Genomic DNA, 72,089 nt, shown 5'->3' with positions numbered 1-72,089 from the left:
TTTTATTGCAGAGTTTATGTAGGGATTTTAAGCTAACCGACTGTTTTAAAAACGTGCATCCAAGAGAGGAGGGCTTCACCTGGTTCAGTGGTGACGGCACCAAAGCCTCTCGCATCGACTACGTTTTTACCCGGGACTGCCCGCCAACCGATGCCACATTAGCCCCTGTTTTCTTTTCCGACCACGCTATGCTTACATGCACCCTGCCACTATCTTCGGGTGTGACTGTAGGAAGAGGTCTGTGGAAACTGAACCGGACTAGGAACTTTTTCAGGAAGTTAGGTAAGCATAAAAAAGATAGGGAAAACAGACGCATGTTGGGACCGCAAAAAAGACTGCAAAGGTATTTTAATTTGACGATGAAATAAAGGAAGTGAAAAAAGAAATGTCAGTTTTAGCAGAAATAAAGAGCAAAAGGTGTCATTTTAAGAAGTAAGGAACGGGATATTGAAGAAGGGGAGAAGTGTACTAGATACTTTGAGAAAATAGTTAGTAGAGGGGGGGCAATAGTAGGGTTGAAGAAAGTAGATGGGAATATGGTTGAGGAAACAGAAGAAATGAAGGAAGTAGTGGAGGAATTTTAATGGAGATTTATAGGAAGAAAAGAAAATTTGCAAGGACACCTTAAGGGAAGTTTTAGAGCGCGCACACAGCACAGTAGAGCAGTGTTTCTCAACCTTTTTTCAGTCGGCAACCTTTGCATGAATAAAAAATCTCAAGGCACCCCAATATATATATAATTTTTTTAAATGTTGATTATCATTAGAATACACACACTGTCTCTGACGAACAACAAATGCATGACGCATGTAGCCTACTACTCTTACACGCACGCATACACACACACACACACACACACAGGGGGGCGTAAATGTGACTTACTCTCAGTGAGAGATTTGGGCCTGGGAGGATGCACACAACTGCTCTATTCTCGCAGGAATGGATGACAGACACACACGTAGCTCCTGGTCCACAGCTCTCAGGCACTCTCTGTACTTATTCTTGATGCAGGTTAAGCTCGAAAAGCTCAGTTCACACAAATATGTCGTGGAAAAGGGTAACAGTATGTCAACGGCACTACTTGACACTATCGGGTATTCCTTTTCCAATGATATCCAAAATGTATCCAATGTCATATCTTGAAATTTCATCCTTAATGTACGATCTTCTTTCATCTCTGCCAGTTGCTCCTGTGCCTGCATTGGCAGGTCGGCTGCGCTCTCCAAAGCGCACGAATTCCAAGGGTCACGAACCCAGTCAAAACCAGCAAAGGTCTCAGCTGGAAAATACTTATTAAATCTCTCGTCAAGGGTTTGCAGATGCTGAGAGATAAGGCCAGAAAGTTTTTTGCTGTTTGGATGTGCACTGTACAGGGGAAACATCTCAACTCTCCCCTGTTTCACACGAGCGCCAGAGAGTGAGTTTAGACTTGAAGACACGCAATTTGTCTGATGAGCTTAGTAGATTTTCCTCTTTACCTTGCATTTTAGAATTAAGTTCATTGAGGTGCTTAAATATATCGGCCAGGTATGTGAGTTTCGCGCACCATTGCGCATCTGCAATGAACTCTTTATATGCAGAATTCTCTCCCGCTAGAAACACTCTGACTTCCTCTCTTAACTCGTACAGTCGGTCCAAGCACTTTCCGCGTGAGAGCCAGCGGACATCCGTGTGCAGCAACAAGCTCTGATGCTCGGCTCCCATTTCCTCGCATAGAATGGAAAAAAGACGGGACTTTAACGGTCGCGCCTTTATGAAATTAACTATGTCCACTGCCCTGTCCAGTACATCTGAAAGATATTATTTCGGTAAAGTCTTGGCAACCAGTGCCTCCCTGTGAAGGAAACAATGCGTTGTGCGAACATTTTGGTTTTGCGCTCTGATCCTGCTGATGAAACCTTTGACATTGCCGGTCATCGCAGAAGCGCCATCGGTGCAGACACTGATACAATTTTTCCAACTTAGACCTCCCTGTTCAAGGTACTCTGTTGTGACACGGTATATTTCCTCTCCCGTTGTTTTGTGCGGCAAACACTTGCAAAATAAAAAATTCTCACGAATTTCTCCTCCATCAATAAATCTCACAAATCCCAAAAGTTGTGCGTGGCCACTCACATCTGTTGATTCATCAACTTGCAGAGAGAATTTCCCACACAGCCTTATTTTCTCTAAGACCATGTCTTCTATGTCTGCCGACATGTCATTTATATACGCCTTCCAATGGTAGAGTTCTAAAGTGGTACCTTTGCGATCTCTTTAGCTGCTTGTGGGCCTATCATTTTGTTTACAATAGCCGTGCAGGCTGGCATTATTACTGATTCGGCAATGGTGTGAGGCTTTTTAGCCTTAGCTATTATTTCGGCTACCAGGTAGCTAGCCTCCAGTGCATTGTTTGAGACTTTCGCACACTTGAACATCACCTGCTCCTGTCGGCTGTGTTCACTTTTCAAACGAAAAAAGTATTCAGACTGTGGAGCTTTTCTTTTCAAAAACTTGTCCATGCTGCTGGCTAATTAACCGCTGCACAACGCTATGACAACTCATCCGATATCGCGCGCTGTAAATAAAAGTATTTGCGCCTACGTCATGCAGCCTACTTTCCAAACACTGATTGCAGCGTCGGTAGGCTACTAGAAAATTAATCCGAACTATTTTCTCTGATGTGTGCCTCGATTTACTTAACTGTATGATACAGCTAAAAGAAAGATTCCAAAATGATGCATTCATTTATTTCAATTTCACTATATTAGCCTAGTATCAGCCACGTTTCTGCGGCACCCCTAAGGATGCCAGACGGCACCCAAGGGTGCCGCGGCACCCCTGTTGAGAAACACTGCAGTAGAGGACAGTGTGTTTTTAGCCCAGGATTTTACCATCTTAGAATTAGATAAATGTATTAAGAATGTTAAGAAGGGGAAGTCCCCTGGCCAAGACGGACTTCCCCTGGAGTTTTATCTGACTTTCTGGGACATTTTAGCACAACCTACTGACTGTTTTTACGGACTTTGAACGACTCGACAGACTACCCGAGAGTTTTAGAATAGGGATAGTTTCGCTTTTACACAAAAAGAACGGCAAGACTGACTTGAAGAATTACAGACCTATCACCCTTTTAAATTTCGACTGTAAACGTTTTAGCAAACTTTTAACAACTTGCATGTCTTTGGTTTTAGGTGAGGTGATTCCCCCGGATCAAGCCGGCGCCATTCCGGGGAAGATCACAGACAGCCTCGTACTGATCCGAGACACCATCTGTTATGCGAGAGAGAGAAACATTCGGCTGGTAGTCCTAAATTTAGACTTTGAAAAAGCATTCGATCGAGTCTTGCACCAGTACCTCTTCCAGGTACTGCGAAAAAAGGGATTTCCAGGGAGGTTTCTAGCCTGGGTGGAACTGCTGTATGCAGACATCAACAGCAGAATCCTTGTTAACGGGCAACTCACAAAAGCGGTGGCAATACACTGCGGTGTCCGTCAGGGGTGTCCGTTATCCCCTCTCCCTTATGCAGCATGCATCGAGCCCTTGGCGCAGATCTTGAAAAAGGACCAACGAATCTGTGGACATCCCAGAGAGTGGGGGACTGACCGCCAAGTGCGTTTTATACATGGACGACATTAACCTTTTATGCAATGACCTTTTATCCGTGAACAAAGCACTGGACTAGACTGACTGGTACGGACGGGCCTCTGGGGCAAGACTAAACAGAGACAAGACCCAAGCCAAATTTTATGGACCGTGGACAGTGACTGACACGACCAGACTCCCCCTGACAGTAATGCAGACCGACATTCAAATACTCAGGGTTAAGTTTGACAGGGAGGGAAAGGGAACTGGCAGGACGTACTAGGGAAAGTTAGACAGCAACTGAGTTACTGGGGACTGAGACGACTGACCCATGAAGACAAGGTTTTAAATCATCAAATCTGTGATTTTACCTGTGCTTTTACTAATCACTTCTGTTTTTATCCCACCTCGAACCACTCTTTTAGCCCTTGATCGAGCCATCTTTTATTTCCTGTGGGGGTCCAAGTGGGAGAGATTGAGGAGAGACATTGTGAAAAGAGCCCCAGAGAATGGAGGAAAAGGACTCCCGGACCGCCACCTGTTTTTAGGCAGCCGTTACACGACACTGCACATAAAACACGCCTTGGCCCCAACCAGAGAACATAAAACAACAGCTATGGCACGCTTCTTGATGGGGTCCTACCTGAGACGGCTGAAGATTTTACCTACCGACCTAAGAGCACCTGTGTCTTTTAATCTTCTCCCCCCCCCCCATGTATAATTTTATCAGAGAATTTTTAAGAAAACATAACATGGAGAAGGAGGAAGCTAAGATTTTAACTAACCACCGCTCTCTCCTCTCTTGTGCAGGAACGAGAATCAGTGAGCGTGCTGGCATTCGGCAAACACTCTACTGTTTGGCGCAATGTGGCCCAACCTGCTCTCCTGAACAGACATCGGGACTTGTCGTGGATGGAAGCCCACGAGATCCTCCCGGTCAGGGCCGTGATGCACTCCCGAGGCATGTCCCAGACCGGGGGTGTGGCGCCCCTGAGTCGGTGCGGCACCTGCTCTGGGAGTGCAGAGCCGCTGAAGACCTGTAGGCACTTGCCGACCCTCTACTATGCCCGTGCCTGCCAGCAGGAGAGGTCCTGAACGCCCAACTGGTGCTCTACGGGGTGAGCCGGAGGAGCATCGCATCGGCCGATCCTAGGGGGCTACATCACACGTCGCGCATTCGGAGGAGGGGGCGGCGGACCATGCTAGAGGTCTGGCCCTGACTGCGCAAGTGCCACTGCTGCCAAGGTCGAGGTTCTCCTCTGGGAGCTTGACACAGCAGGCTCGATGAGCTGTTCAGGAGACCGGGTGAGACAGTCTAGACAAGGACTCACACCATTTCTGTACAATAGCAAAGTTTTTTTTTTTAAAGACACCCCCTAAAGACTCTCTTTTTACAAGCCACACAACACACTTTTAATACTCAAAAAAATGTTTTATACATTTTACTGAACCCATCGATTTTATCACTGTAACCATTTCACCTGAACCCTTTTAAAACTTTCGGTTTAAATGCACATATACCGGGTTTATAGACAACTTTTAAGTATGGTTTTATGATGGAAAATGTGTATAAAAATATAACTGTGTTTCTTTATGTGAATGATGGCTTGTGGAACGGTATTTGTAACAATAAAACTTTTACAAAACAAAAATCTGTTCTATTCAGTTTAATATCTGTCCCCTACCCGGAGGCTATATATTAAATTGATTTTTGCAACATGGAGATGGAATAGGGGCTTGCTCCATCCACTCCACGCATCGGCCTGGTATCCCAGTACGTCCAGGGAACAGTGCACTCCTCTCATGTGCTAAAACCAGTACTTTTCCTGCCGCTGCGTCCACAATTCGGTCCAAAAAAGAGAGCGAGGTGCGAGGCCCTTTTTAAGGCCAGTTTAAATTTTCCCTCATGTTTCGCGCACGTTTCAGCCTGTCTTATGGTGGATATGCCTGTTCTGGTTCCTGGCAACCCGCGGGCCGCCGGCCTGGCGTGGCAGACGGTGCCGTGGCACGCCGACGGCTGAGGACTCAATATACTCTTCATCACGCAAAAGCCTTTCGCCTTTTACTAAAGACTTTACTAAAGTTTTTGGTAAAAGTGGCTTAGCTGGGTGAAGGGAAGTGGAGTCTTTTTCTTTTCTCTCTCTTCTGTCCCTCCTTCTTTGGATGGGCTGGAGATTGGGCGAAAGTAACGTGGCCTGACCGCGGCTTGACCCCTTTCTCTAGCCTGGCGGAAAAGGCCGGTTACTCCTCTTGAAGGACCGAGGGGGACGTGATAGTACGTGGCTTGACTGCGGCTAGATCGGACCCCTCGTTCCAGCGGAAAAGGCCGGACCTGAGGACAAGCAAAAGACCCCAATCCTGCCATCTTGTGGCCTGCCCGCAGTTGGTGCACAGATTGGGCCCCTGGGCTTGTTCCTCAAGCTCCCAGGCAAGACCAGCAGAAAAGGACGGACCCCATAGGACAGGACAAAGAACACCATACAACAACCAGAGCGAGCGGAGCACAGGGGAGTTCCATGCAGGCCTTTGGTCTCTGGTAACCTGGTGTGCCCGCTCGCTCTCAGGTTCTCCCCTTCCTTTCCCAAGCAGAACCAGACCACTCCCAGTGTCCAGATCCAACACAAGGACCCAGCTGACCAGAGAGACTTATCGTCTGAGGACAACCGGAGTCCTGAGAGGCCTGCGTAACTACTATTTAAGGAAAGTACCACATAGTGGGCCCCCCCCTCTTGAACCCATCCAACTTACCTGTCCTTTCCACCCTCCTGAAAGCCCCCTCCCTGTCTACCCCCACACCCTCTTCTGCCCCACAGCCCCATCCTCTACCACAACCCAAATATGGCTGCAAGAAACAACATCAGAAGGCACAACGTTGTTAGAATGACATACAATAGGAGAGAAGAAGACACACCAATGCAGAGACTGGATTTCAGTAGAGCAGTACTACAGAGAGGCTTGGGATATGTACCAAACGACCTTAATTGTCTGTTTAAGTTACCTGGAACAAGAGACATTTTTGAAATCAGCTTCAAGAACCCAAAACTGTTGGCAGAATTTTGGCAAAAATATAGAGAAGAAAAATACAAATGACATTTTTAGGAAATTCCATACAGAACCAATAACCGATGCAGACAAAAAAATCAGTAACCATCATTTTTTACAATGAGACCGTTTCAGACCAAGACATCATCACCTGGCTCGGGAGGCAAGCCGACGTGGAATCCGGCGCACAGTGGCAATGTGATGCCGATGGGGTATGGACAGGTGCAAGGAAGTGGAACATCAGGCTACGCCGAGACTGGAACGGAACGCTCCAACACCTGCCAAACTCCATCCTGCTGGGAAACAACAGAGGTCAGGTGTTCTATTATGGCATGCCGAAGGTATGTAGGAATTGTGGGGGAGGGGGACACCTGGCAGCAAACTGCACGGTCACCAAATGCAGAAACTGTGGGGGGCAACACGAAACACGATAATGTGTGAAAGAACGGAAATGCAATCTCCGTTCTTTCAAAAAAAAAAACAAGAGGGACATGTGTTCAAAAACTGCCCAAAATCCTACGCTAACAGAGCAAAATATCCAGGAAACCAAACAAATCAACAACAACCTCCTACCACAGAGAGAACTCAAACACCCACTGACCCACATCAACCTGACCCAAATACAACAATAACGCCAAACCTAGAAATCCAAAATATAGAACATTCAACAAAAAATGCACAGGGGACACATCAAGAAAACAACACAGAAATTGGGAAAAAAATTACTCAAGAGTTAGCATTTAGCCTGGGGTCACCAGTATCCCCACTGAAAACCACAATTACGCCCAGAAGACGCCTTATCCCAATCACTGTACTCTGAAATAGAAGAAACACAGGATGAGCAAAAAAACATGCAAACCACAGAAGCAAGAACAACTATCAAAAGCGAAACAGACGAGGTACCAATCACACCAAAAACTACGACAGAAGATAAACAAAACAAGGAACAGAATAATGAAGAGGAAGAGTCAGAAGAAAACTCAGAAGAACCTGAACAGGAGCGAGAACACACAGAAAGACAGCAAGACAACAGCAACCTGGATAAACGCTTCAAAAGGAAACTACCAACGGAAACACAGAGAAGCAAAAACCAAACTACAACCCATCCCCAGAACCCAAACAAACTCATATGGTTAACTCCCCACCCAACAAGTCACCTCCCACCCTACCATCCTGGCCCCCACTCCCAAAACAACAACCACATATCTTAGTAGCACAACAACCCATCTACCCCCGCCACAAACAAGCTAAGGTACTCAAACAACCAAAACCTGGAACAACAGAAGAGAAAGCATCTGGAAGAGGATACCAACCCACGAAAAGCAAGTAGAACTGCTCATCCCCCCCCCCACCCCACCGTCCAAAGCACACACACATGGACAGTAAGATGTTAATACTTACACTCACCATCATAATGACAATACGGATCACCACCATTAACGTCAGGAGCATCCTATGGGAACAGAAAAGAAGAACTGTATTTACGCACCTGTCATCACTCAATACGGATATAATATGCCTCCAAGAATGTACCATCCCATACAAAACCATATATGAAGACCTGCAGAAGGAGTGGTGCATCGGAGACTCTGTATGATCTGGCTCAAACACAGCTAGGGCAGATGGAGTTGGCATCCTCAGCAAAAACCCACAAATCCATTTGGTACAGACAAAAATAATCCTAGCAGGCAGGCTCATATCAACAATTGCAAAATATGGAAACAGCACAACAAAAATCATCAACGTCTATGCTCCAACGAACCAGAACGAAAGAACACAATTTTTCGGAAAATTATATCCTGCAATTCTAGGAACTACTCCCACTGTCATAACAGGAGACTTCAACTGCGCAATAAGAAACATGGACAGAAGCCGCCCAAGAAATGATGCCTCAAGTCGCAAGTTAAACAAAATCATTACAGACCTCTCCTTCCAAGATGTAGCGAAGGACCTTACACCACACCACACGTGGGTAAGTGCGGATGGAAGGTCTTTTTCCCGAATAGACATGGTGTTCCTAGACCCAAACCTAACGTCGACAAACACGCACTCCGCACCTGTTTTTTACTCAGACCATAGGCAAATAACAACAACAGTAACACAACCAGTGCAAAATCAAGAAAAAACAGGCCCAGGGATGTGGAAACTAAACACCACACTCCTCAAAAACCCCAAAACCAGACAAGCCCTGACCAACAGGCTAGCAGAGTGGGCCACCCTCATGGACCTCTACCCATCACCAATGGAATGGTGGGAGAACATCAAAAGGAGATCCAAAAACTACTTAGTAACTGCAAGTAAAACACAGGCCAGAAACACAAGGGAGAAAAACAAAAGACTAGACCAAACATTACAAAGACTATCAAACCTACAACTGGAAGGCTTTGACCTCACTCAAGAGATAAAAGAAACAAAACTGAAACTAGAAAATCTCTACCAAGAACAACGAAAAATACAGCATAAAAGCAGAATCAAACATTTAGAACAGAATGAGAAATGTACACCGTATTTCTTTCAGAAGATAAAAAAGAAAAAACACACGATAAACTCCATAAAAGACAAAAACGGAACAAACCACAAAGGCCCACAAAAAAAAATCGGAGAAACAATACAGGAATTCTACACAGAACTGTACACGGAAAAAAACACAAATAAAGAACTAATGGAAATAATGCTACGAGACACAGAATGGCCGACAGGCCAAGAGGCAGAAGGAGAAGACATGCCCATATCAGTGGAGGAAGTGAAAAAAGCAATGGAAAGTTTAGCTGAAGGCAAAACTCCAGGACATGATGGGCTACCTATAGAATTTTATAAAGACCTTCTGGGACCAAATAAAAGTATGCATTACAAAAGTTTTTAATTGTATGTACAATAAAATGGAAATGTGTCCAACCATGACAAAAGGGCTAATAACACTGTTATACAAAAAAAGGAGAACCAGAAGACATCAAAAACTGGTGCCCAATAACTCTACTTTGCACAGACTACAAGATACTCACAAAATTACTCATGCGCAGACTGCAGAAAAAAATACCGGAAACCATCAACCAAGACCAGACATGTGGAACACCAGGACGCTCAAGCACCGACAATCTCACCATCTTTAGAGACATCTTCTTCGATGCAGAAGAAAGATCAATCCCCTTCTGTATTTTCAACCTGGACCAAGAAAAAGCATTTGACAGAGTTAACCATACATACCTGCTGGAAGTATTGAAAAAAGCAAACATCAGCAAAACAATACAGAACTGGGTCAAAGTCATCTACAATAACATCACAAGCACTGTATTGGTGAACGGCACACAAACAAAAAAAAATAAGAGTCAATTCAGGGGTCAGACAGGGGTGCCCTCTGTCAGCCATCCTCTACACTCTTGCAATAGAACCACTACTTAATACAATCCGCGAAAATATGAACATAGAAGGATACATATTACCAGGCTCAAACAGTAAACAAATAAAAACACATGCATACATGGATGATGTCACACTCATTTGCACAAACCCCAAATCCGTTAAACACATTGAAAAGGTACTAGACACATACTGTAAAGCAACAGGAGCAATAATCAACAACAATAAAAGTGAGGTATACATATCTAGAAACTGGCCAAATAACCCTGACAGAGTGTATTCCCTATCAAACCACAAATAAAAATCTTAGGAACCATCTTTGACAGAAGAAATGAAGGGACACAAAGCTGGGACGACGCAATCAAAAAAATGAAGAAAAAGATAGGATGGCAGCAAAGGGCACTGTCAACCAAAGGAAAAATACTTCTGATAAACGCAATACTATACCCGATCATAGCATACATAGTCAAAATATACCCACCAAACAGACAACAAGAAAAGACAATAAATAAAGATATTTGGATTTATATGGGGAGGAAAACAGGAACTGGTGAAGAGACAAATAATGTTTAAAGAGACTATGAAAGGAGGGAGAGGAGTACCAAACATACCACTGCTCATAAAAACCCAAAACTGCAATAAAATGGAAAAAACGGCAAGCTCTCTCAACAACTTCTACTTTAAGACCAGCCTAAGAAGCAGCGGCATTAGAACACTTACCCACACAATACCATACTCATGGGACCCACCAATACACTACAGAATCCTTAAAAAAACACTAATGGAAACCTTCGGAGGACACACAGATAAGGACTGGACTTTTAAGGCTATGAAGGCAACAATCAACCAGAATGTAACACCACAAAAATCGGAACATGCCAACACAACCACCAAACAACTATGGAAAAATATCAACAATAAATGCCTCACGAACAAACAGATCGACACAGCCTAGGCGGTAGCAACCAACAGTCTCCCCACCCGAGTCAAGATGTTCAAGCGATCAGTAGCCAGAACAGAGCTCTGTCCCTACGGCTGCAAAACAAAAGAAACAGAAAAACTGCATCTGGGACTGCAGGACAGCAACAAGAACTTGGCAAACCTTCCAACCCCTCATTAACAGACTTAACGGCACAACAATAACCTTCCAAGAGATTGCCTGTGGCCCTCCAGGAGGAATGAGAACAGAACAGGAAGAAAACGCCTAGAGGGTCATCAATACAATAAAAGAGGTACTGTGGGCTACACGAAACATCTGCATCTATCAAAAACAAGAAACACACCCACTCATCAGTACAAGAATGATAAACAAAACAATCAGGGACTACTATCTACTAGCCACACACCAACTAGGAAAGAACAAAACACACAGCAACTGGAACATTCAAGACATACAACAATTAAACATACAGATGGCCCAAACACCCCAAACACCACAAACCCCGGCACCCCCCCCCCCCGACAAGACAGACAACGGCACCCCCAAGTGGTAGCACGCTCATCACCAGCAGACACCTGACAAACATCGCAACATCTACTACAGCACAGGCAAGAAACAGACAGTATTTCTGGACTTTCAACACACCAACATTACTCACAGTACCACAACTGAACCACGGACCAAGTATTGGTCAGGAGCTAGGGAGGTGGCCTTCTGTCATCTTTTTTTTCCCCAAACAGGTCCAAGCCAACCCAGACCCGGTCGGCCCAGATCCTGCACAGGGTGCCAAGGTCACCAGCCCAGGACCACCATACTGGGAGATCAGCCGACGCAAACCGGAACCAGACCCGAGGTGGGACCACCAGACCGGGAGAGCTGCCCCCGGAACAGACCAGTTCCAGTCTAGGCCCTGTCATCCCAGAGGAAAGGAACCCAGGCAAAGAGAGGAGAGTGCGAGACACAGGGGAGTACCTGGTAGAACGAAAGTTTCCAGCTACTCGGTGAACCCGCACTCTCAGGTTTTCCTTTTCTCCCAACTTGGGTCTGGAGTTCGACAAAAGCAACCAGAAGCCCAGAACGCAGGACCATGAGAGTGAAGAGTACGAGTGTCCAGGCAGAGGTCAAGGGATGGGAAGCAGCAGACCAAACACACAAAAAGACAAGACAACTTCTGCCAACATCCACCCCCCCCCCCCCCCCCAGAGTCACTTGGGTAAGGCCTCTCCAAAACCTGCAAAAGGACTTCCCCTTGAACCACCCTGCCCAACACCCACCCTGTAACATGGACACTGAAAAACCCCGCCCCCCATACATAACTAGAAGATGCCCTTTCCGAAAGTACTTCTATCCAACAACCACCCTTGCCACACCTCGTCAGAAACTAACCAAAAAAAAAATGTATTCACACAAACACAATGGAAATGTAATCAATATTGAACCACATGATGTAATGTAATGTCTATCTATTGAAATGCATTTCTTGTAACGAAAATGTGAAATCTCAATAAAAGAGCATTTTACTAAAGACTTCCTATTTTTGCTATTTTTTGGGGGGTCTGCGTCCAGCCGAGCCCATATCCGTGTTTCAAAGCAAGAGAAGGGGACGGGGAGAGAAGGGATTCGCGGGGTTGTGGTCACGGGTCAACCCAGGGGTCAGACTTTTACCTGTCTGAGAGCGGAGGTGGTCAGGGTTCAATTCATGGGTTATCGCTTCTCGGCCTTTTGGCTAAGACAGTGATAGACTCTTTTTGTAGGAGAAATTCTGCCTTACCGTGGCGTTATTTCCACCTACTGTTTGGAGTATATTTCCCTATTTCCCCAGCTTTTGGAGTTTACAACTCTTCCATAGTTGCTGAATCCACAACAAAAGGAATCCATTGGCCAGCAGGCGGCTTCTGCAAGGCAAGTAATTCCTTTTGCTTTTACTCATGTGCTGTTTTATCTGTTTTTATCTATTTTAGGTCTTGTTTTTACTTATTTTTTTGCATTTCACTGCTTTTATCTGCGGTGCCTCCAAAATGTCGGCTGCTCGTGCCGGCACTAGGAGGCACCACAGCGTATGCTTCCTCCTAAAAGAAAATGGAAGGAAACCCCTGGAGATTTCCAGATTAGATTTCTCCCGGAAATTAATACAGAAAACTCTTGGGTTTACCCCGGCAGAATTGAATTGTATTTTGGCTCTCCCTTTTAACAAAGGGTTCGATGTTAGTTTTGGAAATGCTTCCCTACTAAGAAAGTTTTGGCAAACATTTGAACAGTATAGAACCCAGTTCTCTATGTTCACTGTTGAGAAAGTGACTGACAATGCCACAAAAATGGTAATTGTCAGAATGTTCAATGAAATGGTGAATGTAGATTACATTTATGTCTGGCTGGGAAGATATTGCACTGTAAAGGGCCAGGCTATTAAGGTGACAGACGAGGACGGTATCTGGAATTGCTCCTGGCGGGTCCCCATCCAGCAAGTGGAGGATCCCCAGGGCTTCCAGGGCCTGAGACAACTGCCATCCATGATAGTTCTTGGTGAAAACAGGGGCTACATCCACTACCAGGGTCAGCCCAAGCTGTGCCGCAAGTGTGGTAAGCATGGGCACCTGGCAGAGGCCTGCCAAGAAACAGTATGTGGGAAGTGTAGAGAAATTGGGCATGCTTTTGCAGAATGCACCAATGGCAGAAAGTGCAATCTCTGTGGAGGCTCAGACCACCTCTTCAGAGATAGCCCGCAATCATTTGCCAACAAACTGAAAAACAAAAGAAAGAAATGGCCGAAAAGCAAAAGAAGGAACAGGAGGCAGTGGTTGGAGAGTTAATTGAAGAGAGGGCGGAGCAGAACAATTTGAATCACCAACCAAAAGAGGCCATTGGGGGAGAGGCGGGAGGCGTGATGGGAGGGGAGGAGCCAGTTCAGGTAGAGGGTGGAGTCGGGGGAGAGAGTGAAAAGGAGCAGAGTGGCTTTTTAATATAACAAATTAAATAAAGTTTACGTTTTAAAACGTGGGGTTCAGAAGAAAGATTAAGCCCATGGTAACAACCCAATTACCAGTGCGCGACAGCCGCCGGCGACGTCTCTATGGGAGCACTCATTTGGATTTTACAACAACTTGAAAGGACTAAACTTTTCTGTTCGGGACTCTTACACCTACTTGGAGCTCAAAAACCTACAAGGATTTACATGGATTGTTCACCAAACTTGTCTTGAGTTACAGAGAAAAATGACAACTAAAGAGCCTTCCAACCCCTGAGAGACGAAAAGACCAACCAACGGGCCGGGCAGTAAGAACCCAAATTGGACAGCAAACAGGGCCTACACACACCCAAGGTCCCTTTGCTGCCCAATTACCATGAAAAACAACTTCACTTGGTTTCCATATTAAATTGAATGCACTGTTTGTGACACCAGTGGGAGAGAACATGCAAACTAGGGACACAACTACACTGCCACTTTTACCTACACCCATTATTGAGACTGATCTCAATATGCAACACACTAGATGGCAGACACACTACACCAGTAGACCCCCTCAATTTTTAATAGGCTTACTTATAGTAGAGGAAGAGGACAGATAGCACAGGGTCTCACATGGGACAGACAGACATTTAGGACACAAGGACCAAAACAGATTAGGAATACACAGACATACAGACAAGCTAACTCTAGACAAGAACGGAGTAGACTACCAACACAGCAGACCTACACCTATGCTACAAACACATATGAATCACTCCTTCGTGAGACAACTAGACAGGATGCCAAATGGTGTTTCAAACTGATTCAAGTAATGCACCATAAAGAAATAATGTATAGAGCAATACAAACACACATACATCCACCTGGCATGGCCAGACAAGTGAAAAAGTTGACTGAACTCATTGGACCTGCAGCACCTACACATGCACAATGGATGAGCAACATTGACAACTCTCCAGACACATTATCAGAACTCACTAGACTCCTTTACACAGCCCCCCAGAGCAGTAAATGGCTTAGCACTCCAAGTAGCCATGGGTTGGGCAGAGAAACGCTATGGGGATAGACTCACTCCCATAACCAAAGCTAGAATACACACTAATGAACACCCCTTCATCCATTGAGCAGAAACCACACATACAGACAACCACCCCTACCCCCCCTCTAACTGAGGGAACACAAGAGACAGGACTAGAACCCCTCCAAAGCCCCACAACAACAGACCCCCACCCAACAAACAGAGGTAGCCACTCTAGGGACCAACACCCAACACATTAGCCTACCACCTACATCCATCTTCACTACTGAAGATTTCCCAGCACTACCTCCACCCAAAAGAGAAACTCCCCCCCCCAAGTTAAGTAAGGAGGGAGACTCTGCTCAGGGCGTCTCAGAAAGACAAACACACACACAGAAGTAGGGACACTTCAGTCTACGTCCAGACACACACAAACACGACCCATTCATACACAGACACAAACAACCCCAGTAGACACACATGCACGGATAATTAACACACACAGCAACTTCACCCGTATCTGGGCTTCTACCCCGACTTCGCCCAACACTCTAGAATATCACCTGGCCCCGGTAGGCTTCCCCCACCCGCATGTAACTCGACACCAACCTCTTCTCCCTCCCCAGAAAGAGACCGGGCAGTGAGATTGGAAACAGCCGAACACTCCCGCTCAATTTCCTCTCCCTCCCCTGAATTTCCTGTCATTAGTTTTGCTCTTCAGTTCCCCTCTCCCTCCCTCCCAAACCCTCCTAAGCTAGATATCCCCCAACAGGAACCCACGTCCAACCACAAGAGGTCACTAGCAGCACAGTTCCATCACAAACATAGTAGCCAACAGGAGCCTCCCCTAGTAAAGAAGGCCGATCCCACACATACAACCCCCACCACATTACAACAGACAAACAATGCAGTAAAGACAAATGGTATAATCTCACCTTGTCCCCTTACATTTACACGTGGCGCCAGAGAAAGAGAAAGGTCTGATAATGGGCAGTACCTAACAGGGGCAGAACCCAGGATGATACGGCCAACTGAAGGGAATCATACTATAAAAGGCCAATCTGAACCCCCAACATCTAAGGATACGGCCAGTAAAAACCCGCCTCTGACTGGCGCCACGGCACACAAACACACATCCCCCTCGTTTAAATCACCTCCCACAGAGAAGGAATTCGGCCCCATATACCATCAAGCTAGAACAGGCAAAAAGATCCAAGACTGGCAGGTGGATGGGAGAAAACCAATCTATATTTTTGGAGATTCTAATTTTAACCGAATCCCCCCCATTCACCAATCCGAATGTTCAGATAGATAGCTTTCCGGGAGCAACCTTCTACCACATCTTGAAGAAGGCTCCCACACAACCACACGAAGAAAAGGTGGTCCTCTCGGTGGGCATCAATAACAAGGAGCATGACCCAAGAGCCAGATCCAAGAAACAAGCAACCAGCATGTACAGACAGGCCAAGAGAGTTTTCCCCAACGCACTCATCCACATCCCCATCATCTAATCTTCCCCCAATCTCACCACAGAACACAAGAATAATCTCACACAGGTTAACAAATCACATCGCTACACAATTTAACACCTTGCTAGAGATCCCCAATGACATTACAGCAGACAACATACATTGGACATCAACAACAGCCAAACATATTTACAACCACTGGTGTGCACAGTTAAATTTACAATAGACAATCATAGCTTGGATTCACTCACCAGCACTCACCTCTCAGCTCCAATACCCCCCTCCCCACCCTTTAGGTATAGCTAGCCAAGCATGGGAACCCAGTTCTATACCCCCCCCCCCCCGTCTCTCTTTTCTTCTTCAAACTTCCTTAATCTCTCCTAGTCTTTTAAGCCGACTAAGGGACTCATCTTTATCCCTCGACCTACTAGGCAGGACCAGGAGGAGCTTCGAAGGGACATCCATTTATTCCACAGACGACTCAAACTGATAGATTACTTTGACTACAAGACTGAACACGACTACAGACCTTTTACACTTCCTTCCACCTGGGAGGCAAAACCCTCTCAGGTGGACAGATTAACAAACTGATTAATACAAAACACCACACACTACACAACTATGACCCCATTCCAGATCTACCCGATAATATTACAACTATAGAAAGGAAAGGCATTCACAAACTAAAGAATAACACATCATTATTAAGCCCGTGGACAAAGGTTCCAAAATAGTCATTTTAGATAAACATCAATACATTTTAGAAGCAAATGGACAGTTATCAAACACAAAATATTACACACACGGAGAACAGTATACAGAAACAGACTAAACTGAGACAACTGATATGCACCATATGACAAAAATTACATCACTAGAAAACAACTAGACTACCTCTTCGGACCAGATGATCCCAGATCCAGACATTTTTACTTATTACCCAAAATTCACAAAGACCCGGATGCTTGGACTGTTCCCTTTAAGGTTCCTCCAGGTAGACCCATCGTGTCAGACTGTGGTAGCGAGTCCTATAATATCGCAGAATATATTGATTACTATTTAAACCCCATCTCCACCCAACAGCCTAGCTATCTTAAAGATACATATGACTTTCTGGACAAGATTAGACCCATGGTTGTTCCCTCCCAAGCCTACATATTCACAATAAACAGACAGCTTGTATACAAACATAAATACTCAAGCAGGGATAGCAGCAATCAGAAACATTTTTAATAGATACTCATCACCCTAGGGGCACGTTCAGTGGCGTAGCACACTAAGGCGCATACAATATCATCGCAAGGTCCCTGGTTCGATTCCAGCCATTGACACAACCTGCATGTCATCCCTCCTCTCTCACCCATCCTTCCTGTCAATCTCTACTATCTCTATCCCAATAAAGCAGAAATGCTCTAAAAACATATTTAAAAAAAAAAAAACACTCATCACCCATCAATAAAAATCAAACATATCATACACAAAGTTAACTTTTTAGACACCACGGTTTACTTTAGTCCACACATAAGATTCTACTAACCAGGTATATTTTAAACCAACAGACACACATGCACTCTTACACAAACATAGCTATCACTCTAAGCATATATTCAAAGGCATTATCAAATCATAAATCATATGCCATCACAGAATATCCTCCACACATTTTCATCTACAACAGGCAATTCACATTTTATTTACAGCACTCAAACAGAGAGGTTACTCCAAATGGTTCTTACGTACAATTAAAAATACTACTTTGGCAGCTCTCTCCCCCATTCGGACCAACCACCACAGACACACGCACATACCAATTGGACTTGAGCTTAGACACTAACCCCACCCCCACTGATACCACAACCTTACTAGCCCTACATTCTCACACACACCTAACTGAACCTAAAAGCAGACACATACAATCCACACAAAAGGCTCTGCATATAAACAAACATCACTAGTAAACATAGACACATCTCCTATAGAGGCACATACAGTCAATCTACACATATGCACATACATACCCACACCTAGACCTTATTACAACAGCACACAAACCCTAACCATTCCCCTAACACAGACTCTAACTGGACTACGCAGTCTGACACCCAACCCTAACTCTAATCCTAACCCAAGCCCTTACCCTAACCTTAACCATACCCCTCTATTAGGCCCTAACCATAACTCTAACCCTGAACCATCCCGGGACACTAACTTGACTCGGACTCTCTATGCTACACCTAACCCTAACCACACCCCTCTTTCAATACCTAACCCTAACAGTGACCTGAACCTTGACACAAACTTGACTCCGACTTTCTATGCCACACCTAACTCTAACCACAACCCTCCTCAAAGCTCTAACCGACACTCTAACCCCGACCGACCCCTGACCCAGGACTCACACTCTAACACCAACCTCCTCCTAGATCTTACCCTACACGGCAGCTCTTCAACACATTCAGCCACAGAATACCCCAGTCGAACCAACCATGATCATTCCTTCAGTTACCACATTTTCACACACAAAGAAACCCCTTTGTCAAACACTCAAACAGAAGTTTGTCACCACTCAGTCATTCTCACCTTTACAGCCATATAGGATAATATCAGCCAATTGCAAAAAGACATTTTAATAAAGACATTTTAGTTAAATCACGGTTCAGTAGAGAAACCACACATTCCATCATATCACACATTAATTATTTTAAGCCAAGGACATTCATATCCAACCCACATAGCGGAACATCAGCTCCCATCAAGAACCCCTTTAACCCTAAACCATAACACTCACCCTTATCCTCACCTTAACCCCAACCCCTTTCAGCTGAACCTTACCTTGCAGATGGAGCCACAGAAAATGATCAAAGAACTTGTCTGAATTGTGCCAGTCTGATATTGTAACACCTAGACAAATTACTTACCTGTTGGGACCTGATGTCCTGAGACCTAGACAATTCTATTTGCTCCCAAAGATACACAAAGCCAAGGAGAAGTGGACGGTCCCCGGGGAGGTCCCTTGTGGTCGCCCTATTGTCAGCGATTGTAACTCGGAGTCCTCCCGTATTGCAGAATACCTGGATGCCTACATTAGCCTGTTGTCTCAGAAACACAAATCCTATGTGAAGGACACCTATGATTGTGTGCATAAATTAAAGGGAATAAGTACATCCAGTGATACATTTTTGTTCTCTATAGACATTCATTCTCTATATATGAACATCGGTACGACCCTGGGATTCGAATCCATCAGAGCTGCTTTCAATAGGTTCGCAGATCCACAAAGGCCGGACGCTATTATTTTGAAATTACTGGATTCTGGAGTCTTACACGTAATGATTTCAAGTACCCTATAAAACCATTTGTATCATATTTGCTACGCGAGTTTCCGAGACCTCTATCTATATCAACATGATCCATACTTTCCTTAAAAACGTGTTGTATATGATCTGATACATGTATGCTGCCCTCTAGTGGATTATCATTCCACTGCAGGCAGTGGAAGGTTTTCTTTTGGCCGTTTCAAAATGGCAGCTGTGATTAAATCATCCACAAACTTTTGCCAGGAAAATCTTTGCTAATTTTCAAGAAGTTACGATAAGAATAACATTTATATTGTTACTCGTTTTTTAACATAAGTATTGTCTGTATTGAAACAATGCATAATTACTTAATAATTCATTCTTTATATTACAGTTAAATCGTGTTTAAAATGTGTGTATCAAATTTGATACTGCAGGTATATAAGGTGCTTTATCCCTGAACGGTCATGTCACATTTTTGTAATGTAATCTACATCATGCCTACCTCAATACAAACACACACTATTTTGATGATTTAATTAGTCTAATTAATGACTTAAAATACATTTTGGGTATTTTCAGAATAACAATTCCTCTGAAATCATAATCGCTATGCTATATTGACCATTTTTTGTTTGATATGATATGTGTGTATTTTCAGATGTCAAAAAGAATAGAGGAAGAGAGAAAAAAAAAGTACACTGAAAAAGTCAACAACATGATAACTGATGGCAATTCAAGTGACATGGAGGAGTTAGGGGAAGATGAGGAATGGACTCCTGGACTCGTATTGGGAGATGGAGACAAAGTTCCCTGCAGTTTGTGATGTCTCGAGGTCGATTTCTGAAATTTCTGACACTGATTCACTTTCAGGACAACCTCAGAGTGTCTGATGATGCAAAGCAAGATAAACTGTGGAAGCTCAGGCCATGGTTACAAAAACTGTGAGAACAGTTTCTCTGCATACCTCCTGAAGAATGCCATGCAGTTGATGAAATTATGGTGCCATTCAAGGGAAATCTCATCTACGTGTGTACATGCCTGCAAAACCTCACAAATGGGGTTTTAAGATGTGGGGACGTGCTGGACAAAGTGGCTTTCTTTATGACTTTGATGTTTGTCAAGGTGCAGAAAATCCAGACAGAGAAAAGTCTGAAGTTGGTGTTACAGGAGAAGTTGTGCTGAAAATGACACTTCCATCAATCAACACTTCCAGCAGGAAAAAATCACAAGGTCTTTGCGGACAACTACTTTACATCAGTTTCCCTGGTACAACACCTAAAAGAGAGAGGAATCCACTACCTTGGCATGGTCCGGATGAACAGGGTGAAAGACTGCACCATGATGGATGAAAAAGAATTGAAGAAAAATGGAAGAGGATCAATGGACTTCAGAGTGAACCAGGACAACGTCATTGTAAGATGGTACGACAACAAAGCAGTTAACCTGATGTCCTCTTTTGTTGGCATTGAACCTGTGGGAAATGTGAAATGCTGGGATCGCAAATCCAAAACTCACATAATGGTTCCCAGACCAGCCATTTTTGAAACATATAACAAGTTCATGGTAGGTGTTGATCTCCTTGATATGCTGTCTGCACATTACAAGTTCAGCTTCAGATCCCGAAGATGGTACATGTACATCTGGTGGCACACTGTTACAGTGGCAGTCGTCAATGCGTGGAACCTCTACAGAAGAGACCAGAAGAAGCTAGAGCCCCAGATGAAACCCATGGCTCTGCAAAGATTTCAGGCTTTGGTTGGCACTTCTCTCATAAGTGCAGGAAAGGCCAAAATCAAGTGTGGCAGACCAGTATCCTCTCCAGAAGCGACTTCAACACCACCCCGTAAAAGGCCAAGCTGCAGTGTGCCTCTTGATATGAGAAGGGATGACATTGATCATTTTCCAACATGGGAAACCCGACAGAGATGCAAGCACTGCACCGGCAATCACATGTCTACTGAGAGAAGTGCAAGGTGCATCTTTGCCTGAACAAGGACAGAAACTGTTTTTGTGCCTACCACAAAGTGAAATAAAAAGGCTGTAAAAAGTTGTATGTTTTAAAAAAATTTTTTTTAAAAAAATGCCTGAAATGTTCGATATTTTCATATAGGGCCAAATTTGTTTTTGTATCTAACATTAACGTGAGCAAAAAGTTGCCAAAAATGCCAATGTATCAAATGTGATACAAAAAATATATCATAAACAAAATGATATGGCAAAAAAAATTGGGGAATTTTGTTAAAAGGTTTAATAAACATCTCAGTTCCAAGAAATTAGAATTTCCTTGGCTATTTTTTGATTGGTCGGGTAATAAATACTACCTTCGGATTCATGGAACAGCCATGGGAAAAATATTTGCCCCGTCCTATGCCAATCTTTATGTGTGTTCATGGGAAGAAACGGCCTTTCTAAAATGTAGTACATTACCATCTCTTTATTATCATTATTTGGACGCCATATTTGGCATTTGGGAGGGCACCATGGAAGCTTTTGAAGAGTTCCTGTCAATTTTAAACTCCCACCATCCAGCAATCACCATTACAACATTCTATTGAATTCCTGGATACACGTTTTCTTCATCCCAGATGTTGGAGGGGAAAAAACAACTGGCAACCCGAGTCTTCTTTAAGGAAACGGACAGGCACGCCCTCCTCCACAAAAGCAGCTATCATCCTAAACATACCTACGAGGGTTTAATTAAATCACAATTAATTAGATTCCACAAACTTTGTACTCACCTGGAAGATGTTGAGCAGGCTACACAAACACTGTTCACAGCCCTGAGGCCCTGTGGCTATTCGGGGAGATTCGTAAGGAAATTAAGAACAGAGGTTAAACACATCTTTAGGAATAATGGTAAATATGTGAGGAAGAGGGATGAAAGAAAGATCATACCTGTAGTAACTACTTATTCACAGTCTCTGGCAAGACTCAACTCCAATTTGAAATTTAACTTCCAGCAGGCCCAAGAAGTAAAAGGGGAATGTTGAATTGAAGGAATTTAAAATAATTTCAGCCCATAAGAGAAACAAAAACTTCAAGGACTGGCTAGTACACTCAAGCCTAAATAAAAAAAACTAAAAAGGATGATCCTGGAAACAAATCATTTCAACCAGAGGGATCAGACCTTAAAGCACAACTGTGTCACCAGTCAACAGACCTTTGCACCCCTACAACCATACAATATTATTTCATCATACCGTAAAAATAAAAACCTACAGGACATCTTGGTTGACTCAAAGTTCAGTAGGGCATCGACAAAACCCATTCCTTTCTATACTACTCACTTTAGACAGAGGAAATACATCAGTAACCCCCACAGTCACACTTCTGCCCCTATTCCAGACTCTTTCATGTTGACATCCACCAATGTAGTCTACGTTATCACATGTACACTCTGCCACAAACATTATGTAGGGGAAACAGCCGGGAGCATAGAAACAAGACTCAAACAGCACCTATACAACATTAAAAAAGGTCAATTACAAACACGCAGTCACACATTTTCAAGAACATTCCATCACTCACCTTGGGATATCTGGACTGCAGTCGAATCCTACATGGACGGTAGAGCAGCGGAGAGGAATTGAATGTAGATGGATACACCAATTACAAACAATTGCACCTGCAGGGATGAACCAAAGGTTTTAACAGCTGCAAGCACCCTATGTGGGCATTGGAATCAATAAAGTAAATACAAATCGGAACAATCTAGCCTGTTGACTTTTATGACAGTATGTTGCACATTTATTGCACATAGATTATTTCCATTATTTTATATGTGGGTGGATGTGGCTGTGTGCGTGCAAGTGTGCACGTATGTGGGGGTGTGTGTGTGTAAATATGAGTATATATTTATGTATATATGTATGTGTGTGAGAGAGTATGAGTGTGCGTATATGGGTGTGTATATATGTATATAAGTTTATCCCTCTATTTATTCCAACACATTGTCTTTTACCAACTACTATTATTAATAATATTTATACCATTCTAGTTTATAACTTTTTGAAATGATGGCACCTTTTAGAGAGAGAATATCCTTTGTTCTTTTATAATCACTGTGTGTAATCAGCATGGGTATGTGTGTGCACAAAGACCTCATATTGGTTACACTAATACACGCTTCTAATTTCTTTCGAAAAGGGAGGATTTACTATAGGCCAGTGCAACAGAGACTAAGTAGTCATTTTAAATCTATTTGGAAATATGTCCAACAGTAGTTTACCTAAAATGGAGTGTGCACACCAATAGTAGAAACCGTTACTTCACAAAACACTGCGCGAGTGCCATTTAACATGTCTTCAATCTAATCTCTGTCATTAACGTTACAGCATCGAAGCCCAACGCTAAAATAGCAAACACAACGCGTAAACACAATAAAGCGTTCAAATGCTGTAATATCACAGCCATAAAACTAAATCTGAAGTTACCTCCGAAGCTGCACGACCTCACACACCTGAAAGACGTACGGGCACCTGCGAGGAGAAAAAATACGTCAAGATTGTGTCACAAAAAATGAGGATCTACTGTTATTTCCCTTTTCCTTGTATATCATTTACATTCTATATGTAAACAATAGAATGGTGATCAAGAGAAACTAATAGACATAGAGAAGTGCGGTAATTAATATATGTAATTCAGCAATCAAACACAACAGAGTCCATATACAATCACAAAGCCGATCTCACCCGATCTCTGCCGTTGGTAACTCCAATATCTCCGCTCCTATATTCCTAGCCGATGTTTGTGTATAGAAGGACAACGTTTCACCGCGGAGCTCTATCCACCGGCTCTCCGCAACACGTTATATTTAATTTCTCGGCTTTTAGACGAAATTGTCCTCGCAGATCCAGGTCACTCAAACGTTTGACTCCCCAGGGGCGGAAATCCTATTGTCTCTTCTCCTTTAGGCAATCCCTCTTTTTATGACTTTCCGTTTACCCATCAGTCCGACATTTAAAGTCACATACAATTGATCACCATATATTATATCAAATACAAAAACATGAATGAAAACATCATACATACAACAGACCAGACATACCTTTCATGTTAATTGGGAAACTTACTTACTAAATCTGCGGAGTTAGGACATCTCTGAAGGGGCTAATAACAATAATAATAATAATGTATTACCTGTACAGGCTATATACTACGTTTGACTGATACATGTCACATCTATAAACATGAATATCTATAAACATATAGCTGCAAGTATGCAGTGATATAACCCTAGTTATTCTAGAGCACAGGTGTCAAACTCATTCCATGGAGGGCCGAGTGTCAGCAGGTTTTTGGTTTTTCCTTTCAATTAAGACCTTGTCAACCAGGTGAGGGGAGTTCCATACTAATTAGTGACCTTAATTCATCAATCAAGTAGATCGGAAGAGCAAAAACCTGTAGACACTCGGCCCTCCATGGAATGAGTTTGACACCTGTGTTCTAGAGTGTAGTTTTTGTTTTTTCAACCTGTGCTCCTATGATTTAGTTTTTCCCTGCTCTCTCCACAGGAAGACGTGGGCGGTCCCCTGGTGTGTCAGTCTGGGTCCTCCAGGCCGGGATCATCATTCTAAATGATGCCGGGACCAGAACATGGCGCGTTACAGGCGACATACAGACCTTCACCAGGACCTCCAGGTTTGGGAGCTTCCTGAGGAAGGTAGTGGGCGACTTCCCTGCCCCTGCTGCCTCCACCGCCCCCATCGCAGGAAAAGCTGCCCAAAGCTCCTTCTCTCTCTCTCTCTCCTCCTCTCCCTCTCTCTATTCTCTCAATCTCCCTGCTGTCGGGCTGATGGAGGATCTGTTTGTCAGGAAGGGTTCAGGCACTACAGTGAACGTTTCTGTAACTTACAGCACTACAACCAGGGAAATTATACGTTTTTTGTTTACATTTGTGATGCCAAAGAAAAACAGTGAACATCACTTCAACACTTGAATGTCATGAATTTATTGTATTGTATAGTACAATGCATAATTCCATGTTTAGGCAACAACTGTAATATACTCAAGAAAAGGAAACACAGTTGCAGATTCATATTATTGATTCACATATGAATTGCTTCAGATAACTGTATGCTTCAGTTTAGCTTTGTTACAACTCTACCAAGCTGTCGTACTGTACTTATCAGGAGCAGACTATATTCACACATTGTGTAAAAATCAAGAGTACAGTGTATTTAAAAAAAATAAAAATAGACATTCAGTTTGAGTCTGTTTCTGTACATTCACTTCAAATGAACACATTTTCATATAAAAGCTAGTTTGTATTTTCACATTGGAAATTCATCCCCTATCCGTATTTAATTTCAATATAGCATGCAACCCAGCTATCTTGCAAGCTACAAAATCTATTCATTGAAAAGCACAATAAATACATTAACAGTAAATAATAGCATTACAACTTTTGAATATGTTTTGTAGCACAAATGTACTACACAACTACCAGAATGGTTTAAAAATACATTTATGAAATATAAGGCCTATTAATCCCTGATTTAAAAGCAATCTACTTTTCAGAATGTGCAGAATAAATTCAGCCGAGCAAAATAAGTTGTTGTTCATAACTGTCATTAAATGCAGAATATGTTCCACTTCCTAGTGCAAATTCAGGATCAGTCATGTGATGTCATGTGATCAGTTTATTACATATGCCCTCCTAACAAGAACAGCGACAGGGAGATGGAGATGGATGGGTCCACTGAGCAGATAAGGACCTCCTGCACTCTCTGGAAAACCATGGGGACGAAAAGTTAAACTATCCACCACGCCGTTTGCGCCTCCCATCAGGTAGTATACAAAAAGCTGTTGTAAATTAGCTGGAAATAGTTTAATGTAGCCTACTATTAACTTCAAACGGGTATAATATAATGGTGATAGAGAATGAGTATCAACCTCGGGGGGGGGGGGGGGGGGGGTTAAGTAATCGTTATACTAAACTAAAACTCTCCCACCCTCTACTTAAATAACATGAATTATTATAAGTTAACTCCCTTGGCGGAGCCGCTAACAGGTCTTACACAGGGTCGTTACAATATGTTTATTTTATATTACGGACAGAACTAAATATAAATTAAAATTGAATGGTCTCAAAGATGGTTATAATTTGTCACTCACTTTCAGTCCCCGCTTTTAAGTTATGAATGAGGGAATAAAATGTGAACAATGAAATTGTTAGCTGTACTAAAACTGGTTATTAGAAAGAAGACATTTATTTCTTTTATTTAGTTATTTAGGACTTGCACACACACAATAACAAACTTGTGAAAAAAATTAAGTTCCAGAAGTAACTTCTTCGGCTTGCAAAGTCTTATTTTAGAGAAAAAAAGTGTAAAGATGGTTTGGACGAGAGACAGATTTGCTGGGTAGTTGAAAGAAAGTGAGTTTTATTTTAGTAGAGGATACAGTTAAAGATGATTTGATTGGTTGGTTGGATGGATAGATTAATTGATAGATACTGTAGATCGATAGACAGATGAAGTTAGATAGATGAGGGAAAGATAGATAGATAGATGAGAGAAGGATAGACAGATAGAAGCTGGCTTGGTTGGATGGAGGAATGGATAGATGAAAGAGAGGATGGATAGATTAGAGAGGGGAGGTATAGATAGAATGCATCATAGAAACCCATGTTTGTTCATGCAACTTAAAGTTTAAAAAGTCTAAGGTTCAAGGCTCAAGGCTTAAAGTATCAAAACTCTGAATGGAATTTATGTAAGAGGAGTCAGTATACACATTTTAAAGTTTAATTGAGGTGTCAAGCTTAAAATATGAAAAGGTGGATGCATTTTGAAATGTCCCCATTCAAAGCAAATGCCATAGGAATTAATAGGATTTCAGGTGAAATGGGGTACAGCTCAAAAAGTTTAAATGGTATGAAAGAAAATGTATGTAATGAATAGCAGACATTATTATTGAAGGACACATCATTTGTGGTCTGAAGATGTCTGAGTATGTTTTCCACTACAGTTTCTGAAAAACACTTTTTTTGTGTGAATAAAACACTTGAAGTGTATTTTACCCCCTCTTACTCGCAAGCTATTCTGTTACTAGCAGAGAAATGCCTAAGAAGTTCATGTTAGCATAATTGCTAGTTGTTGCAGGTGTGAATAGCTTAAAAGCTGTAGGAGTAGCATACCGAAAAATCTGATGAATTTGAATAATAAGAACAGAGTCAGGACACAAATGTAAAATAATAAGGTATTTAATGAGGGACAAGCAGGGAACAGGACCAGCAGGGGGGGAATGGCAAATGGGGTAGGGCAGGCAGGCAGGTAGGGCAGGCAGATTTGCAGACACACAGGGCTGGTGGGCACGTAGGGCAGGTTGGGCAGACAGGGCAGGTAGATGAGGCAGGCAGGGCAAGCAGACAGGTGAATAACCAGGTATATAGAGTTTCTGGAGCATAAATAAATGATCATCAAAGCAGAGTACAAACACGAAGACTAAGTATCTATGAAACTAAGAGGCAGAGAACGAGGCTAACATGTAAGAACATTAAACAACAATCTGGCAATGAGTGAATGAGAAGCCAGGGTTTAAATACAGCCAGGCGATGAGTTGATGAACAGCAGGTACGTAGATCAGGCAGGTAGAGATGATGATGTGAACAGAGAACCGAAGCCTGGCCATGCCCACACACAACACAAACAGACAGACCCAGACAGACAGGAGAGGGGGAGGCACTGGCATCGACTAGGGGGAAGTGGAGGGCATGACACAAAGTCTTATTTTGGTAGTGGAAAAGGTTTAAAGACGTTTCAATACATAAATAGATTTGCTGGATAGCTGAAAGAAAGTGAGAGTCTTATTATGGTAGCAGATAAAGTTAGAGATAGTTTGGTTGGTTGGTTGGATGGATGGATAGAATGTTAGATAGATAGATAGGATGAGCCAGGGATAGTTCATGGAGTGGGTAGAGAGTTGGTTGGTTGAGTGGCTGAGAGTTACAAAAAGCTGCATAGTTTAAAGTTTAACAAGAGGGACGGACCGTGTATTTTACACCTAGGCCTTTAGTGCTATTCTCCCGCAATTAAACCGCCTTCGAATAACCTCACAATGACACTAGGGCTATAGGCTATTGTCATTCGACACCCCATATTCACAGTGACAGTAACTCAACACCTATGAGTTACAATACACTAATTGCAGAGACATGAATACATGGTGACTGAAATACGAAGCCCCCTTAAGACCCCTCGTGGCGCCGGGCCCGGCTAGTAAAGATAGATTTTTATGTATCAAACTTACCAAAGCTGCTCATCATTTAAAGACAAAGTCCATCCTCCTTTCTTTCTTTATAAAGAGTTCAATGACACGGTTGTACAGTACATCGGTGCGTTTCACTTCCAATAAAAGGTCCTTCTCAATTGCCATGGAGGCCAGTGCTGACAGTCAAGCCTGCCCAGTCTTATTTCTTGAATAGGTTTTAATGTGTTTTAGGACTGAAAATGTCCGCTCGAGAGAGGCAGTAGATACTGGGATGGTCACCTACCACTGCCGTTGTGCCTTTGAGCAAGGCACTTAACCTCTAACTGCTCCAGGGGCGCCGAATATGGCTGACCCTGTGCCCAGAGCCCGGTTCTCCCTTGCGGGTATGCACGTGTGTTGTCTCGGAGGGGGTGTGTGCAGTGCGTGTGTGTTGTTTCGGGGGGGGGGGGCTTGGCAGCAGTGGCACTTGCGCAGTCAGGACCAGGCCTCTAGCAATGAGCAGCGTGAGACATGGCACCCCAGGGTCTCGACGGCCGCAGCTACCACTGCCTGGGGGGTGGTCTCCACGCGCTTCCCTACCAGCATGTTGCGGGAGGTCCATAGTGCTTCCTTGAAGCATGTCAGGGTGAGCCAGAGTCTGGCAAAGTCGGCCGATGGGATGCTCTTCTGGCTCAGCACTGTTGCACTTCCAGAGCAGGTGTCTCTAACCAACTGTATAACTACCTACTTCAGAGGCTGCGTCACTCGGTCACGGCTTTTCACTGTCCTGGCGCCCCGCTGGTGGAATGAGCTTCCCACCACTGTCAGGACTGCAGAGTCACTACCGATCTTCCCTGTCGCCGATACGGCCTTTCCCCAACCTGAACACCTTACCAAAGGTTTCCAGACCAGGCAGAGCAAGGTCAGAACATCAAGGGTAAGGACATCTAAAGACCAGGAGATGGCGCCAAAGGATACGAACGACGCTCTGACTGCCAACACGCGTAAGACAAGGCCTCCACTAAGGCGCAGCAAAACTACACCACCACCCAGGGAGATGACCCCACCGGGAGGCCTAATCCTGGAATCAGAGTCTGAGTCTGAAGCTACCCACTATTAACCGAAATCCATTCTCAAGAGGCGTAGCAGCGTGGCTACCCGGGCGACTCAAACCTCTGATGGTGACGAGGAGGTCTCCACTATTAAGAAGAACGTGAGGATCAATGCTCCAGAGAGACCCTTAGGAGACCAAGAGGATGACCTCACCGCCACCACCATCGAAGGAGACATCACACCTGGGATGTAATTGTGTCGTCTGCTGTGGGCTACCAGAGCTGCCATCAGACTGGGTAATACTAGACCAAACGCCCCCCGCACAAACCGAGGTAACCATACCAGAGCCAATGTCCCGAGCTGTGGCTGTAGTTGACCAGATCCTACCAAACCTGATGAGGCACTCCGCGGCTGCGGATGTTCCTCTGTCTAATTCCTTCTTCGACCTATACCCTGCACCCGGGCAACAGGATGTTCAAATGCCAAACCTTGCTCCAGAAACGGGAGAGATGCTACTGAGCGGTCTACCAATGTCTGTGGAGATGGCCGACAGGGTCGACATCCTTGACCTCATCGATGAGATGTCCCTACCACAGCTGGAGATGCCAGTATTGGATGAGGAGGTGATGGATCTGATTATCAATTCGACACCCCTAGATCCCTGAATGATAAGTTGATTCAAATATATGTAACGACATAAGCAATTCAGAGGAACCAGTGTATGAGGGTAAAACCCCACGTCAGCATATCTGCATAGGCCTCATCCTAATGACGACATGTAACCAATGAAAGTACTAAGTATACAAGAATACTGATGATTGATTGTGTAAACTTACTCAGGGATGATTACTGATGGATGTTATTAAGTTACTGAAGTTTGTTTTTGATGATACAGAGTTTTATTACTGCATAAAAGGAAATATTGTGTAAGGCCTACGGAGTGAAGTATGCAAAGCACATCCACAAAAAGATGGAGTACTACTGTATCTATAATCAAGTATTGAAATGGTAAGAGTAACAATATGAAGTATAGATTGATTTACTGTTTTTGATGTTGTAACAAAGTCCGATGGTACACAGAGGCAGACGCAGCGTTTACGTGGAGGGAACAACTTTTCCCGTTTATTCATCCAGTTATAAATGTTCGTTGGGACTTTCCCGTCCCCGCTTTCCAGCCTTTCCAGGCTCCTCGACTTTCCAGTCGACGTTCTCTCTGGTCTCCAGCTTCTCTCTCCTGTCTCCAGCCTCGCTCTACTGCTTAGCTCCCCTACTGAAATGGCAGAAGCACACACACATCTTAAACATTCGCCGGCGAGACTTAATTCGCAGCAGGTGTGCGACAAAAGTCTCGCCGACACAACCCCGGCCACGGTCCTGTAGCTCCCTCTACAGGCCGAACGCTGCATGTCCCCCCACATACCCCCACCGCCCGACACAGGCCGGGGACCCGACGGCGGACGACCTACTCCCCCCCCCCTGCACGGGAGAGGAAGTCTGCCACGACCATCTGCGCCCCCGGTCTGTGCACGACGGAAAAGTTGAAGGGCTGCAACGCGAGGTACCACCGGGTGATCCTCGCGTTTACATCCTTCATGCGGTGGAGCCACTGGAGGGGGGCATGGTCGGAGTAGAGGGTGAAGGCGCGACCCAGCAGGTAGTAGCGGAGGGTGCCGACCGCCCACTTGATGGCCAGGCACTCCTTCTCCACGGTGCTGTACCGGCCCTCCCTCTCCGACAGCTTGCGGCTCAGGTACAGCACCGGCCGGTCGGCCCCCTCCACGCGCTGGGTCAGCACTGCTCCCAGCCCTCTATCCGACGCGTCCGTCTGTAGGGAGAAAGGGAGGTTAAAATCAGGCGCATACAGGACCGTTTCTCCACAAAGAGCCCCCTTAAGGGCCTCGAACGACCCCTGGCACTGGCCCGACCATTGGACCGGATCCGGGGCACCCTTCCGGGTGAGGTCCGTCAAGGGACTGGCCAGCTCTGAAAACCCAGGTACGAACTGGCGGTAATATCCCGCCAGCCCCAGGAAGGCCCTCACCTCCTTCTTTGTCTTGGGCCGGGGAGAGGCGGCGATGGCCGCAGTCTTTTCAATCTGCGGTCGCACCTCCCCCCGTCCCAAGTGGTACCCCAGATACCGGATCTCCCTCCGCCCGATCACGCACTTTTTCGGGTTGGCCGTTAGCCCCGCCTGCCTCAGGGACCGCAGAACAGCAGCCACCCTCCGCACATGCTGCGGCCAGGTGTCACTGTGGACGACAATGTCGTCCAGGTAGGCCGCAGCATAGGCGGCGTGCGGCCGCAGAATACGGTCCATGAGGCGCTGAAAAGTGGCTGGGGCTCCGAACAACCCGAAAGGGAGCACGGTGAACTGGAATAACCCGAGCGGAGTGGAGAATGCCGTTTTCTCCCGGGACACCGGCGAGAGTGGAATCTGCCAGTATCCCTTCGTGCAATCCAATGTCGTGAAGTACCTGGCCGTACCAAGCCGGTCCAAGAGCTCGTCGACCCGGGGCATCGGATATGCATCGAACTTGGAGACCGCATTAACCCGTCTATAATCCACACAGAACCGTATAGTCCCATCTGGCTTGTTGACAAGCACGATGGGGCTACACCAATCACTGCGGGACTCCTCGACCACACCCAGCTCCAGCATGGCTTCCAACTCCCGGCACACAACGTCTCGTTTGTGCACCGGCAACCTATAGGGACGCGTGCGCACCGTTAAACCCGGCTGCGTTTCTATATGGTGGTCGATGAGCGTAGTCCGACCGGGCAGGGGAGAGAACACGTCGGCGAACTTAAGCTGCAAATCTGCAACGTCCGCGGCCTGGCTAGCAGAGAGATGGTTATCAATATCGACCGGAGTGCTACCTTTCGATTTTGGGACTTCCGGACCGAACTCCTCTCTCTCTGGAACTATCGTAGCCAGAGCAACAGTGACCACGTCGTTCCATTTTTTTAGGAGATTGACGTGATACACTTGCAAGCTATCCCCCCGGTCCGAGCGTATAACCTCATAATCCACGTCCCCCATGCGACGTGTGACCACAAACGGCCCTTGCCACTTCGCGAGTAATTTCGTGCTGGAGGTGGGTAACAGTACGAGCACCTTGTCTCCCGGTGTAAACTCTCGTAGGGTAGCCCCCCTGTCATACAGGCGTTTCTGACGCTCCTGGGCTTGCAGCAAATGCTCACGTGAGATAGCCCCTAGGGCGTGGAGCTTTGTGCGCAAGTCGAGGACGTACTGGATCTCATTCTTACTGTCGCTAGACCCTTCCTCCCAATTTTCTTTAAACAGGTCTAGGACACCCCGGGGCTTACGCCCGTAGAGTAATTCAAACGGGGAAAACCCGGTGGAAGCTTGGGGAACTTCCCGCACCGCAAACAACAGGGGATCTAGCCATTTATGCCAATTCCGACTATCCTCGTGGACAAACTTCCGGATCATTGACTTCAAGGTCCGATTGAACCGCTCACAAACGCCGTCCGTGGCCGGGTGGTAAACACTGGTTCGAATCGCCTTGATGTTCAGCAAGCCATACAGTTCCTTGAGGGTGCGTGACATAAAATTAGTGCCCTGATCGGTGAGAATCTCTTTCGGGATTCCCACGCGGGAGATGACTTGAAACAATGCTTGCGCTACACTCCTGGCAGAGATATTGCGCAGAGGTATTGCCTCGGGGTATCGGGTGGCGTAATCTATCAAGACCAACACAAATCGATAACCCTGTGTGCTCCGCTCAAATGGCCCGATAATATCCATCGCAATGCGGTCGAATGGGTTCTCGACCAATGGTAAGGGCCGCAAGCGGGCCCGTGGGATGGCCGGGGGATTTACTAACTGACATTCCCGACAGGACGCGCACCACCTACGCACCTCTGCCCGAATCCCCGGCCAATAAAATCGAGCAATTATACGGTGCAGTGTTTTGTCATACCCTAGATGGCCCGCCATGGGGTTGAAATGAGCCGCCTGGAAGACCATTTCGCGGCGGCTGCGGGGAACCAGCAACTGGGTTACTTCCTCCTGACTATGTGAGTCACGACTTACTCGATATAACCTGTCGCTGATAATCGCGAAATAGGGGTGGGCGCGCACTGTGTCTGGCCGTATCAAAGTACCATCAATTGCTATCACTTGGTCAAAGGCTGATCTGAGGGTCTCATCACGAGACTGCTCGAGGGGGAAGTCGCCTAGCAGCGGATAGTTCGGCGAGGAAGTCTCGGGGTGAGGCGCCCCCGCCGGCTCCGGCTCCCCGGCAGTGTCGCGAGGCGCCGCCTCGGCACAGAGCACATTACACGCCACACACCTCCCTAGCTGTCGTGCACGCATCCCGGTAGCCCTCTTTACCGCTTGAGGAAACCCCTCCCAATCCACACCTAGAATCAGGGGATGCGTGAGGCGTGGGCTAACCGCCGCCTGTACCCTATGGTTTTTCCCCTCAAAATGAATTTCGATAGCGACCAGCGGATATTCGTGAATGTCCCCATGCACACACCTCACCCGCACCCTCGATGCCTTCAACAGTGCCCCCGGCCGAACCAGGCGCTCCTGGATCATGGACTGCATACAGCCCGAATCCAAGAACGCCTGGTGCGTATCACGTTGTATCCTTACCGGAATACGATACGCCGCTCCTGGTCCGGGGGGAGGGCCTGGTATGTCGCCGATGCGGACGACCTGCCCCACGTCCATCGCCCGACACTCGGCCTGCACGTGGCCCGGCCGTCCGCACCGCCAACACACCCCCCCTGTCGCTCGAGGTTCTCTCTGCGGGGCCGGGGCTGGTTCCGGATCAGCGTGCTCCTGCCATCTCGTTCTCGGGGCGGGCGCCGGCCTCCCTCCTTCTGCTCCCCCGGCTCCTCCTGGGCGTTGGCCCCCCCCCCCTTGCCGCGGGGCCGGGGTTGGTCGTTGTGGCCCCCGCGGTGGGAGGGAGAGATGGTCCTCCGCCAGACCCACGGCGGTCTTTAGGTCCTGGGGGCGGTGGTACTGGACCCAGGCGGCGGTGCGGGCCGGGAGCCCCGCGAGGAACTGCTCCAATACCACCCGGTTCCCGACCTCCACCGCCGAGTTGTTCTCGGGGTCCAGCCACCGCCATGCGCTGTCCCCCAGCCGCTGGGCGAAGGCGAAGGGCCGGCACCCCTCCTCCATGGACATGGCCCGGAACCGGCGCCGGTGTTCCTCCGGTGTCAGGCCCAGGCGGTCCCGAATCGCCCGGGCCAGGGACTGGTAATCCCGTTGGGCGGCCGCCGGCAAACTGTGGGCCGCGAGCTGCGCCTCCCCTGACAGGAGGGGCAGCAGATGGTAGGCCCACTCTCGGTCCGGCCACCCCGAGATCCTCGCCGTCCCCTCGAACACCGCGAGGAACGCCTCTGGGTCGTCCAGGTCCCCCATCTTCTGCAGCTGGACCTTGGGGGGACCTGGTGCCGCTCCGGTCCCCGGCGCCGGCCCACCGGGCCTGTCCGCGAGCCTCGCCGCCGTCAGCTCCTTTAGTGTCGCCTGCTGGGTCTGTTGCAGGGCCGTCTGTTGCACGAGAATGAGCGTTATCCTTGCTATCGCCGCTGTTAGCGCGTCCATCTTGCCTTTTCCTGTGTCCCAGGTTGGGCGCCAATGTAACAAAGTCCGATGGTACACAGAGGCAGACGCAGCGTTTACGTGGAGGGAACAACTTTTCCCGTTTATTCATACAGTTATAAATGTTCGTTGGGACTTTCCCGTCCCCGCTTTCCAGCCTTTCCAGGCTCCTCGACTTTCCAGTCGACGTTCTCTCTGGTCTCCAGCTTCTCTCTCCTGTCTCCAGCCTCGCTCTACTGCTTAGCTCCCCTACTGAAATGGCAGAAGCACACACACATCTTAAACATTCGCCGGCGAGACTTAATTCGCAGCAGGTGTGCGACAAAAGTCTCGCCGACACAACCCCGGCCACGGTCCTGTAGCTCCCTCTACAGGCCGAACGCTGCATGTCCCCCCACAGATGTATTGACTTGTTTGATTATTTTACTGTTTTACTGTTTTATTCTGTTGTTTTAACACAGAGTTGAGGGACAGAGCACTTCCTTAAAAGGGACTTAGCTTTAGCTACTTAGTTGAGCCACGTAGCTTAGCAACCGGTTTCCTGTGGGGCCTGCAGAGAGTCCTCTCGTGAACTTACTCAGAGCACGGTGTCCTCAGTCGAACTCGGACCAGTTTAATTGACAATCAGAGCGACATTAGAAGACTACACTGAAATATGCAGTGCTTTTTGCTCCCTCTTTTTTTTTTTTGCATGATTCTAACCTCCTCAGTCTTGGCCAGTGTGAGGACCTTGTTGCCGGAAGTTGTATGTGGTCAGTCTGGTTGCCTGCCTGTGGAGGGTGCACTCTGCAAAACACCCGGATGTTCCCCTGCAGAGATAAGAGTGTCGTGGGCATCTTGTTAGGGTGGGAGGTGAAATGGCTCAGCATGTTGTAGACAGAAAAGTATGCTGTAGAGAATCATCTCAGTTCCCTGAAATACAATTCTATGGGCGATGCATTGATATACCCGTTTGAGTGGGCCACAGATGGACTTGCCTTGAGTTCTTGAATTTCATTGTGCAGTCTCCTGCGCTCCATCTCTCCAGAGTGGAGCTCGTCTGTCTGGTGGGCAACAGTTTCCTCCAGGCTCCTTACCATTTCCTGGGCCTCTCTCAGGGTGGCCCCCTGCAGAGAGAGCTTGGTCTGCCAGGCAGGGAGGAGAGTAAAGTGTTCATGAGCCAAGACATGAGATATTGGAACTTGGGATTTTAGAAAACCTTACTACGCTTTTTAGCACAATGGGACTTTCTAGTTGAAAATCTAAATCTAAAAAGTCAATTTAAAATCTTACATCATAGCATTAGCAATGATTATTAGTCTGTGTTTAAATACACAAAAAGTGCTCTACCTGTGCATTGTGAAGCGCCACCTCCAGATCATCTCTCACACCCTGGACAACTTTGTGCTCCTTTTCAAGGTTGTTCAACTTCTTGTCTTGGGTGATCTTCTCGCTGGTCACCACCTCCAGCTGCTCTTGAACACCAGAGAGGGCCGCCAGCTTCACCTCATGGTGGCTGCAACACACAAACAGCCAACAAATTAGGTTTGTGAACACAACTGAAGTATGTGGACGAAAAAGAGCAGGACACCCAGTGTTCCCTTCTGGTCAAGTTAATAAGTTACATGCCTTAGCTTAAAACTAAATTGTAGTCCAGCAAATAATTCTGATCTGGCTCCCAGGAGAATAAATTGAGCCTAATTGTTTGTGGGTTTGACTCAACGTGACAGTGCCCTAGGACCTAGGTAGGCAAGCCCATTGGATTGTTTACCTGAGCTTTTGGCGAAGCACTTTTAATTCTGCGGTCATCTCCGCCTGCTTCTGCTGACTTATGTTGAAGGACTCCTTCAGCTCGCCATTCTCTTGGCTCAGTGTTTTGGTTCTGCTCTGATAGTTTTGCATCTTCCTTGTCATGTCCGCGACTTGGCCTTTAAGGTCCCATCCAGGCCGCCGTGCACCTCCAACAGTAGCTATATGCATTGAGGACAAAAAATGTCAACACATTTGTATCTTTGAATAGGAAGGAAGATTTTTTGTGAACTTGTTAGATAACTCTGCCGATTAAATACCACTTGAAATTCAAACCAAGTTGTTGTTCTGTAGTGTATTGTTACAGTAAGTGTTGAGCCATGCAAATAAAACTGATTTAATTATGGATAATTTATTAATACATGAAAACCAAGATTACCTCCTTGAGCAACAGATGCAACTGGTTTCTTCTTGACACCTGGCCAATGAGAAGACATACATAGAATATCATGGCACTTAATTTGGCTTGAATTTATTGTATTTTTCAATCTAACAAATAGTATCTTACCTCCAGAGGGCCCAGCAGCTACAGTAGCCGCTCCCATAGGTCTAGTTGTTTTGGCTAGGAGAAGACAGAAGAGTATCTAACAAAAACAATGCAACAAAAGGACATTTCCAACACATTAGAGACAGACTAAAAGATGACGGAAGCATTTCCGACCCAACAGAAACTGTCTTTGTAGTATTCCGCTGGTCACTTACCAACTACTTGCGTGGGTGGAGGGAGCCTCTTGGAGCCAATCACACTGACTGCCTGCCTCATCTTTGTGGGTTCTGGTTCTACCTTTCGTACCTTTTTCTGATGGAGAATTTCAATTTGCAAAAAGAAACATATTGGGCACAGACACATCTAACGTCGTCCACAGGCTATAGGTGGAGAAGCGACATTTACAAGAATGGGACATGTTTGCCACTACAGTCATGAGAAAAAGTTAGGACACCCCCCAAAATATTAAGTTATTCTCTTAAAAATATGGACATATCAATATGTTATCTTCTTTCTAACAATGTCTATAGATAAAGGGGATGTAATTGAACAAAAAACTATGAAAATGTAACTTTGTAATCATTTATTTAACGAAAAATTAACAATAATGCCAATTCCTATTGAGGAAAAAGTTAGGACACCCTATGCCCTAATAGCTAGTATTGCCCCCCTTGGCTGAAATAACCTCAATTAGACGTTTCTTATAACTGTCTACAGGTCTCTGACATCAATTGGGAGAAAGTTTTTCCCACTCCTCCTTGCAGAATTCTTTCAGCTGTGTGATGTTCGAGGGGTGTCTTGCATGCACAGCCAGTTTCAAATCAATCCACAGCATCTCAATAGGATTAAGATCCGGGCTTTGACTTGGCCATTCCAGAACTCTCAATTTCTTTTTCTTGAGCCATTCCTTGGTAGATTTACTGGAATGTTTTGGGTCATTGTCATGTTGCATGGTCCACATCTGCTTCAGCTTCAACTTTCGAACAGATGGTCTCACATTTTCCTCAAGCACCCTCTGATACAATACAAAATTCATAGTGGATTCTATGATGGTGAGCTGACCAGGCCCTGCTGCAGAAAAGCAGCCCCAAACCATGACATTTCCACCCCCATGCTTCACAGTTGGTATGAGGTTCTTGTTCTCAAATGCTGTCTTGGTTTTGCGCCAAACATGTCTACTCTTACTGTGCCCAAATAGTTCAACTTTGGATTCATCTGTCCAAAGCACATTGTTCCAGAAGTTCTGGTCTTTCTCTAGGTGTTCTCTGGCAAACTTTAGTCTTGCCCTGATGTTTTTTTTTGACAGCAGGGGTTTCCTCCTTGCACACCTCCCATGTAATGCAAACTTGTTCAGTCTCTTTCTTATGGTGGATGCATGTACTTTGACATCAATTGTGGCAAGAGATACCTGTAGGTCTCGTGATGACATTCTGGGATTGTTGGAGACTTCTTTAAGCATCTTTCGGTCAGCTCTTAGGCTGAACTTGCTTGGGCGGCCTGACCTGGCCATGTTGGTGGTGGTTTTAAATGTTCTCCACTTGTAAATTATTTTCCGGACAGTGGAATGGCCAATTTCGAATAGTTTGGAGATCTTTTTATATCCCTTCCCAGACTCATATGCATCTACAATTTTTCTTCTGAAGGCCTCAGAGAGCTCTTTTGATCTCGCCATGGTGATGCAACTCACTTCAACAATCAAGAGCAAACCAAACTAAATATCTGAGGTTTAAATAGGACAGGCTCCTCCAAAATCCTCTGTAACGCTGTTCTAATCATTTGCACCTGATGTGGTGCTCTTTATTATAATTTTAGGCATTTTAAGTGGAACTAAATGTGGGGGTGTCCTAACTTTTTCCTCACAAGAAGATTGCATTTCTATTAATTACATTTTACCAATCATTTTTTAAATAATTTGTTTCAGTTGTATTTGTTTAGTTATATTACCTCAATTTTTCAATATTGTTCAAATGAATATCAAATGTCCATATGTTTGAATATGTTGAAGAAGACAAAGGTTTTCATAGGGTGTCCTAATTTTTTCTCATGACTGTATATATGCAGTTGGTTTATATATCAGGTCATACGATAGTTATAACTATGAAACGTACTAACAAACACATTTCTGCAAAACACACACCTGAGGAGGTTGTGGGTCACTGCTCTCACTGCTGCTGCTGGTGTTGACTCTGGAGAGGACCCGTTTGCCAGTCGACATGACACACATCTGACATACTTAAAAAAGTTAAAACGGTTTGGGCCCTCACAGCCGCCCTCACACTTCTAACATTTAGGGCGGAGACTGTGAAGGCCATTAAAAATGATAAAAAAAAACAACAGGTTAGACATTAAAAACAACAGGGAAACACATTAAAATACTTAAAAGCTACACATTACAATTCTTGTGATATGAGCTCTTCCTGCACTGCACTGGGCAGTGAAGGGTTTGGAGCCATATTCCTCCTAGGAGCTTTCTCTCTAGGAGTTGATGTTAGCCTTAAATTTAAAAAATAAGTTTGATTGGGTGAACTGGAGGGGAAGACTCTGTCCGGCTCATCCAAGGATGTTTCAAATGGCCGGTCAGCTCTTCCCCTTTTCTCCAAGTTCTCATCAACTTCCGGAGAGAATTTTGCAATTCTCTTCTTTCTTTGTGGCTGGGCCCTAGGGAGAGGGGAGCTCTCAGAACCGCTCTCACTCACTGACCCTAAAATCTCACTCATTCCTCTTTCTGCACTGTCACTTACCTCCTCACTCTCTGTTTCCTTTTCACTCTCTTCCCCGACTCCACCTTCTACCTGAGCTGGCTCCTCCCCTCCTGTCACGCCTCCCGCCTCTCCCCCAATGGCCTCTTTTGGCGGGAGATTCAAATTTTCCGGCTGCGCCCTTTTTGTTTTTTTTAAATTAACTTTTTCAACCGCTACCTCCTGTTCCTTCCTTTGCTTTTCGGCCATTTCTCTTTTATTGTTTTTCAGTTTGTTGGCAAATGATTGCGGGCAATCTCTGAAGAGGTGGTCTGAGCCTCCACAGAGATTGCACTTTCTGCCATTGGTGCATTCTGCAAAAGCATGCCCAATTTCTCTACACTTCCCACATACTATTTCTTGGCAGGCCTCTGCCAGGTGCCCATGCTTACCACACTAGCGGCATAGCTTGGGCTGACCCTGGTAGTGGATGTAGCCCCTGTTTTCACCAAGGACTATCATTGATGGCAGTTCTCTCAGGCCCTGGAAGGATTGTTCACCAAACTTGTCTTGAGTTACAGAGAAAAAGGACAACTTAAAGAGCCCTCCAACCCCTGAGAGACGAAAAGACCAACCAACGGGCCGGGCAGTAAGAACCCACATTGGACAGCAAACAGGGCCTACACACACCTAAGGTCCCTTTGCTGCCCAATTACCATGAAAAACAACTTCACTTGGTTTCCATATTAAATTGAATGCACTGTTTGTGACACCAGTGGGAGAGAATATGCAAACTAGGGACACAACTAGACTGCCACTTTTACCTACACCCATTATTGAGACTGATCTCAATATATGATCTCAAAATATGCAACACACTAGATGGCAGACACACTACACCAGTAGACCCCCTCACTTTTTTAATAGGCCTACTTATAGTAGAGGAAGAGGACAGATAGCACAGGGTCTCACATGGGACAGACAGACATTTAGGACACAAGGACCAAAACAGATTAGGAATACACAGACATACAGACAAGCTAACTCTAGACAAGAACAGAGTAGACTACCAACACACAGCAGACCTACACCTATGCTACAAACACATATGAATCACTCCTTCGCGAGACAACTAGACAGGATGCCAAATGGTGTTTCAAACTGATTCAAGTAATGCACCATAAAGAAATAATGTATAGAGCAATACAAACACACATACATACATCCACCTGGCATGGCCAGACAAGTGAAAAAGTTGACTGAACTCATTGGACCTGCAGCACCTACACATGCACAATGGATGAGCAACATTGACAACTCTCCAGACACATTATCAGAACTCACTAGACTCCTTTACACAGCCCCCCAGAGCAGTAAATGGCTTAGCACTCCAAGTAGCCATGGGTTGGGCAGAGAAACGCTATGGGGATAGACTCACTCCCATAACCAAAGCTAGAATACACACTAATGAACACCCCTTCATCCATTGAGCAGAAACCACACATACAGACAACCACCCCTACCCCCCCTCTAACTGAGGGAACACAAGAGACAGGACTAGAACCCCTCCAAAGCCCCACAACAATAGACCCCCAACCAACAAACATAGAGGTAGCCACTCTAGGGACCAACACCCAACACATTAGCCTACCACCTACATCCATCTTCACTATTGAAGATTTCCCAGCACTACCTCCACCCAAAAGAGAAACTCCCCCCCCCCCCCCAAGTTAAGTAAGGAGGGAGACTCTGCTCAGGGCGTCTCAGAAAGACAAACACACACACAGAAGTAGGGACACAGTCTACGTCCAGACACACACAAACACGACCCATTCATACACAGACACAAACAACCCCAGTAGACACACATGCACGGATAATTAACACACACATCACCTAAAGACATACACATAATTAAACAATCAGCACATACATCTACACAGACAACCTACACATACACACAGAAAAAGGATAGACAGCACCCCAACTTGGATAACAACATACTCTTCACACATACCTACAGACACACAGCAAACCCTTGCACACACACAGACAGATATTCCACCTACACAGACACAAACAGGCATACACATAGGACCAGATCTGACAACTACATTTACATTTAGCAGACGCCTTTATCCAAAGCGACTTACAACAATACATTTGTTTAAAGTAAGTGAATCATCTATCCAACAGTCATCATAAGACAAAGTAATCAATGCTCACACCAGGGGCCATTGGCAGTCGTAATGCCAATAGGCTAATTTAAAAATAAAAAAATAAATAATAATAATAATAATAATATATTTTATTAGCAGGAGAGAACTTGTACAGGGAAGTAGCAGGGGAGAAGCGGTCAACACACAGACATGCAATCTACCCAGATACATAAACAAACAATCCCAGCAAACACACACAGCTACAAACACCATCCTCTACAGATACATACACACCCACACATAAACATAGAAAACCCAAACTTAAACATACACATAAGAGCACACAGGAACAGCACATACACACAGATCGCAAACATTCACCTATACAACAAACTACACAATCATTCTGATCCCTCCTCCCCAGTCTTTCACACAAATGCAGGCAACTTCACCCGTATCTGGGCTTCTACCCCGACTTCGCCCAACACTCTAGAATATCACCTGGCCCCGGTAGGCTTCCCCCACCCGCATGTAACTCGACACCAACCTCTTCTCCCTCCCCAGAAAGAGACCGGGCAGTGAGATTGGAAACAGCCAAACACTCCCGCTCAATTTCCTCTCCCTCCCCTGAATTTCCTGTCATTAGTTTTGCTCTTCAGTTCCCCTCTCCCTCCCTCCCAAACCCTCCTAAGCTAGATATCCCCCAACAGGAACCCACGTCCAACCACAAGAGGTCACTAGCAGCACAGTTCCATCACAAACATAGTAGCCAACAGGAGCCTCCCCTAGTAAAGAAGGCCGATCCCACACATACAACCCCCACCACATTACAACAGACAAACAATGCAGTAAAGACAAATGGTATAATCTCACCTTGTCCCCTTACATTTACACGTGGCGCCAGAGAAAGAGAAAGGTCTGATAATGGGCAGTACCTAACAGGGGCAGAACCCAGGATGATACGGCCAACTGAAGGGAATCATACTATAAAAGGCCAATCTGAACCCCCAACATCTAAGGATACGGCCAGTAAAAACCCGCCTCTGACTGGCGCCACGGCACACAAACACACATCCCCCTTGTTTAAATCACCTCCCACAGAGAAGGAATTCGGCCCCATATACCATCAAGCTAGAACAGGCAAAAAGATCCAAGACTGGCAGGTGGATGGGAGAAAACCAATCTATATTTTTGGAGATTCTAATTTTAACCGAATCCCCCCCATTCACCAATCCGAATGTTCAGATAGATAGCTTTCCGGGAGCAACCTTCTACCACATCTTGAAGAAGGCTCCCACACAACCACACGAAGAAAAGGTGGTCCTCTCGGTGGGCATCAATAACAAGGAGCATGACCCAAGAGCCAGATCCAAGAAACAAGCAACCAGCATGTACAGACAGGCCAAGAGAGTTTTCCCCAACGCACTCATCCACATCCCCATCATCTAATCTTCCCCCAATCTCACCACAGAACACAAGAATAATCTCACACAGGTTAACAAATCACATCGCTACACAATTTAACACCTTGCTAGAGATCCCCAATGACATTACAGCAGACAACATACATTGGACATCAACAACAGCCAAACATATTTACAACCACTGGTGTGCACAGTTAAATTTACAATAGACAATCATAGCTTGGATTCACTCACCAGCACTCACCTCTCAGCTCCAATACCCCCCTCCCCACCCTTTAGGTATAGCTAGCCAAGCATGGGAACCCAGTTCTATACCCCCCCCCCCCCCGTCTCTCTTTTCTTCTTCAAACTTCCTTAATCTCTCCTAGTCTTTTAAGCCGACTAAGGGACTCATCTTTATCCCTCGACCTACTAGGCAGGACCAGGAGGAGCTTCGAAGGGACATCCATTTATTCCACAGACGACTCAAACTGATAGATTACTTTGACTACAAGACTGAACACGACTACAGACCTTTTACACTTCCTTCCACCTGGGAGGCAAAACCCTCTCAGGTGGACAGATTAACAAACTGATTAATACAAAACACCACACACTACACAACTATGACCCCATTCCAGATCTACCCGATAATATTACAACTATAGAAAGGAAAGGCATTCACAAACTAAAGAATAACACATCATTATTAAGCCCGTGGACAAAGGTTCCAAAATAGTCATTTTAGATAAACATCAATACATTTTAGAAGCAAATGGACAGTTATCAAACACAAAATATTACACACACGGAGAACAGTATACAGAAACAGACTAAACTGAGACAACTGATATGCACCATATGACAAAAATTACATCACTAGAAAACAACTAGACTACCTCTTCGGACCAGATGATCCCAGATCCAGACATTTTTACTTATTACCCAAAATTCACAAAGACCCGGATGCTTGGACTGTTCCCTTTAAGGTTCCTCCAGGTAGACCCATCGTGTCAGACTGTGGTAGCGAGTCCTATAATATCGCAGAATATATTGATTACTATTTAAACCCCATCTCCACCCAACAGCCTAGCTATCTTAAAGATACATATGACTTTCTGGACAAGATTAGACCCATGGTTGTTCCCTCCCAAGCCTACATATTCACAATAAACAGACAGCTTGTATACAAACATAAATACTCAAGCAGGGATAGCAGCAATCAGAAACATTTTTAATAGATACTCATCACCCTAGGGGCACGTTCAGTGGCGTAGCACACTAAGGCGCATACAATATCATCGCAAGGTCCCTGGTTCGATTCCAGCCATTGACACAACCTGCATGTCATCCCTCCTCTCTCACCCATCCTTCCTGTCAATCTCTACTATCTCTATCCCAATAAAGCAGAAATGCTCTAAAAACATATTTAAAAAAAAAAAAAACACTCATCACCCATCAATAAAAATCAAACATATCATACACAAAGTTAACTTTTTAGACACCACGGTTTACTTTAGTCCACACATAAGATTCTACTAACCAGGTATATTTTAAACCAACAGACACACATGCACTCTTACACAAACATAGCTATCACTCTAAGCATATATTCAAAGGCATTATCAAATCATAAATCATATGCCATCACAGAATATCCTCCACACATTTTCATCTACAACAGGCAATTCACATTTTATTTACAGCACTCAAACAGAGAGGTTACTCCAAATGGTTCTTACGTACAATTAAAAATACTACTTTGGCAGCTCTCTCCCCCATTCGGACCAACCACCACAGACACACGCACATACCAATTGGACTTGAGCTTAGACACTAACCCCACCCCCACTGATACCACAACCTTACTAGCCCTACATTCTCACACACACCTAACTGAACCTAAAAGCAGACACATACAATCCACACAAAAGGCTCTGCATATAAACAAACATCACTAGTAAACATAGACACATCTCCTATAGAGGCACATACAGTCAATCTACACATATGCACATACATACCCACACCTAGACCTTATTACAACAGCACACAAACCCTAACCATTCCCCTAACACAGACTCTAACTGGACTACGCAGTCTGACACCCAACCCTAACTCTAATCCTAACCCAAGCCCTTACCCTAACCTTAACCATACCCCTCTATTAGGCCCTAACCATAACTCTAACCCTGAACCATCCCGGGACACTAACTTGACTCGGACTCTCTATGCTACACCTAACCCTAACCACACCCCTCTTTCAATACCTAACCCTAACAGTGACCTGAACCTTGACACAAACTTGACTCCGACTTTCTATGCCACACCTAACTCTAACCACAACCCTCCTCAAAGCTCTAACCGACACTCTAACCCCGACCGACCCCTGACCCAGGACTCACACTCTAACACCAACCTCCTCCTAGATCTTACCCTACACGGCAGCTCTTCAACACATTCAGCCACAGAATACCCCAGTCGAACCAACCATGATCATTCCTTCAGTTACCACATTTTCACACACAAAGAAACCCCTTTGTCAAACACTCAAACAGAAGTTTGTCACCACTCAGTCATTCTCACCTTTACAGCCATATAGGATAATATCAGCCAATTGCAAAAAGACATTTTAATAAAGACATTTTAGTTAAATCACGGTTCAGTAGAGAAACCACACATTCCATCATATCACACATTAATTATTTTAAGCCAAGGACATTCATATCCAACCCACATAGCGGAACATCAGCTCCCATCAAGAACCCCTTTAACCCTAAACCATAACACTCACCCTTATCCTCACCTTAACCCCAACCCCTTTCAGCTGAACCTTACCTTGCAGATGGAGCCACAGAAAATGATCAAAGAACTTGTCTGAATTGTGCCAGTCTGATATTGTAACACCTAGACAAATTACTTACCTGTTGGGACCTGATGTCCTGAGACCTAGACAATTCTATTTGCTCCCAAAGATACACAAAGCCAAGGAGAAGTGGACGGTCCCCGGGGAGGTCCCTTGTGGTCGCCCTATTGTCAGCGATTGTAACTCGGAGTCCTCCCGTATTGCAGAATACCTGGATGCCTACATTAGCCTGTTGTCTCAGAAACACAAATCCTATGTGAAGGACACCTATGATTGTGTGCATAAATTAAAGGGAATAAGTACATCCAGTGATACATTTTTGTTCTCTATAGACATTCATTCTCTATATATGAACATCGGTACGACCCTGGGATTCGAATCCATCAGAGCTGCTTTCAATAGGTTCGCAGATCCACAAAGGCCGGACGCTATTATTTTGAAATTACTGGATTCTGGAGTCTTACACGTAATGATTTCAAGTACCCTATAAAACCATTTGTATCATATTTGCTACGCGAGTTTCCGAGACCTCTATCTATATCAACATGATCCATACTTTCCTTAAAAACGTGTTGTATATGATCTGATACATGTATGCTGCCCTCTAGTGGATTATCATTCCACTGCAGGCAGTGGAAGGTTTTCTTTTGGCCGTTTCAAAATGGCAGCTGTGATTAAATCATCCACAAACTTTTGCCAGGAAAATCTTTGCTAATTTTCAAGAAGTTACGATAAGAATAACATTTATATTGTTACTCGTTTTTTAACATAAGTATTGTCTGTATTGAAACAATGCATAATTACTTAATAATTCATTCTTTATATTACAGTTAAATCGTGTTTAAAATGTGTGTATCAAATTTGATACTGCAGGTATATAAGGTGCTTTATCCCTGAACGGTCATGTCACATTTTTGTAATGTAATCTACATCATGCCTACCTCAATACAAACACACACTATTTTGATGATTTAATTAGTCTAATTAATGACTTAAAATACATTTTGGGTATTTTCAGAATAACAATTCCTCTGAAATCATAATCGCTATGCTATATTGACCATTTTTTGTTTGATATGATATGTGTGTATTTTCAGATGTCAAAAAGAATAGAGGAAGAGAGAAAAAAAAAGTACACTGAAAAAGTCAACAACATGATAACTGATGGCAATTCAAGTGACATGGAGGAGTTAGGGGAAGATGAGGAATGGACTCCTGGACTCGTATTGGGAGATGGAGACAAAGTTCCCTGCAGTTTGTGATGTCTCGAGGTCGATTTCTGAAATTTCTGACACTGATTCACTTTCAGGACAACCTCAGAGTGTCTGATGATGCAAAGCAAGATAAACTGTGGAAGCTCAGGCCATGGTTACAAAAACTGTGAGAACAGTTTCTCTGCATACCTCCTGAAGAATGCCATGCAGTTGATGAAATTATGGTGCCATTCAAGGGAAATCTCATCTACGTGTGTACATGCCTGCAAAACCTCACAAATGGGGTTTTAAGATGTGGGGACGTGCTGGACAAAGTGGCTTTCTTTATGACTTTGATGTTTGTCAAGGTGCAGAAAATCCAGACAGAGAAAAGTCTGAAGTTGGTGTTACAGGAGAAGTTGTGCTGAAAATGACACTTCCATCAATCAACACTTCCAGCAGGAAAAAATCACAAGGTCTTTGCGGACAACTACTTTACATCAGTTTCCCTGGTACAACACCTAAAAGAGAGAGGAATCCACTACCTTGGCATGGTCCGGATGAACAGGGTGAAAGACTGCACCATGATGGATGAAAAAGAATTGAAGAAAAATGGAAGAGGATCAATGGACTTCAGAGTGAACCAGGACAACGTCATTGTAAGATGGTACGACAACAAAGCAGTTAACCTGATGTCCTCTTTTGTTGGCATTGAACCTGTGGGAAATGTGAAATGCTGGGATCGCAAATCCAAAACTCACATAATGGTTCCCAGACCAGCCATTTTTGAAACATATAACAAGTTCATGGTAGGTGTTGATCTCCTTGATATGCTGTCTGCACATTACAAGTTCAGCTTCAGATCCCGAAGATGGTACATGTACATCTGGTGGCACACTGTTACAGTGGCAGTCGTCAATGCGTGGAACCTCTACAGAAGAGACCAGAAGAAGCTAGAGCCCCAGATGAAACCCATGGCTCTGCAAAGATTTCAGGCTTTGGTTGGCACTTCTCTCATAAGTGCAGGAAAGGCCAAAATCAAGTGTGGCAGACCAGTATCCTCTCCAGAAGCGACTTCAACACCACCCCGTAAAAGGCCAAGCTGCAGTGTGCCTCTTGATATGAGAAGGGATGACATTGATCATTTTCCAACATGGGAAACCCGACAGAGATGCAAGCACTGCACCGGCAATCACATGTCTACTGAGAGAAGTGCAAGGTGCATCTTTGCCTGAACAAGGACAGAAACTGTTTTTGTGCCTACCACAAAGTGAAATAAAAAGGCTGTAAAAAGTTGTATGTTTTAAAAAAAAATTTTAAAAAAAAATGCCTGAAATGTTCGATATTTTCATATAGGGCCAAATTTGTTTTTGTATCTAACATTAACGTGAGCAAAAAGTTGCCAAAAATGCCAATGTATCAAATGTGATACAAAAAATATATCATAAACAAAATGATATGGCAAAAAAAATTGGGGAATTTTGTTAAAAGGTTTAATAAACATCTCAGTTCCAAGAAATTAGAATTTCCTTGGCTATTTTTTGATTGGTCGGGTAATAAATACTACCTTCGGATTCATGGAACAGCCATGGGAAAAATATTTGCCCCGTCCTATGCCAATCTTTATGTGTGTTCATGGGAAGAAACGGCCTTTCTAAAATGTAGTACATTACCATCTCTTTATTATCATTATTTGGACGCCATATTTGGCATTTGGGAGGGCACCATGGAAGCTTTTGAAGAGTTCCTGTCAATTTTAAACTCCCACCATCCAGCAATCACCATTACAACATTCTATTGAATTCCTGGATACACGTTTTCTTCATCCCAGATGTTGGAGGGGAAAAAACAACTGGCAACCCGAGTCTTCTTTAAGGAAACGGACAGGCACGCCCTCCTCCACAAAAGCAGCTATCATCCTAAACATACCTACGAGGGTTTAATTAAATCACAATTAATTAGATTCCACAAACTTTGTACTCACCTGGAAGATGTTGAGCAGGCTACACAAACACTGTTCACAGCCCTGAGGCCCTGTGGCTATTCGGGGAGATTCGTAAGGAAATTAAGAACAGAGGTTAAACACATCTTTAGGAATAATGGTAAATATGTGAGGAAGAGGGATGAAAGAAAGATCATACCTGTAGTAACTACTTATTCACAGTCTCTGGCAAGACTCAACTCCAATTTGAAATTTAACTTCCAGCAGGCCCAAGAAGTAAAAGGGGAATGTTGAATTGAAGGAATTTAAAATAATTTCAGCCCATAAGAGAAACAAAAACTTCAAGGACTGGCTAGTACACTCAAGCCTAAATAAAAAAAACTAAAAAGGATGATCCTGGAAACAAATCATTTCAACCAGAGGGATCAGACCTTAAAGCACAACTGTGTCACCAGTCAACAGACCTTTGCACCCCTACAACATTACAATATTATTTCATCATACCGTAAAAATAAAAACCTACAGGACATCTTGGTTGACTCAAAGTTCAGTAGGGCATCGACAAAACCCATTCCTTTCTATACTACTCACTTTAGACAGAGGAAATACATCAGTAACCCCCACAGTCACACTTCTGCCCCTATTCCAGACTCTTTCATGTTGACATCCACCAATGTAGTCTACGTTATCACATGTACACTCTGCCACAAACATTATGTAGGGGAAACAGCCGGGAGCATAGAAACAAGACTCAAACAGCACCTATACAACATTAAAAAAGGTCAATTACAAACACGCAGTCACACATTTTCAAGAACATTCCATCACTCACCTTGGGATATCTGGACTGCAGTCGAATCCTACATGGACGGTAGAGCAGCGGAGAGGAATTGAATGTAGATGGATACACCAATTACAAACAATTGCACCTGCAGGGATGAACCAAAGGTTTTAACAGCTGCAAGCACCCTATGTGGGCATTGGAATCAATAAAGTAAATACAAATCGGAACAATCTAGCCTGTTGACTCTTATGACAGTATGTTGCACATTTATTGCACATAGATTATTTCCATTATTTTATATGTGGGTGGATGTGGCTGTGTGCGTGCAAGTGTGCACGTATGTGGGGGTGTGTGTGTGTAAATATGAGTATATATTTATGTATATATGTATGTGTGTGAGAGAGTATGAGTGTGCGTATATGGGTGTGTATATATGTATATAAGTTTATCCCTCTATTTATTCCAACACATTGTCTTTTACCAACTACTATTATTAATAATATTTATACCATTCTAGTTTATAACTTTTTGAAATGATGGCACCTTTTAGAGAGAGAATATCCTTTGTTCTTTTATAATCACTGTGTGTAATCAGCATGGGTATGTGTGTGCACAAAGACCTCATATTGGTTACACTAATACACGCTTCTAATTTCTTTCGAAAAGGGAGGATTTACTATAGGCCAGTGCAACAGAGACTAAGTAGTCATTTTAAATCTATTTGGAAATATGTCCAACAGTAGTTTACCTAAAATGGAGTGTGCACACCAATAGTAGAAACCGTTACTTCACAAAACACTGCGCGAGTGCCATTTAACATGTCTTCAATCTAATCTCTGTCATTAACGTTACAGCATCGAAGCCCAACGCTAAAATAGCAAACACAACGCGTAAACACAATAAAGCGTTCAAATGCTGTAATATCACAGCCATAAAACTAAATCTGAAGTTACCTCCGAAGCTGCACGACCTCACACACCTGAAAGACGTACGGGCACCTGCGAGGAGAAAAAATACGTCAAGATTGTGTCACAAAAAATGAGGATCTACTGTTATTTCCCTTTTCCTTGTATATCATTTACATTCTATATGTAAACAATAGAATGGTGATCAAGAGAAACTAATAGACATAGAGAAGTGCGGTAATTAATATATGTAATTCAGCAATCAAACACAACAGAGTCCATATACAATCACAAAGCCGATCTCACCCGATCTCTGCCGTTGGTAACTCCAATATCTCCGCTCCTATATTCCTAGCCGATGTTTGTGTATAGAAGGACAACGTTTCACCGCGGAGCTCTATCCACCGGCTCTCCGCAACACGTTATATTTAATTTCTCGGCTTTTAGACGAAATTGTCCTCGCAGATCCAGGTCACTCAAACGTTTGACTCCCCAGGGGCGGAAATCCTATTGTCTCTTCTCCTTTAGGCAATCCCTCTTTTTATGACTTTCCGTTTACCCATCAGTCCGACATTTAAAGTCACATACAATTGATCACCATATATTATATCAAATACAAAAACATGAATGAAAACATCATACATACAACAGACCAGACATACCTTTCATGTTAATTGGGAAACTTACTTACTAAATCTGCGGAGTTAGGACATCTCTGAAGGGGCTAATAACAATAATAATAATAATGTATTACCTGTACAGGCTATATACTACGTTTGACTGATACATGTCACATCTATAAACATGAATATCTATAAACATATAGCTGCAAGTATGCAGTGATATAACCCTAGTTATTCTAGAGCACAGGTGTCAAACTCATTCCATGGAGGGCCGAGTGTCAGCAGGTTTTTGGTTTTTCCTTTCAATTAAGACCTTGTCAACCAGGTGAGGGGAGTTCCATACTAATTAGTGACCTTAATTCATCAATCAAGTAGATCGGAAGAGCAAAAACCTGTAGACACTCGGCCCTCCATGGAATGAGTTTGACACCTGTGTTCTAGAGTGTAGTTTTTGTTTTTTCAACCTGTGCTCCTATGATTTAGTTTTTCCCTGCTCTCTCCACAGGAAGACGTGGGCGGTCCCCTGGTGTGTCAGTCTGGGTCCTCCAGGCCGGGATCATCATTCTAAATGATGCCGGGACCAGAACATGGCGCGTTACAGGCGACATACAGACCTTCACCAGGACCTCCAGGTTTGGGAGCTTCCTGAGGAAGGTAGTGGGCGACTTCCCTGCCCCTGCTGCCTCCACCGCCCCCATCGCAGGAAAAGCTGCCCAAAGCTCCTTCTCTCTCTCTCTCTCCTCCTCTCCCTCTCTCTATTCTCTCAATCTCCCTGCTGTCGGGCTGATGGAGGATCTGTTTGTCAGGAAGGGTTCAGGCACTACAGTGAACGTTTCTGTAACTTACAGCACTACAACCAGGGAAATTATACGTTTTTTGTTTACATTTGTGATGCCAAAGAAAAACAGTGAACATCACTTCAACACTTGAATGTCATGAATTTATTGTATTGTATAGTACAATGCATAATTCCATGTTTAGGCAACAACTGTAATATACTCAAGAAAAGGAAACACAGTTGCAGATTCATATTATTGATTCACATATGAATTGCTTCAGATAACTGTATGCTTCAGTTTAGCTTTGTTACAACTCTACCAAGCTGTCGTACTGTACTTATCAGGAGCAGACTATATTCACACATTGTGTAAAAATCAAGAGTACAGTGTATTTAAAAAAAATAAAAATAGACATTCAGTTTGAGTCTGTTTCTGTACATTCACTTCAAATGAACACATTTTCATATAAAAGCTAGTTTGTATTTTCACATTGGAAATTCATCCCCTATCCGTATTTAATTTCAATATAGCATGCAACCCAGCTATCTTGCAAGCTACAAAATCTATTCATTGAAAAGCACAATAAATACATTAACAGTAAATAATAGCATTACAACTTTTGAATATGTTTTGTAGCACAAATGTACTACACAACTACCAGAATGGTTTAAAAATACATTTATGAAATATAAGGCCTATTAATCCCTGATTTAAAAGCAATCTACTTTTCAGAATGTGCAGAATAAATTCAGCCGAGCAAAATAAGTTGTTGTTCATAACTGTCATTAAATGCAGAATATGTTCCACTTCCTAGTGCAAATTCAGGATCAGTCATGTGATGTCATGTGATCAGTTTATTACATATGCCCTCCTAACAAGAACAGCGACAGGGAGATGGAGATGGATGGGTCCACTGAGCAGATAAGGACCTCCTGCACTCTCTGGAAAACCATGGGGACGAAAAGTTAAACTATCCACCACGCCGTTTGCGCCTCCCATCAGGTAGTATACAAAAAGCTGTTGTAAATTAGCTGGAAATAGTTTAATGTAGCCTACTATTAACTTCAAACGGGTATAATATAATGGTGATAGAGAATGAGTATCAACCTCGGGGGGGGGGGGGGGGGGGGTTAAGTAATCGTTATACTAAACTAAAACTCTCCCACCCTCTACTTAAATAACATGAATTATTATAAGTTAACTCCCTTGGCGGAGCCGCTAACAGGTCTTACACAGGGTCGTTACAATATGTTTATTTTATATTACGGACAGAACTAAATATAAATTAAAATTGAATGGTCTCAAAGATGGTTATAATTTGTCACTCACTTTCAGTCCCCGCTTTTAAGTTATGAATGAGGGAATAAAATGTGAACAATGAAATTGTTAGCTGTACTAAAACTGGTTATTAGAAAGAAGACATTTATTTCTTTTATTTAGTTATTTAGGACTTGCACACACACAATAACAAACTTGTGAAAAAAATTAAGTTCCAGAAGTAACTTCTTCGGCTTGCAAAGTCTTATTTTAGAGAAAAAAAGTGTAAAGATGGTTTGGACGAGAGACAGATTTGCTGGGTAGTTGAAAGAAAGTGAGTTTTATTTTAGTAGAGGATACAGTTAAAGATGATTTGATTGGTTGGTTGGATGGATAGATTAATTGATAGATACTGTAGATCGATAGACAGATGAAGTTAGATAGATGAGGGAAAGATAGATAGATAGATGAGAGAAGGATAGACAGATAGAAGCTGGCTTGGTTGGATGGAGGAATGGATAGATGAAAGAGAGGATGGATAGATTAGAGAGGGGAGGTATAGATAGAATGCATCATAGAAACCCATGTTTGTTCATGCAACTTAAAGTTTAAAAAGTCTAAGGTTCAAGGCTCAAGGCTTAAAGTATCAAAACTCTGAATGGAATTTATGTAAGAGGAGTCAGTATACACATTTTAAAGTTTAATTGAGGTGTCAAGCTTAAAATATGAAAAGGTGGATGCATTTTGAAATGTCCCCATTCAAAGCAAATGCCATAGGAATTAATAGGATTTCAGGTGAAATGGGGTACAGCTCAAAAAGTTTAAATGGTATGAAAGAAAATGTATGTAATGAATAGCAGACATTATTATTGAAGGACACATCATTTGTGGTCTGAAGATGTCTGAGTATGTTTTCCACTACAGTTTCTGAAAAACACTTTTTTTGTGTGAATAAAACACTTGAAGTGTATTTTACCCCCTCTTACTCGCAAGCTATTCTGTTACTAGCAGAGAAATGCCTAAGAAGTTCATGTTAGCATAATTGCTAGTTGTTGCAGGTGTGAATAGCTTAAAAGCTGTAGGAGTAGCATACCGAAAAATCTGATGAATTTGAATAATAAGAACAGAGTCAGGACACAAATGTAAAATAATAAGGTATTTAATGAGGGACAAGCAGGGAACGGGACCAGCAGGGGGGGAATGGCAAATGGGGTAGGGCAGGCAGATTTGCAGACACACAGGGCTGGTGGGCACGTAGGGCAGGTTGGGCAGACAGGGCAGGTAGATAAGGCAGGCAGGGCAAGCAGACAGGTGAATAACCAGGTATATAGAGTGAGTTTCTAGAGCAGCTGGTTGTTCAACTTCTTGTCTTGGGTGATCTTCTCGCTGGTCACCACCTCCAGCTGCTCTTGAACACCAGAGAGGGCCGCCAGCTTCACCTCATGGTGGCTGCAACACACAAACAGCCAACAAATTAGGTTTGTGAACACAACTGAAGTATGTGGACGAAAAAGAGCAGGACACCCAGTGTTCCCTTCTGGTCAAGTTAATAAGTTACATGCCTTAGCTTAAAACTAAATTGTAGTCCAGCAAATAATTCTGATCTGGCTCCCAGGAGAATAAATTGAGCCTAATTGTTTGTGGGTTTGACTCAACGTGACAGTGCCCTAGGACCTAGGTAGGCAAGCCCATTGGATTGTTTACCTGAGCTTTTGGCGAAGCACTTTTAATTCTGCGGTCATCTCCGCCTGCTTCTGCTGACTTATGTTGAAGGACTCCTTCAGCTCGCCATTCTCTTGGCTCAGTGTTTTGGTTCTGCTCTGATAGTTTTGCATCTTCCTTGTCATGTCCGCGACTTGGCCTTTAAGGTCCCATCCAGGCCGCCGTGCACCTCCAACAGTAGCTATATGCATTGAGGACAAAAAATGTCAACACATTTGTATCTTTGAATAGGAAGGAAGATTTTTTGTGAACTTGTTAGATAACTCTGCCGATTAAATACCACTTGAAATTCAAACCAAGTTGTTGTTCTGTAGTGTATTGTTACAGTAAGTGTTGAGCCATGCAAATAAAACTGATTTAATTATGGATAATTTATTAATACATGAAAACCAAGATTACCTCCTTGAGCAACAGATGCAACTGGTTTCTTTTTGACACCTGGCCAATGAGAAGACATACATAGAATATCATGGCACTTAATTTGGCTTGAATTTATTGTATTTTTCAATCTAACAAATAGTATCTTACCTCCAGAGGGCCCAGCAGCTACAGTAGCCGCTCCCATAGGTCTAGTTGTTTTGGCTAGGAGAAGACAGAAGAGTATCTAACAAACAATGCAACAAAAGGACATTTCCAACACATTAGAGACAGACTAAAAGATGACAGAAGCATTTCCGACCCAACAGAAACTGTCTTTGTAGTATTCCGCTGGTCACTTACCAACTACTTGCGTGGGTGGAGGGAGCCTCTTGGAGCCAATCACACTGACTGCCTGCCTCATCTTTGTGGGTTCTGGTTCTACCTTTCGTACCTTTTTCTGATGGAGGATTTCAATTTTACAATACTTGCAAAAAGAAACATATTGGGCACAGACACATCTAACGTCGTCCACAGGCTATAGGTGGAGAAGCGACATTTACAAGAATGGGACATGTTTGCCACTATATATGCAGTTGGTTTATATATCAGGTCACACGATAGTTATAACTATGAAACGTACTAACAAACACATTTCTGCAAAACACACACCAGAGGAGGTTGTGGGTCACTGCTCTCACTGCTGCTGCTGGTGTTGACTACTACACAGCGTATCAACGATAAGACAGGCTCACTCGCAACCAACTTTTTAAAGTTAGGCTACATTGTAGAAAGTTCCATAGATATCGTATGAAGCCTTACTCTACCTTAGTCATGCGAAGTAAACCACAGTTTAATAGCCCAAATATTCTCATTTTGCCAATGAAGCAAGGCCTGCTTCCATCAGCCATCGATTGACAAGATTAGATCAGTGGATGTCTACTCATAAAAATGTCTCAGTTTTAAACCTGGTTATGTATCTGAGTTTCTGAATAGTTTAGCACTTTTCTGAAGCTGTGCATGTCATTAGAAATATTGAATGGTCTATGGTTGGACAACTGAGTTCATCCTCACAATGTTACTGCACAGGGGATCTAATATAATGTACTGTCACCTACTATTTGCAGCTGTTTCTATCAGTTTTCCACACTGCTCACACATTCTCTGTGTGTGCCGTGGCTGGCTAGGTTTTGCAGTGTGCCCACCAGACGACCAATTGATCCCCTGGGTTTTTCCCGCCTCAAAAGATTCAGTTGGCTTCAGAAGTTCATCTTCTGTAATTTTACTTTTGTACAGATGACAATTTAACATTATGCTTAGGAAATAAATCCTTGCAATAATCATGAGTGGAGATGAACAAGATTGAAAAGAAAAGATATGCTTAAAATATTGCGCTTCCTCTTTCAGAATATCATTCGGTGATTCATGGATTGTTCAGTGATATCGTCATTTCATTTATAATGAGTTTTGTATGGTCACATTTTTGTATTGAAGGTTGAAGAAAGATTTTGTGCATTTTTCACCATTTTCCATCCAGTTCACATTATTTTTGTAATATACTATACTTAATTCTTCTTGATCAAGTTCCCCAGGTCTTTTGTTTTGTTCTGTGCTTCTACTTTCCCCTGCCTTCAATGGACCTCAGACATGTTCTAATCAGATACATATGAGAACATTTAAAATGGCATGCCCAAAATAGAACAATTGCTCTGTGGTCGCACATGTTCGTTGACTAACGGCACCAGAGACAAGGTTCCAAAAATAAGTTGTCTTTATTATTATAAAAATAGAGGCTCTACATATAACATACAAGACAAGTATCAATCACACTGTATGAGAGTAGGGGGGGAAACAAAGCTATCAGGGCTGAGGGAATATATAAACAAACAATAAACACAACTACACAGAATGACAAAGGCTATGGTTGGGCGGCTAAGCAGACCACTGGTGATCCGCAGCTACAAAAAGGCCTCCTGCCAGTGGGTTAACTTAAGCAGGACTAAAGCACACCAGAAACAAAATCCCCTAAAGTAACCAAAACCTCCCCAGAACACACACCCACACTGATTGCAACACAGACAGACAACACACAAGGACAAGACAACAGATAGCCGGATAAGTTAAAAGTAGCGGTTGTTAGCGTCTTCACCGCTATCTTCCAGGCAAGTGGCTAGCTCAGGACGGATGAGGTAGCCATGCAGGTAAGCTACGTATGGTAAAAACAGCAGTAGGCACGGACACAACCGGCAGTACCTAGAAGGCACACAGGACACCCCATTAGTGCTAAACATAATGGTAAAAACAAGAGCAATAGAGATCCAAGTTATGGGATACGTACCAGGAAGTTGACGACTTCCCACTCCAACCAGCGAGCTCACGGAGCTCCGCTAAATGTTTACGTTCGGTAGGAATCCATACAGAATGTTACACGATCAATAGCCCAGCACGCACCACTGACCAAGACAGGACACCGCCAAGCAACAGGTGGAAGCGCTGCAAAGCGACCACAGCGTGTAAAGAGTAAATTACCATGCTACAAACAAATTAGCCAGAGTCAGAGCGTACATAGAAGGAGCGTACATACCGGTAGCAAGTTGACTGGGGGGCGTAGCAGGAAGTAACGTGGGGACAAATTGTGGCACCTCCCGACACAACGCTACCTCGGAATAAATAGGACGGTGACGCAAGCCATTGGCTGTGACGGCCCTAATCATTATGAAGGGCTACGCCCATGCGTCTCACCACACGAGCACACACATTTTTTGCTATTGAATAGTTAACAAAGGTAACAATGTGAGGTAAACATGTTTGTAACGCTTTGCCTCTGAACTCTGAAGAGCTTTTCTTACACACATGTAGAATTCTTAAGTAAGTACAAAATCCAAGGGTTGAAAGACTGTAGTTGTAGTCACAAACAGTCCTACAATATTGTTTAATTCGGTGTCGACACATGAGAGCTGCACGACAGGCCAGTAGGCCAGTCAATAACACCAACCTGAATTTCGCGTGAATAATGAAAATGCACACAACATGAACATGACAAAAAAGTGAAAACCTATGTAGTCTGTATTAAAAATACATTATCACTATACATAAATATCAAGTAGCCTTCAGACCCTTCAGGGCATGTTCAGATTACCTGCTTGTGTTGTTGTACATCTGCAGCCACAGTGCTGTGAGATTAAGTGAATGTCATTAGTTTATGTGTGGTTATTGGAACCTTCAATGGAGGTTCACTATTTTGGCACGTACATTATTTATCTGTAATGTTGTTGATCAATCCAGATGGTTTTAGGTACAGACCGTCGTTATTTAGCTACATCCAGCTAGCTCAACTTGTCGATAGGCCGAGGCTTGTTTGAAACTCACCCAGAAGTTGTGGTTTACCCCTTTAGACCCCAATAGAATTCTAGAACATAGATGCAGTTTACCTTGGTTTTGCCTTAAATTATTATATTTCTCTAATGTCTGAAATAATGGTGAATAACTCAAAATCTTATGATAAATATCAATTATTAAATGAATTTACCTGTTTGCCAGCTAAATTACAGGTGGATCCAATGCTCCTACTAGTGAGGGAAATAGCTCCTTTCTTGTGGCTGAAAAAAGCTTACCTTGATAGATGTTAATACATACCTTGATGTACTGCTTGAGGCTGATCCGGTTCTTCGATGCCACCATTCACTTGTCAATAGAGAGTTGTTGATGAGGATAGTAGAAGGCCCTGCATGCTGCAATGATGTTAGCAAGTAGGAGACGGATGCGGAAGAGGCGGTTGTATCCAGGTGTCCCCTTCTTACCATCGTTCTCCACATCCTCCCCGGGGTCACTCAGTGGATGGTCCAACTGATGGCCTCGAACCTTGTCCTGGCCATTACTGAGGGAAAAAAGTACAGTCTGTGCTTGTTCCAGTACTGATGGTCAGCACTGGTCCTGTAGCCCCATGTATATGACCATAGGAAACGGTACAGGACTGTTACACACACAGGCACACATGGCGTCTTCTTACCCATTGAGAGTCTTCTGGCCCCATTCAAGTTAGTGTTTGTACAGAGTGTCTGCATCACTCACACACTGAAAATCAGCTCTAGAGGGCTATAGGTCTTGGTGGTGTCCAGCTGCACTCCGGGGGGCCTTGCTGGTATGATCCGTTGCGATCCCTCACCACTGGGGTCCCCTAGAGCTCTGTCCAAGGGCCCTTACTGTTCTCCCTCTATACCAAATCCCTTGGCTCGGTAATTTCCTCACATGGTTTCCCCTACCACTGCTACGCAGATGACACTCAACTCTTTCCCTTTTGACTTACAGGTGGCAACACTCTCTGCGTGTCTTGCAGACATTTCCGCTTGGATGTCAGCCCACCACCTCAAGCTCAACCTTAACTGAGCTGCTCTTCCTCCCGGGGAAAGCCTGCCCTCTCTCCCAGACAGCAAGAACCTTGGGGTGATCCTTGACAACCACTTATCCTGTGCAGCGAACATCACAGTGACAGCACACTCCTGTAGATTCTTCCTCTACAACATCAGAAGGATACGTCCATTCCTCACCAGAGAAGCAGCACAACTCTTGGTCCAGACACTTGTAATCTCTCGCCTTGACTATTGCAACGCACACTTGGCCGGGCTCCCTGCCTCCACCATCTGATCTCTGCAACTCATCCAGAATGCTGCTGCCCGTGTGGTGTTCAATCTCCCCAAATTCTCTCATGTCACCCCCCTCCTCCACACCCTTCACTGGCTCCCGGTAGCAGCTTGCATCAGATTCAAGACACTGGTGCTCGCCTACCAGGCGGCAAAAGGAACAGCCCCTCTGTACTTGAAAGCAATGGTCAGCCCCCAAACTCCTACCTGATCACTCCGTTCTTCCACCGTTCTGGCCGCCTGGCACTGCCGCCTCCACGAGGATACAGCGGTCGCGCTGTTCAGTCACAGATTTTCACTGTCTTGGCGCCCCGGTGGTGGAACGAGCTTCCCACTGCCGTCAGGACTGCATAGTCACTACCTATCTTCCGCCGTAGACCGAAGATCTCTTCAGGTTACATCTTGGGAGATGAAGCATTGGGAGATGAATCCATAAAGTAGTTTTTGGGAAAGTCGACTAACGTGCGTCAACATCACCAAGGAACAACTGACTTTCATCAAATTTAAATCATAAATATTACTTCAAAAGAAAAGAGGATTGTCTGTCAACCCAACATACACAAACGCCATCAGTGCCCAGTTGGTGGCATAGAGACACACTGCTGGTCTCCTCACCTGTCTGTCTGATACATGGTGACACCGACACATCAACCAAACAATGTGAGATTGTTTATGAGCGTATTATCATCCACAAGGAAAGACCCACCAACACCCTGCTAGGCCACGTTGAAGTGCAGCATGCCAATGCACAAGGTGTGTATATCAAAGTATATTTACATAATAGGCTAAGCAAAAATAAGACATGCAGCACTTTATTTTATACTTTATTATCTATCTAGACATGATTTATTAGGATAGGCCTACCTAATGAAAAATACAAACAAACATGATTATTATTTATTGTTATTTTTCATGCTAGGAGTCTATGCTGCCACTAAGAAGGCTCCTAGTGGTGTCAGGGCACAGTGTGAGGACTGGCTGGAAGAGCTGTGTCTTTGGGTCAGACAGTGCTGCAGAACTGTGTCTGTGGGTCAGGCGGTGCTGCAGAACTGTGTCTCTGTGGGTCATGTGGGAGAGTGATGGCTCTTGTACAACAAATAGGTGAGATTTGATTGTGCCCTTTCACTGTTTGCCACACAGGTAAGGGTTTGAGCAGTCTGTCAGGACAGGTACTCTGTGTGCTTTACTATGTCATGCATGATCTTTTTAATCAAATAGGGAGGGGAAGGGGATTCTGTTAATTAATTGCATTTCCAGTGACAGTAAAAATATATATTAATTATTATATTAATTATATATATATATCTTTACAGAATGGAACTGACCTTGCTCTCTGTTCAGAGAGACAATGCCATGCATTCTACGACAACATGTGAAGGTGTAACAGACTGGTCACCCAGGGTCAAAGGTCACAGACTGGTCACCCAGTTAATGTTGTCTGTAGAGTAACTCTCTGCTCAGATCTATCCCTGCGAGTTATGCAAAGCAGTTTGTCTCCATCTAGTGGGTGAAAAAAGGGAGTGACGTATTTTTTGAACGTCAACTCTAATTTTACTCTCAGCTGCTAATACTAAAAGTCAGAAATTGTGTGTGTGTCTCTCTCTCTCTCTCTCTCTCTGTCTCCCCCCCACGCATACACACGCCCACTCACTCACTCTTACACACACACTAACCCCCCCCCCCCCACACACACACACACACACACACACATGCTCTCTTACACACACACACACACACACACATATATAGACCCTAAAGATAATTGCTGTTATTTCATCCCTCATCTTTCATCACAAAAAGTGTCAACCAGAGCAGGTACAGTTCTCTGTTCTCTCCTGTCTGCCAGACCACAGGTTCTCTGTTCTCTCCTGTCTGCCAGACCAGAGCAAAGTTACTGATGACCTGCTTCATTTAGGATTACAGTCCGTTGAACTGTTGAGAGTTTACCTGTATGGAGCACAGATTCACTAGAATGGGAGAGAGCTTTATGCTAGAAGGAAATAATTCAGATTTGTTTGTCAACATTTAATGAATAGATTTGTATGTTTTATGTTCACTGTTTTGCAAAAAGAAAAAAAGAAAGCGAAACATTTACATTAGTGTGAAAACAATGAGAAAAGACAGTGTTTATCTGATCATGTAACTGTTGTGATCATGTTATATATGTGACCTTCAGTGTCATACAAATGGTTAAAGCATTGTATTCATATATACATTCATATACATATTCACACACACACATACAAATACATTTGGACTGAGTGGTGAAGTCTGTCTCCAGACTGAAATCTACACTTCTATCCTGACGGTCAAAATGCGACAGCCTCCTGACACAAAGATGAAGGAGTCTGTCTGTTACGGTCCCTCCTCCTAACCAACCCTCTAGCACCACATTGAGGCCCCGGCAATCATCACTGGAGTGTCCAGCCCCCAGTCGGCAGCGCACCTGTTCCCTATCACCAATCACCACCAGTTCCGTATCAGCACACCTGCAACCCATCGGCAATCACTTACCTACATAAACCCTGCCTGAACTCCACTCTAGTGCCAGAACGTACTGTCTTATGGTAACTCTTTCCACGTGACCCACAGACACTTCAGCCCTCCAGAGTATCCTTACGAGTTCCTTGTGTCTTGTCTTCCCTTGTGACTTACCTTGTTCTCCTGTGCCCCTCCAGAACTCTCGTCTTCCTCGGACCCCCTCGTCTACCCATTCCACAGACCTAGCCCCTACCTGTACCTCGACCCCCAACCCCTCTCAGCAACTGGACCTCTCGCTAAACGACCCCTGGACCAGACCCCAACGACCCCCTTGGATTATCCTTCTCTCCCCTGCCCCTCTCCCTATTCTTTATTATTAAATACGCCTTCAGGCTATACACGACCACTCTCTCTGTGTGCCGTCATTTGGTTCTTCAGACATTCCTGTGTAACACAGTCTGTGGAGTCCATCGTGGAAGGCCTGAGAGGAAGGCTAAACTACTAAGTATTTTTATTCTATTTGATTTTTTTTTTTTACTACTGAATATATTGAGCACTACCTACACAGCCTCCTCCACCCTGCGGTCCACTCTTTACTCATCCTTCGACTCTCTCTGTCCACTGACCTCAAGACCAGCACAATCCTCTCCATGCGCTCCTTGGCTGTCTGAAACCCTGCAAACTTTCAGAATAGGTCTCCGGGCAGCTGAGAGGAAATGGAGTCAAACCGGCCTCCCTGATGACTTAAAACCTTATCTCTCTCTCCTCCACAACTACACCTCCTCTGCATCAGCTGCTGAAGCTTCTTACTACCATTCTAAAATTAAATCCTCTGCCTCTGACCCAAGGAAATTGTTCTCCACATTTTCCTCACTCCTCAACCCCCCTCCTCCCTGTCTGCAGATGACTTTGTCACCTACTTTGAAAACAAGGTGATGACATTTGCAGCTCTTTCTCTCTACCTCTCGCCAACACTGCTACAACTCCTCCCAAACCCACTGCGCTACACTCTCTGGTTTATCAGGTCTCTCCCCCCTCTCCCCTGATGATATTCTAAAACTGGTTACATCCAAGTACATCTACCTGCCCTCTCGATCCTATCCCCTCCCCATTTCTACAATCCATTTCCAAAGACCTCCGTCCATTCCTTAATTTCTCCCCTCTCCTTCGCACCCTTCACTGGTTCCGGGTAGCAGCTCGCATCAGATTCAAGACCCTGGTGCTTGCCTACTGGGCGGCAAAGGGAACAGCCCCTCCCTACTTGCAAGCAATGGTCAGCCCCCAAACCCTTGCCCAATCACTCCGCTCTTCCACCTCGGCTGGCTGCGTGGCACCGGACACTTTATTAGGAACACTATACTAATACTGGGTAGGGCCTCCCTTTGCTCTCAAAATAGCTTCAATTCTTCGTGGCATTGATTCCACAAGATGTTGGAAACATTCCTTTGAGATTCAGGTCCATGATGACATGATTGCATCACGCAATTCCTGCAGATTTTTCAGGTGCACTTTCAAGCTGTGAATCTCCCGTTCTACCACATCCCAAAGGTGTTCTATTGGATTCAGATCCGGTGACTGGGAAGGCCACTGAAGAACACTGAATTCATTGTCATGTTCGTGAAACCAGTTTGAGATGACTTTTGCTTTGTGACACGGTGCATTATCATGCTGGAAGTAGCCATTAGAAGATGGGTAAATTGTGGCCATGAAGGGATTCACATGGTCAGCAACAATACTCAAATAGACTATGGCATTCAAGCGATGATTGATTGGTATTAACGGGCCCAAAGTGTGCCAAGAAAACATTACGCACACCATTACGCCACCTCCACCATGAGAAGGTGTACAGGTGTTCCTAATAAAGTGTTTGGTGAGTGTATGCATGCATGTATGTATGTATGCATGCATGCATGTATGTATGTAAGTATATATGTATGTATATATATATATATATATATATATATATATATATATATATATATATATATATATATATATATGAATGAATGAATGAATGTATGTATGTGTATATGTGTGACCCTAAAATAAAATAAAAATTGCAATAAGGAACGCTTCACGAATTTGCGTGTCATCCTTACGCAGGGGCCATGCTAATCTTCTCTGTATCGTTCCAATTTTAGTATATGTGCCGCCGAAGCGAACACAACCAAACAGCCAAAGACACGTGTATTTGAAGGGGGAGTCCTGCCTGACATTCCCAATCCTGGTCCGAATCCCGACCCCCCAATCACCTCAGACAGAGAAGATCAGCAAAAAAGACACAGATAGTTACCATATGGACATATGATGAGATTTCGTGTGTACTGTATCGTAAAATATTCTCCGTCAGTCTCAGTCTCAAACGGAGCCGCAGTGCAGCATGGGAGATATGCAAAGCCCCGCTGTGATTGGTTAACGCCAACAAAAGGATCAGGTTTCACAGGGAGAGGGGAAAGGAGGAGGGGAAGAGCCCATGATGCACTGCGGCTCTGTTTGAGGCAGAGACTGAGAGATATACAGCTCTGGAAAAAATTAAGAGACCACTGCAAAATTATCAGTTTCTCTGGTTTTACTATTTATAGGTATATGTTTGAGTAAAATGAACATTTTTGTTTTATTCTATAAACTACTGACAACATTTCTCCCAAATTCCAAATAAAAATATTGTCATTTAGAGCATTTATTTGCAGAAAATGACAACTGGTCAAAATAACAAAAAAGATGCAGTATTTTCAGATCTCAAATAATGCAAAGAAAACAAGTTCATATAAATTTTTAAACAACACAATACTAATGTTTTAACTTAGGAAGAGTTCAGAAATCAATATTTGGTGAAATAACCCTGATTTACAACCACAGCTTTCACGCGTCTTGGCATGCTCTCCACCAGTCTTTCACATTGCTGTTGGGTGACTTTATGCCACTCCTGGCTCCAAAATTCAAGCAGCTTGGCTTTGTTTGATGGCTTGTGATTATCCATCTTCCTCTTGATCACATTCCAGAGGTTTTCAATGGGGTTCAGGTTCGGAGATTGGGCTGGCCATGACAGGTTCTTGATCTGGTGGTCCTCCATCCACACCTTGATTGACCTGGCTGTGTTACATGGAGCATTGTCCTGTGTTACATGGAGCATTGTCAGAGCAGAACGAAGCAAGTTTTCTTCCAGGACAACTTTGTACGTGGCTTGATTCATGAGTCCTTCACAAAGACAAATCTGCCTGGTTCCAGCCTTGCTGAAGTACCCCCAAATCATCACCAATCCTCCATGAAATTTCACAGTAGGTGCAAGACACTGTGGCTTGGAGGCCTCTCCAGGTCTCTGTCTAACCATTAGACGACCAGGTGTTGGGCAAAGCTGAAAATTTGACTCATCACAGAAGATGACCTTACTCCAGTCCTCTACGGTCCAATCCTTATGGTCTTTTGCAAACCTCAGCCTGGCTCTTCTTTGCTTCTCGTTGATGAATGGCTTTTTTCTAGCTTTGCACGACTTCAGCCCTGCCCCTAGGGGCCTGCTTCGAACCGTCCTCGCCGTGCACTTCACCCCAGCTGCCGTTTGCCATTCTTTTTGTAGGTCACTTGATGTCATCCTATGGTTGTTGAGTGACATTCGAATGAGTTGGCGGTCATCCCGGTGAGTGGAGAGTCGATTTCGCCCTCCGCCGGTCTGTAGCTTTGTTATCCCTAATGTCTGCTGCTTGACCTTGTTCTTATGAACCGCCATCTTTTAAATTTTAAGGATGGAAGCAACCTGACGCTCACTGTATCCCTCTGCCAGTAAAGCCAGAATTGAACCCTTCTTTTCCTCACTCAAAACTTTTCTTTTCAACTCTTTTGGCATGGTCAATAGTTATTTTTTATTCCAATTACTTTTGAGGTACTACAAGCACTGTTTTTGCCATCCGCTGGTCCTATTACAAAAGGATAGTGATGACCACAGCAGTGGTTTTTATACTTTTCCTCATTAAATAAGATTTGGTTCCAGGAGGATAACGCGTCATGTCACAAAGCTCACATCATCTCAAACTGGTTTCTTGAACATGACAATGAGTTCACTGTACTCCAATGGCCTCCACAGTCACCAGCTCTAATATAAATAGATAGATAGGTAGGCACTTTATTGATCCCGAAGGGGAAATTAAGGCGTTACAGCAGCTCACATCACAAACAACAACAAAATAAAGTGACAATAGAATAAAAATAAAATAGACATCTGAAACATTATATACAGTAAGAACAGTCCAGTATGATTTAACATCCCCCAGCCTGACTCTAATCACGCCGATCGAGCCAGGTCCAGTATTTTGTTCTCCCTAGTGGGGCACTTCACAAACTGGGAGAACGTTGCCAGTGTTTTTGGCAGGGTGACATGGTTAAAGCCCCTGGAGATTGCAATGAATGCACTGGGGTGATGGCCATGTAGTCTCGCGATAACAGCGTGCATAGTCTCACATGCTGCCTCCACGTCGGCAGAGGGGGGATATATGCGACCACAACAATAACGTGAGAACTCTCGTGTCAAATAATATAGGCGAAGTCCTAGTATTAGTATAGTGTTCCTAAGAAAGTGTTCGGTGAGTGTATATGTATCTATGTATATATATACATGTGTCATTCAATGAATGTATGTGTAAGTTTGTATATATATGTATGTATGGATATATATATATATATATATATATAGTGGTATATATATATATATATATATATATATATATATAGTGGGGGAAATAATTATATGATCCCCTGCTGATTTTGTTAGTTTGCCCGATTACAAAGAAATGATCGGTCTATAATTTTTATGGTACTTTTATTTTAACAAATAGAGACAGAATATCAACAAAGAAATGCAGAAAAAACACATTATATAAAGTTATAAATTCATTTGCATTTGATCGAAGGAAATAAGTATTTGATCCCCTACAAACCAGCAAGAATTCTGGCTCATACAGACCAGTTATACAGTCATGAGAAAAAATTAGGACACCCTATGAAAACCTTTGTCTTCTTCAACATATTCAAACATATGGACATTTGATATTCATTTGAACAATATTGAAAAATTGAGGTAATATAACTAAACAAATACAACTGAAACAAATTATTTAAAAAATGATTGGTAAAATGTAATTAATAGAAATGCAATCTTCTTGTGAGGAAAAAGTTAGGACACCCCCACATTTAGTTCCACTTAAAATGCCTAAAATTATAATAAAGAGCACCACATCAGGTGCAAATGATTAGAACATCGTTACAGAGGATTTTGGAGGAGCCTGTCCTATTTAAGCCTCAGATATTTAGTTTGGTTTGCTCTTGATTGTTGAAGTGAGTTGCATCACCATGGCGAGATCAAAAGAGCTCTCTGAGGCCTTCAGAAGAAAAATTGTAGATGCATATGAGTCTGGGAAGGGATATAAAAAGATCTCCAAACTATTCGAAATTGGCCATTCCACTGTCCGGAAAATAATTTACAAGTGGAGAACATTTAAAACCACCACCAACATGGCCAGGTCAGGCCGCCCAAGCAAGTTCAGCCTAAGAGCTGACCGAAAGATGCTTAAAGAAGTCTCCAACAATCCCAGAATGTCATCACGAGACCTACAGGTATCTCTTGCCACAATTGATGTCAAAGTACATGCATCCACCATAAGAAAGAGACTGAACAAGTTTGCATTACATGGGAGGTGTGCAAGGAGGAAACCCCTGCTGTCAAAAAAAAACATCAGGGCAAGACTAAAGTTTGCCAGAGAACACCTAGAGAAAGACCAGAACTTCTGGAACAATGTGCTTTGGACAGATGAATCCAAAGTTGAACTATTTGGGCACAGTAAGAGTAGACATGTTTGGCGCAAAACCAAGACAGCATTTGAGAACAAGAACCTCATACCAACTGTGAAGCATGGGGGTGGAAATGTCATGGTTTGGGGCTGCTTTTCTGCAGCAGGGCCTGGTCAGCTCACCATCATAGAATCCACTATGAATTTTGTATTGTATCAGAGGGTGCTTGAGGAAAATGTGAGACCATCTGTTCGAAAGTTGAAGCTGAAGCAGATGTGGACCATGCAACATGACAATGACCCAAAACATTTCAGTAAATCTACCAAGGAATGGCTCAAGAAAAATAAATTGAGAGTTCTGGAATGGTCAAGTCAAAGCCCGGATCTTAATCTTATTGAGATGCTGTGGATTGATTTGAAACTGGCTGTGCATGCAAGACACCCCTCGAACATCACACAGCTGAAAGAATTCTGCAAGGAGGAGTGGGAAAAACTTTCTCCCAATTGATGTCAGAGACCTGTAGACAGTTATAAGAAACGTCTAATTGAGGTTATTTCAGCCAAGGGGGGCAATACTAGCTATTAGGGCATAGGGTGTCCTAACTTTTTCCTCAGTAGGAATTGGCATTATTGTTAATTTTTCGTTAAATAAATGATTACAAAGTTACATTTTCATAGTTTTTTGTTCAATTACATCCCCTTTATCTATAGACATTGTTAGAAAGAAGATAACATATTGATATGTCCATATTTTTAAGAGAATAACTTAATATTTTGGGGGGTGTCCTAACTTTTTCTCATGACTGTATGCTCATGAGGCACACAGATTAGTCCTGTCACTTTTGGAAAAGTACTCCTAATCTCTGCTTGTTATGGGTATAAAAGACACCTGTCAATAGAATCAATCTCTTCCATTCCAACCTCTCCACCACCATGTGTAAGACCAAAAAACATTCAAAGGACATCAGGGTAAGAGTTGTAGACCTGCACAAGGCTGGAATGGGCTACAAGACCATCAGCAAGAAGCTTGGTGAGAAGGAGACAACTGTTGGTGCAATTATTAGAAAATGGAAGAAATACAAAATAACCATCAATCGCCCTCGGCCTGGAGCTCCATGCAAGATCTTGCCTCGTGGGGTAAGGATGATCATGAGAAGGGTGAGGGATCAGCCCAGAACTACATGGGAGGAGCTTGGTAATGATCTCAAGGCAGCTGGGACCACGGTCACCAAGAAAACCATTGGTAACACACTACACCGTAACGGATTGAAATCCTGCAGTGCCCGCAAGGTCCCCCTGCTCAAGAAGGCACATGTACAGGCTCATCTGAAGTTTGCCAATGAACACCTAAATGATTCAGAGAAGGCTTGGGAGAAGGTGATGTGATCAGATGAGACCAAAATTGAACTCTTTGGCATAAATTCGACTCTTCGTGTTTGGAGGGAGAGAAATGCTGAATGCTACTGTGGGGGGACATGCAGCGTTCGGCCTGTAGAGGAAGCTACAGGACCGTGGCCGGGGTTGTGTCGGCGAGACTTTTGTTGCACACCTGCTGCGAATTAAGTCTCGCCGGCGAATGTTTAAGATGGGTGTGCTTCTGCCATTTCAAAAAGGGAGCTAAGCTGGAGAAGCAGGCAGCGAGAGCAGAGCAGAGCCGAGCCGAGCACCAAAAGAGAGACTTTGAACGAGGCTGGAAAGCCGAACCGTGCCAGCGGACCCCTTTGAAAATAAACGGAGAAATTCCCTTATCATTATACTGCGTCTGCCTCTGTGTACCACCGGACATTGTTACATTGGCGCCCAACGTGGGGCACAGAAAAAGGCTAGATGGACGCGCTAACAGCGGCAATTGCAAGGATAACGCTCGTTCTCGAGCAACAGACGGCCCTGCAGCAGACCCAGCAGGCGACCCTAGAGGAGCTGACGGCGGCGAGGCTCGCGGACAGGGCCGGCGGGCCGGCGCCGGGGACCGGAGCGGCACCAGGTCCCCCCAAGGTCCAGCTGCAGAAGATGGGGGACCTGGACGACCCAGAGGCGTTCCTCGCGGTGTTCGAGGGGACGGCGAGGATCTCGGGGTGGCCGGACCGAGAGTGGGCCTACCATCTGCTGCCCCTCCTGTCAGGGGAGGCGCAGCTCGCGGCCCACAGTTTGCCGGCGGCCGCCCAACGGGATTACCAGTCCCTGGCCCGGGCGATTCGGGACCGCCTGGGCCTGACACCGGAGGAACACCGACGCCGGTTCCGGGCCATGACCATGGAGGAGGGGTGCCGGCCCTTCGCCTTCGCCCAGCGGCTGGGGGACAGCGCATGGCGGTGGCTGGACCCCGAGAACAACTCGGCGGTGGAAGTCGGGAACCGGGTGGTATTGGAGCAGTTCCTCGCGGGGCTCCCGGCCCGCACCGCCGCCTGGGTCCAGTACCACCGCCCCCAGGACCTAAAGACCGCCGTGGGTCTGGCCGAGGACCATCTCTCCCTCCCACCGCGGGGGCCACAACGACCAACCCCGGCCCCGCGGCAAGGGGGGGGGGGCCAACGCCCAGGAGGAGCCGGGGGAGCAGAAGGAGGGAGGCCGGCCGGAACCAGCCCCGGCCCCGCAGAGAGCACCTCGAGCGACAGGGGGGGTGTGTTGGCGGTGCGGACGGCCGGGCCACGTGCGGGCCGAGTGTCAGGCGATGGACGTGGGGCAGGTCGTCCGCATCGGCGACATACCGGGCCCTCCCCCCGGACTAGGAGCAGCGTATCGTATTCCGGTAAGGATACAACGTGAT

At 44.4% G+C, this 72,089-nt stretch overlaps 3 protein-coding genes and 1 long non-coding RNA gene across 5 annotated transcripts; all 4 read right to left on the bottom strand.

Moving 5' to 3' along the window:
* Window positions 1-30,913: 30,913 nt before the first annotated feature.
* On the bottom strand, window positions 30,914-35,484 carry LOC310819462 (uncharacterized protein; the record flags this gene model as incomplete). Its single annotated transcript, XM_083690766.1, has 2 exons — window positions 30,914-31,170; window positions 34,525-35,484. 2 exons carry the CDS (start codon window positions 35,482-35,484, stop codon window positions 31,168-31,170), a joined length of 963 nt encoding a protein of 320 aa, XP_083546892.1. The 3' UTR covers window positions 30,914-31,167.
* An 11-nt stretch (window positions 35,485-35,495) lies between these two features.
* Window positions 35,496-50,914, bottom strand: LOC310819463 (kinesin-like protein KIFC1). Of its 2 annotated transcripts, XM_083690767.1 has the most exons (10): window positions 50,830-50,914; window positions 39,894-39,980; window positions 37,972-38,068; window positions 37,778-37,831; window positions 37,649-37,687; window positions 37,232-37,430; window positions 36,811-36,976; window positions 36,459-36,605; window positions 36,184-36,290; window positions 35,496-35,733 (listed from the first exon to the last, which is right to left on the bottom strand). In XM_083690767.1, the coding sequence occupies exons 2-10, from the start codon at window positions 39,978-39,980 to the stop codon at window positions 35,715-35,717; spliced, it is 915 nt and encodes a 304-aa protein (XP_083546893.1). In that variant the 5' UTR covers window positions 50,830-50,914; the 3' UTR covers window positions 35,496-35,714. The 2 variants fall into 2 exon arrangements, with proteins under 2 accessions (XP_083546893.1, XP_083546894.1); XM_083690768.1 differs by lacking the exon at window positions 50,830-50,914 and having other exon boundaries at window positions 35,499-35,733; window positions 37,778-37,853; window positions 39,894-41,551.
* A 4,603-nt stretch (window positions 50,915-55,517) lies between these two features.
* LOC310820149 (uncharacterized protein) lies at window positions 55,518-59,021 on the bottom strand. Its single transcript, XM_083691680.1, has 6 exons — window positions 59,009-59,021; window positions 56,788-56,884; window positions 56,596-56,649; window positions 56,467-56,505; window positions 56,050-56,248; window positions 55,518-55,794 (listed from the first exon to the last, which is right to left on the bottom strand). The coding sequence occupies exons 2-6, from the start codon at window positions 56,846-56,848 to the stop codon at window positions 55,686-55,688; spliced, it is 462 nt and encodes a 153-aa protein (XP_083547806.1). The 5' UTR covers window positions 56,849-56,884; window positions 59,009-59,021; the 3' UTR covers window positions 55,518-55,685.
* LOC310820150 lies at window positions 58,178-59,001 on the bottom strand. Its single transcript, XR_014554802.1, has 2 exons — window positions 58,763-59,001; window positions 58,178-58,677 (listed from the first exon to the last, which is right to left on the bottom strand). It is a non-coding gene; the product is annotated as an uncharacterized lncRNA (long non-coding RNA).
* Window positions 59,022-72,089: the final 13,068 nt, after the last annotated feature.

The sequence above is a fragment of the Argentina silus genome (genome assembly GCF_951799395.1).
Source record: "Argentina silus genome assembly, chromosome: 19".
Classification (NCBI taxonomy): Eukaryota; Metazoa; Chordata; class Actinopteri; order Argentiniformes; family Argentinidae; genus Argentina; species Argentina silus.
The sequence above is the reverse complement of the archived record's forward strand: the minus strand, read 5'-3'. Positions and strand labels throughout refer to the sequence as shown.

Coding starts and splice junctions, on each gene's coding strand:
- LOC310819463 (XM_083690767.1), bottom strand. CDS start 39,980: ATGTGTGTCATGTCGACTGGCAAACGGGTCCTCTCCAGAGTCAACACC. Junction 37,431..37,648: donor TGCATCTGTTGCTCAAGGAG/GTAATCTTGGTT, acceptor CAATGCATATAG/CTACTGTTGGAGGTGCACGG. Junction 36,291..36,458: donor ATGAAATTCAAGAACTCAAG/GCAAGTCCATCT, acceptor TTATCTCTGCAG/GGGAACATCCGGGTGTTTTG.
- LOC310820149 (XM_083691680.1), bottom strand. CDS start 56,848: ATGAGGCAGGCAGTCAGTGTGATTGGCTCCAAGAGGCTCCCTCCACCC. Junction 56,650..56,787: donor TCCACCCACGCAAGTAGTTG/GTAAGTGACCAG, acceptor GTCTTCTCCTAG/CCAAAACAACTAGACCTATG. Junction 56,249..56,466: donor TGCATCTGTTGCTCAAGGAG/GTAATCTTGGTT, acceptor CAATGCATATAG/CTACTGTTGGAGGTGCACGG.